This window comes from Chlorocebus sabaeus, chromosome 16 (assembly GCF_047675955.1).
Source record: "Chlorocebus sabaeus isolate Y175 chromosome 16, mChlSab1.0.hap1, whole genome shotgun sequence".
NCBI classification, from domain to species: Eukaryota; Metazoa; Chordata; class Mammalia; order Primates; family Cercopithecidae; genus Chlorocebus; species Chlorocebus sabaeus.
Window position 1 is genome coordinate 71941120 of NC_132919.1, and position 55535 is coordinate 71996654.

General features: G+C 54.0%; 3 protein-coding genes across 10 annotated transcripts; 1 reads left to right on the forward strand and 2 right to left on the reverse strand.

Moving 5' to 3' along the window:
- Nucleotides 1-6958: 6958 nt before the first annotated feature.
- Nucleotides 6959-16247, reverse strand: GRB7 (growth factor receptor bound protein 7). Of its 7 annotated transcripts, none has more exons than XM_008012840.3 (15): nucleotides 16076-16247; nucleotides 11751-11910; nucleotides 11491-11641; nucleotides 11153-11309; nucleotides 10906-11027; nucleotides 10738-10815; nucleotides 10028-10165; nucleotides 9572-9682; nucleotides 9250-9348; nucleotides 8912-8992; nucleotides 8697-8813; nucleotides 8451-8511; nucleotides 8239-8326; nucleotides 8039-8132; nucleotides 6959-7492 (listed from the first exon to the last, which is right to left on the reverse strand). In XM_008012840.3, the coding sequence occupies exons 2-15, from the start codon at nucleotides 11903-11905 to the stop codon at nucleotides 7346-7348; spliced, it is 1599 nt and encodes a 532-aa protein (XP_008011031.1). In that variant the 5' UTR covers nucleotides 11906-11910; nucleotides 16076-16247; the 3' UTR covers nucleotides 6959-7345. The 7 variants fall into 7 exon arrangements, with proteins under 7 accessions (XP_008011031.1, XP_008011029.1, XP_008011028.1 ...); XM_008012838.3 differs by having other exon boundaries at nucleotides 11751-11926; nucleotides 16076-16183; XM_008012837.3 differs by lacking the exon at nucleotides 16076-16247 and adding an exon at nucleotides 15817-16053 and having other exon boundaries at nucleotides 11751-11926.
- A 7302-nt stretch (nucleotides 16248-23549) lies between these two features.
- On the forward strand, nucleotides 23550-31354 carry MIEN1 (migration and invasion enhancer 1). 2 transcript variants are annotated; one of them, XM_073005343.1, is made up of 4 exons: nucleotides 23550-23695; nucleotides 23809-23906; nucleotides 24328-24404; nucleotides 30288-31354. In XM_073005343.1, the coding sequence occupies exons 1-4, from the start codon at nucleotides 23607-23609 to the stop codon at nucleotides 30552-30554; spliced, it is 531 nt and encodes a 176-aa protein (XP_072861444.1). In that variant the 5' UTR covers nucleotides 23550-23606; the 3' UTR covers nucleotides 30555-31354. The 2 variants fall into 2 exon arrangements, with proteins under 2 accessions (XP_072861444.1, XP_008011037.1); XM_008012846.3 differs by lacking the exon at nucleotides 30288-31354 and adding an exon at nucleotides 24491-24942 and having other exon boundaries at nucleotides 23553-23695.
- On the reverse strand, nucleotides 25513-54988 carry ERBB2 (erb-b2 receptor tyrosine kinase 2). Its single transcript, XM_008012845.3, has 27 exons — nucleotides 54800-54988; nucleotides 47984-48135; nucleotides 46590-46803; nucleotides 45696-45830; nucleotides 45274-45342; nucleotides 44950-45065; nucleotides 44671-44812; nucleotides 43122-43241; nucleotides 42717-42843; nucleotides 39807-39880; nucleotides 39630-39720; nucleotides 39207-39406; nucleotides 38713-38845; nucleotides 38532-38622; nucleotides 37656-37816; nucleotides 34420-34467; nucleotides 30759-30897; nucleotides 30556-30678; nucleotides 30202-30300; nucleotides 29163-29348; nucleotides 28861-29016; nucleotides 28670-28745; nucleotides 28247-28393; nucleotides 27436-27533; nucleotides 27072-27260; nucleotides 26532-26784; nucleotides 25513-26389 (listed from the first exon to the last, which is right to left on the reverse strand). The coding sequence occupies exons 1-27, from the start codon at nucleotides 54870-54872 to the stop codon at nucleotides 26034-26036; spliced, it is 3768 nt and encodes a 1255-aa protein (XP_008011036.3). The 5' UTR covers nucleotides 54873-54988; the 3' UTR covers nucleotides 25513-26033.
- Nucleotides 54989-55535: the final 547 nt, after the last annotated feature.

Sequence of the window (55535 nt, forward strand, 5' to 3'; positions counted from 1 at the left end):
GAATCTGTGTCGGGACTGACAGGTGGAAGAGAGCCAGGGTGGGCCAAGGCCGGGCAAAGAGATTCCCTGGATGGATGGGTGCGGTGACTCAAGCCTGTAATCCCAGCGCTTTGGGAGGCCAAGGCGGGAGGATCACTTGAGGTCAGGAGTTTGAGATCCGCCTGGCCAACATGGCAAAACACCGTCTACTAAAAATACAAAAATTAGCTGGGCGTGGTGGCGCACGCCTGTAATCCCAAGCTACTCGGGAGGCTGAGGCAGGAGAATCGCTTGAACCCAGGGGGCAGAGGTTACAGTGAGCTGAGATCAGCCAGTGCACTCCAGCCTGGGCGACAGAGTAAGACTTTAAAAAAAAAAAAAAGAGAGAGAGAGAGATCCCTGGAATCTTTTGGGAGATTGGGGCAGTGCCAGTAGGAATGCCCTGGAGGACAGGACTCAGGGCACGGGAGTTGGGCAGGGGTATGCGGATGACAGTGACTGTTGGTCACAGCTGCGTGAGGGTGCGGGTGGCTTACAGCTTCCCCTCCAACTCCAAGGTCAGAGGTAGTTCCACTACCCAGACCCTAAGGAGATCCACGTGGTTGTCCTGAGGGGGTGGTTTCTGCCTTCCATTCTTCCTCAGTCTGCCCCAAACCACCCTAAGATAAACCTAATCCAAGTAAGAACAGAGTTCTTATGACAAAAATGCAGCTCCAGGCCGGGCGCGGTGGCTGCCACCTGTAATCCAGCACTTTGGGAGGCTGAGGTGGGCAGATCACCTGAAGTCGGGAGTTCGAGAGACGAGCTTGACCAACATGGATAAACCCCGGCTCTACTAAAAATACAAAATTAGCTGGGCATGGTGGTTCATGTCTGTAATCCCAGCTACTCAGGAAGCTGAGGCAAGAGAACTGCTTAAACCCAGGAGGCAGAGGTTGCAGTAAACCAAGATCACACCATTGCACTCCAGCCTGGGCAACGGAGCGAAACTCCGTCTCAAAAAACACAAAAACAAAAAAAGCGAAACAAACAACAACAACAACAAAAAAAAACGCAGTGCCAGCTAAACAGCCCCCCAGGTGCCCATCAAAGAAAAACTTGCCCGTTCCTTGGGGTAGATGCAGTCCTGTGAGAGAGTGTCAGATAACATCATAACTCAACCCACATGGGATTGAATTTCAGGCCTCATCCCCATTTCCCAACACCACCCCTTCCTGTATGGAGAGCCTCGGGAACCCTTGCGGAGCAGCCTCAGCGCCCTCCCCCGAAACCCCAGGATGGCCCACACCCCCAGGCTCTGCAGTCCAGTCTGCAACATCCAACTAACTCCCCCAGGATCCAACTCCTTTTCTGTCTCCCCCAGCTCAACTGAGAGGTCAGAGTCCTAATTGCCGCTGCATACTCCCCGTCAAGCCCCAAAGCTGAAGTTCTGCCAACAGCACAGGACAGGAAAGCAGTCTCTGCAGACCCCCACCACTGAGCGAGCTGGACCAAGCCCTGACCTCTCTGGGCCCTCTTTCTGTCTGTTGCACCAGATCAGTACTTCACTGGTTCAAGCCTTTTTCCTGAATATACCATAAGGCTCAAGTTCCAGATAGAAAGGCAGTGCATCCCCCATCACCACCCCAACCTGCCCCTCACGCCCCTGCCAGAACCCTTGGGTCTGGGAAGCAGTTAGAAAACTGCTTATTGGATAGTTTGGAAAAACAATCCTTCCAAGTGGCTTTGGGCTCCCCTCTCTGTGTCCTATCCTTCCTCTTTTCGTCCCTCATCAGGGTGCCTGGCACTGGGGCCCGAGGAAGGAGCCAGGCAGGGTCCCTGACCTGATGTTGAACCCTCGGGCCTGTCCACCACCCGTGAACTTGGATGTTGCAGAACTGGCCAGGGCTTTGTCTGGATGCCCCGCCCATGGAGGTGGGCTCCCCTAGAATCATGCCCATCCCCTCCCAAAGTCCAGAGCGTTGGCAGCAGTCCTCCCTCCCCTCCACACTTGAGCAGGCAGGGAGGCCAACACTGTAGCCACACCCTCCACAGAACCCCTACCCTAAAGGCCCATAGTGCTGCCAAGGATGGCAGTGTGCCCTGGCACCCGGCTCCCACCAGCCACGCTGGCCCCGGGAAGCCAGAATGTGTGATGCATGGCAGGCAGCACTTCGTGTCAACTCCCCAGATGTGGGCTCTGTCACCCTCTCTCAGTACTGGGTCCTCCTCTGCATGGAAAGATGATGAGGAATTTCCCCTTTGCCCTCAAGATTTTTTCTGAAATGGTTTTAATAAGTACATATAATTTTACAATGAAACCCAATAAATCAATTTTGAAAAAACAGTATCTGAGGTCCCAGCCCCCTTCCTCTCCCCCAGAGAAGCCCCTGCTTCCCCTGCCACCAGCCTGGATTTTCTCAGAACCACAAGCTTCCCCGATCTAGCACTGTAGCTGTCCTTGGCAGTCCTTTCTGCTGTCTGACCAATGTAGGTCATGCTGCAGTCTCTGAGGTAGAACAGCAGCCTTCCCACATCCTCAGAGCTGGGGGATCTTACCCCGGGGGGTCCCACTGTGAGCTGGCCCTGAGAGGGTCCCTGTCCCCCCAAACTCTTAGCAGCTCTATCTCCAAAAAGCCAGAAATCTTAGACACTCACCAAGAATGGGCTGCTGCTGGTCTCAGGTAACCAGATCAGGGCCAAGTGCTGCCCCCTCTAAGGGCTCCCAGCAGCCTAGTCTCTCACAGTGGCCAGCACTGAGAAGGGAGGGGGCAGAGAACAAAGGCTAGAGCAGGGCAGGGCTGCATTTCACCACCTGCCACTGGGCTGAGTCTGGCCTCTGTCCCGAACTCCCTCTGTGACCCCAGGTGAGTCCCTGTCTTGTCTGAACCTCAGTTTCCCATTTGTAAAGTGGGAAGGACATCTGTCTCACAGTCTCCAATTAGTCGATTAACAGAGAGGCTTTAGGCCGGGCGCGGTGGCTCAAGCCTGTAATCCCAGCACTTTGGGAGGCCGAGATGGGCGGATCACGAGGTTAGGAGATCGAGACCATCCTGGCTAACACAGTGAAACCCCGTCTCTACTAAAAAATACAAAAAACTAGCCGGGCGAGGTGGCGGGCGCCTGTAGTCCCAGCTACTCGGGAGGCTGAGGCAGGAGAATGGCGTAAATCCGGGAGGCGGAGCTTGCAGTGAGCTGAGATCTGGCCACTGCACTCCAGCCTGGGCCACAGAGTGAGACTCCGCCTCAAAAAAAAAAAAAAAAAAAAAAAACAGAGAGGCTTTATCCCTGCCCAGTGCCTCAGGCTGTGAAGGGACACTGGGTCCTCTTTTTGTGCAGTCTAAACCCCTGGACATGCTGAAGAGGCGACTCACCTTGACCCCTTTCTCTCACTCCAGCCTGGAACCCTGGCACCCACACCTCAGAGGTGGCCCTGGGCATCCATGGCCAGCCACAGAGCTGACACCACCCTGTTCGGTGCTCGAGCCGCAGCCTGTGGTGGGGATGGCTCTGGGAACCGTGGCAGGTGGCAGGCAGCAAGTTGCACTGGTTCCTGCCTCCAGTCCTGCTAAAAAGAAGCAGAATCTGCCACCCTTCCTGCCCTTGGGCTGCAGTAAGTTCTTCCAGCAGATTCCCAGGAGGTCCCAGGCTGGGGTGTGCATGAGACCTCTCTGCTCACCTCTGTCTGCCAGGCCTGGTCCCAGCTTCCCAGCCTGGGGTTAGCCAAGGATGGGGGTGCCTTGGTCAGGAGTGGCTGCCAGGGCTGCCAAGCCCCGCTCAGGGGTTCATTGTAGAGGCTGCACGGTCTCAAGGTCAGCTCAGGACAACCCTCCAGGCCAGAGACCATGGCTGCAGGAAAGGGAGGGGCTCTCTAAGGGAGGATCCCCGTAGGCCACTATTGCTGTCACTGTGGCTGAGGAATGCCACCTGGACGTCAGCCAGACAGGGGAAGCAGAACATGCCCAGGCCTGGTCCTCAGACCTGGGTTGGAATCTTGGCTCTCCCACTGTGATCTGGGGCCAGGCTGCCCCCCGGGCCATCCGTGTCCTCCCCTACAAAACGGCGTCTCACCACCTCCTGTCCAGGCAGTCCCAAAGATTTGAGGAGGGGCTCTCCATGAAAACATATCAGTATCTAATAGAATATCCAAGCATATACAAAGGTGGAGAGGATAATTTAACAAATCCGCACACACCTAGTACCTGTCATCAAGCTTCAACCAATATTAACAACCAGTGTCAACTCATGGCCATACCATGACTATGCCCACACCCTCTCCTTTAACCTCTGGATTTTATTTTATGCTTTTATTTTTATTTTTTGAGACAAGGTCACGTTCTGTGGCCCAAGCTGGAGTGCAGTGATGTAATCATGGTTCACACCAGCCTCGACCTCCTGGGCTCAAACCATCCTCCCACCCCAGCCTCCCAGGTAGCTGGGACCACAGATGCATGTCACCAGACCTGGTTAATTTTTTTATTTTTTATTTTTGTAGACAGAGGGCCTCACTGTGTTGCCCAGGCTGGTCTCAAACTCCTCCCACCTCAGCGTCCCAAAGTGCTGGGATTACAGGCATGACCCACTGTGTCTGGCCACCTCTGGGTTATTTTAAAAACAAAGCTTCAGCATTACTCAGTATACCCAGGTAATAAACCTGCACATGTACTCCCTGAATCTAAAATAAAAGTTGAAAAAGAAAAAAGAAAAAGAATAAAAACAAAGCCGAGACATCATATGATCTCACCTTTAAATACTTCGTAATGAATTTCTTAAAGATAAAGGCCTAGAAAAACCATAACTGCAATACCATTATTACACTTTAAAAAGCTAGCCATAATCCCTTAGTATCATCAAATGTCTGATCAGAATTCACATTTCCCCCAGTTGCTCATAAATGCTTTTTACAGTCAGTTTGGATTTGAATCAAAGGTCAACACATCATTTGGTTGATAAATGTCTAAATTTCTTGAAATCTAGAGATTGCCCATCTTTTCTTGTAATTTTGTTGCTGTTGAAGAAGAAACTGGGTTGTCTGTTCTGTAGAATTTCCCAATCTGGATATTTGTCATTGTTTCCCTTGTATTTCCTGTAAACTAATTGTTGAATCCAAGGAATCAGATTCAAGTTTGGTGTTTTGACAAAAACAATGACTAGTTGGGGTTCACATGTCTGCAGGAGGGTCTGTCTCCTGAGTTGAGCAGCAAGTTCAGGTGCAGTCAATCTGATACATTTATTAACGAGCTCCCATCAGGTAAAAGCTCAAACTAAAAAACTCTTAGACAAGGCTGGGCACAGTGGCTTGTGTCTGTAATCCCAGCACTTTGGGAGGACAAGGTGGGTGGATCACTTGAGGTCAGGAGTTCAAGGCCAGCCTGGCCAATATGGTGAAACCCCGTCTCTACCACAAATACAAAAAATTAGCCAGGCATGGTGGCAAGCGCCTGTAATCCCAGTTACTTGGGAGGATGAGGCAGGAGAATTGCTTGAACCCAAGAGGTGGAGGTTGTAGTGAGCTGAGACCGTGCCACTGCATTCTAGCTCGTGCAGTAAAGTGAGACTCCATCTCAAAAAACAAAATAAAAAAACCTCTTAGACAAAAACATAGACTGGTGTGAGCAGTGGGCAGAGGCCAGACATCTGTCTCACAGTCTCCAATGAGCTGATTGACAGAGAGGCTAACAATAGAATATTATCTAGGCTTAATTGGAGGCACAGGGGAGTGGTGGATTTATTTATTTATTTATTTATTTATTTATTTATTTATTTATTTATTTTTGAGACTGAGTCTTGCTCTTGTTGTCCAGGCTGGAGTGCAGTGGCACGATCTCGGCTCACTGCAACCTCCGCCTCCTGGGTTCAAGCGGTTCTCCTGCCTCAGCCTCCCCAGTAGCTGGGATTACAGGCGCCCGCCACCATGCCCCAGCTAATTTGTGTATTTTTAGTAGAGATGGGGTTTTGCCATGTTGGCCAGGCTGGTCTTGGATCCGCCTGCCTCAGCCTCCCAAAGTGCTGGGATCACAGCTGTGAGCCACCGCGCCGGGCCCGGAGTGGTGGATTTAGATTTGGGAAAGATGGCTCTGGGTGCTGAAGGATGTGTTGGAGAGCGAAGCCAGATGCAGAGAGCTGAATGCTAGCAGGTTCCATTTATATGGCTTTCTGGAAGGGGCAGAACTAGGACAGAAAGGTTTCAGGTTGGGGAGGAGGGAGCAGGGTTGGAAGCAGGGGACACAGGGACTTGTGGGGGGGCAATGGGGCCGTTCTGTGTCTTGATGGTGGGGCTGGATGCATAACTGTGTACATGCTGGGGCCAACTGTCCCACCAGCTAGTCCAGGACCAGCGGAGGACAAGCATGCTGTTGGACTCATCTGCAACTCCCAGGCCCTGTTAGTTACCCCTCTAGGCTTAGACTGTCAGAAAATCTCTCTGGGATGATGGTCTCTTGTCCATTCACTTACTTAATTAGCAATGACTGGGTGCCCACTATGTGTCAGGCTGCATGGTGGGCACTGGAGACTCAGATAACCATGACCACTCCTGCCCTTGAGGAACATCCAGGCAGGCAGGGACATGGCCTCGATCCATTTGACACTTTCACCAAGGCCTCCACAGGTGCCCACCTCTCTGGGTCTCCCCCCCATGCCTTTTTTTTTTTTTCCCAGACAGGGTCTCACTCTGTCACCCAGGCTGAGTACAGCGGTGCAATCTCAGTTCACTGCAGCCTTGATATCCCAGGCTCAAGGGACAAGGGATCCTCCCACCTCAGCCTCCTGAGTAGCTGGGACTACAGGTGCCCACCACCATGCCCAGCTCATTTTTTAATTTTTTGTTGGGATTAGGGTCTTGCCATGTTGCCCAGGCTGGTCTCAAACTCCTGGACTCAAGTGATCCTCCTACCTTGGCCTCCCAAAGTGCTGGGATTATAGGCGTGAGCCACCACGCCCAGCTCTGGTTCCCTTCTTGACTTCAGCCAGCCAGGCCTTGCTAGACAGAACTCATAGGTATATCAAAAAATAATCTTTATTGTCACTAGTATAAAACAGAGCAGATCAACTGGCCTCTCAGTCTGTACAGAGTGTGGGGCATGAGACTGCCTGGGCTGCCCCCAATTCTCCCATAATGCCCTGCCCTAGAGCAGCAACTCCGGAGCTAGGAGAAGGGGAGGGGCCACCCCAGGCCTTCCCTTGAGGAGCGGGGTCAGGAGTGAACTGGAGCAGGGGCTGGTTTCTACCTGAGGGAGGCAAAGAAGCAGAGGAGAAAACTGGAGTGGGGGAACCCTTCCGCTCCTCATCCCATTCCCCGCTGCCACGTCCCAGAGTCCACTGGATGGGTGGAGAGGCGGCGGGCAGCCTGAAGGCGGGCTGAGGCATGAGCCAGTCCATGGCCTGGTCAGAGGGCCACCCGCGTGCAGCAGTGGCGCAGCAAGCATGGCAGGATGCCGCGGTTCAGCTGGTGGAATTCCACGAGCTGCAGCAGGTCAGTGAAGCGGGTCTGGCCATCATCCATGCTGAAGTACAGGCGGCCCTCCTCCTCGCTCTGGGGTACAGTAGGCGGGGGGAAGGTCAGGGAGGGGCCCGAGGCTTAGGGGCCCCACCCATTTCCTTTTCTTCTTTTTTCTTTTCTTTTCTTTCTTTTCTTTTTTCTTTTCTTTTTTTTTTTTTTTTTGAGACAGGGTTTTCTCACTCTGTCATCCAGGCTGGAGTGTGGTGGTGCCACCATGGCTCACTGCAGCCTTAACCCTCTGGGCTCAAGCAATGCTCCCACCTCAGCCTCCTGAGTAGCTGGGACTACAGGTGTGCACCACCATGCCTGGCTCATTTTTAAATTATCTGTAGAGATGGGGTCTCCCTGTGTTGCCCAGGCTGGTCTCAAACTCCTGGGCTCAAACCATTCTCCCACCTTGGCCTTCCCAAGAGCTGGGATTACAGGTGTGAGCCACCGCACTCAGCCTCCCACTTCTTGGGCAGGGAAAAGGGAGACGCACTAGGGGCCAGGGCGCCTCTGGCGGGGCCTGGTGAGGAGGACAGGCTGCTGGGAGTCCTGTGTCTCATTGCAGGCCTCCGGGGACGCAGGGAAGCTCACCGGCAGGATGAGATAATGCTTCACTTTCTGCAGGTGGCACAAAGAGAGGACAAAGCCCTGGGGGTTCCGCTGACTCTCCCGGACCAGGAACAGGCTGCCAGAAGACAGGAGATATGGCAGCATTACCCGAGGACCCATGGCTGCCACCTGGACCCCGGTCTCTCTTATCCCTGGGTCTGTTGCCCGGCCCTGCCCCTTACCCGTCTACCAAGCCCTGCTGTCCAATAAGCCGCTGGCTCTCCTCACGGGAAATGCGCCCGTGGAACCAGAGTTGGGTGCGGTGGATGGCTGCGGTGGGGAAGGACATGGGCAGTCACTTTGGGGAGGGGACCCCTATACCATCTGCTCCCCACTGAGAATGCAAAGAGAAGTCGAGGCAGCCCCTGCCCCAGGACTCAGGGCCATCACGCACCTGCACTGAGGCTCGTGCCGGAGGCCGGCGTAGGCAGGCTGAGGCGGTGGTTTGTCTTCTTCTGTGGAGCAGTGGGAGATATGGAAGAGTCGGGGTGTGCTTGTGGGCATTACCCAGCACCTCAGGAAGGTAGAGCACTTCTCCCCAGCCAGGGGGCCTCCCCCTGCCCCTCTTCCTCCCTCCTATTTCAGGGATCCCACCCAGAGAGTGGGTCCCCAGCACAAACACACAGGCAGCAGGCCTCACCCTCCAGGCGTGGGCCTCCTCCAGGGCCACACTCAGAGCCTCCCGGGGGTTCTCGATGACGCGCCCAGCATGGCCAGAGAAGTCCATGGCCACCAGAGTATTATCTGAGACACTTCTCTGGAGATGGAAGGAGAGGGGAAAGATCAGAACAGGGCCCAGGTACCCCTAAGACAGGGCCTGCATGCCCACCCTTCCATCCCCTTGTGCACACTCACCAAGGGTGGGGAACCCAAACAAGGCGGACGCAGATGGCGAGACTGTGCCTGCTGGTAATTCCTGTACAGCTGCACCCCATACTGGGGGTGGGGAGAGAAAGAGCGCTTGAGGTCGAGAGGTCCTGGGGGCGTGGCTGTGACCCCCCTTCAAACCAGGACTTGCCCAGACTAGGGCTGTGTTTCTGCCTTCAATGGGCGCTTCCTGTAACTTCAGGCTTGGACTGAGCGTTATCAGAGAGCAAGGCTGTGATGCCCTCCTCATTCCTGAGACTTCCTGGGGGCAGAGCTGGGAATCCCTCTGGCCAGGTCAGCCCCCCATGCCACTCCCAGGGTCTCACCTTAAAGAGGCGGAAGGCAGCCAGCCAGCAGGTGCGGCTCTGCTCATCTTCACTGCAGAAGATCCGAAGCCCCTTGTGGCCATTTCGAAGCTTGTTGGGCTGCGGAGAGAGGAAACTGGCTGGTCCCGTATCTGCCTTTGGGACCACATGTCTGTCCCTGCTCCACAGAGCAGAGCAGGATCCAGGGAGTTTCCAGCAGGCCAGGGTGCAGGGAGAGGAGTCTGGGCATCTGAATTGGGACTCAGAAGCCCTAGGCAGGATCCAGGGTCCTGAGCAGTTCCTGCTTCCCCAGGCCAGGGGCCAAGCCTGGCCAGGTCTTCACCTTGACACAGAAGCCGAAGTCAGTGGGCATCCCGTAGAGCTTGCGGCCTTGCGTCACCACGTACACGTTGGACTCGTTCACATCTGCCACGTACTGCAGGTGCCTCGGATCCTGAGCAGCACGAGTGAGCAGGACTTGGTACAGGTGGACCCCGCCCGCTATTACCTCCCCCGACAAGCCAGGTGGGGAGATTTCAGGACCAGAGAGGGGCAGGGGAGTACCCAGGGTCACATAGCAAATAGAAGTAGAGCCAGGACTTAAACTCAGGTCATCTTTTCTCCTGCTACCTCCCTGGGCAGGTAAGCTGGGCAAGGATGTAGGGAGAGATGGTAAACTGGAGGTGGTTGGCCTGGGGGGCACGGGGGGAGAAGGGCTCAGGGGTTCCAGCAGAGAAGGGGCAACTTCTAAAAGGACCAGGGACTGCAGAGGCTGGAGCTGGCACTCTCAAGACCTCACCTTAGAGGTGCCCTTGGTGGAGTAATAGAGGCCAGATCGGCGCAAGAAGCAGAAAAAGCGTTTCCAAAGCTTCCGTCCTGAACCCCGCAGCTGCAGAAAGCCCTGGATCTCAGGGAAGCTGCCAGCATTCAGGAAGTTCTGAGCCAGAGAAGAGGAGAAGAGAGTGGGAGGTCTGACCTCCTCCCTTCCCCTGTACCACCAGGATGTTTTCTTTTTCTTTTTGAGATGGGGTCTTATGCTAGTGCGGTGGCACCATCACAGCTCACTGCAACCTCGACCTCCTGAGCTCAAGTGATCCTCCCACCTCAGCCTCCCAAGCACCTGAGACCAGGCTCATGCCACCATTCCTGGCCTTTTCCTTTTTTTTTTTTTTTTTTTGGAGAGACAAGGTCTCACTATGTTGCCCAGGGTGGTCTCAAACTTCTGGGCTCAAGTAATCCTCCTGCCTCAACCTCCCAAAGTGCTGGGATTATAGGCATGAGCCACCACACCCAGCCCACCCTCAGGTTTTTACAAGGAAATGCTCCACATGCATTTCTCGCCCCCATTTAACAGAAGAAACTGATGCTCAGGCAGGGAAAGTGACTTGTCCCCAGTCACACAGGACTGTGGTTTGGCTCTTTCTACCACATAGAGGGGAGGCACAGGACCTAAGGGCGGAGAAGCACTGGTCAGTTCTGGGGAGTCGTGAAATGGGGGGGTCTCCCCACCTGGATGAGGTCTTCATGGGATATACCAGTGTGTGCATCGAGACAGCTGGAGACCATTTTTTCTGGGAAGAGGGAGTGCTGAGGGTAGAAAAGTGTCAGGGGTCAGGGCTCCAGTGTCCGGTTCAGGCTCAGGGCATGCCAGCGCCCAGACAGCCCTCACACACTCACTGGGGAGCTCTTGAACAGTTCGTACTTGGCGAAGTTTTTCCGGAAGACGAAGCGGCTATCTCCGCCCACGGGCCAGGCAGCCTGCACTTCCACCACGGACTCGTGGTCCTCCAAACCCCGCTCTGGGGTCAAGGGCAAAAAGCAGGGGTTATTGGAGATCAACTAGATCTCCCAGATGAGTCACATGCCTAGCCCAAGATGCGAGACATCACCTCCCGGCCTGGGTAGTTCCATGCACCCGACTTACCCAGTGCTAGGTGGGGGTGGCACTCCACCAGCCCCCAGGTCTCGTCACTCAAAGCGTGAGCTCGCTGCACCAGCATTTCACACACATGGCGAGCTGTGGCACCTGCCGCCACCTCCACAGACCTGCAGGCCCCGTCCTCACTGTACACCTTTACTACCTGTGCCCCAGGAATTGCAGATGACTTGAGGGGAGGCAAAGGGTGATTCCTTCCCTTTCCGCACCTGCTAGACCCTCAGGGACTCCTAACCAAGATCCCCCGCCTCCATGGAAATGGCTGTATATCTCCCACAGATCCAGAACCCCTGCATCCCTCCCTTCCCTTCTGAGGGACAACTCACATGGGGGCGGCTGGCATCGCGGGGAAGCAGCCCCCTTGCACTGGAGGGGCCCCCAAGAATGGGGCTCTGTGAGGGAGGACTGCAGAGCTCAGGGAAGGGGTTGGGGATGGAGGGGAGGGAGGTGGCACGCCGCTCCTCCTCTCGAAGTTTCCTGTGGCAAGAAGAAAAAGGGAGAGAGGTGTGGGGAAAGGAGCAGTGGCCTGCAAGCCTCTGTGTATTATCCAGCACTGACCTCCCCCAAGCCCCACATCCCATCGTACCTGCCAGTGGTTGGGATGAGGAGAGGCTGGGACCTCTTTACCTCCTCAGGCAGAGGGGTATCAGGGGGCCGGGGAGTCCCAGGAGGGGTCCCGGGGGCTGGGCAAAGGTCTTCCGGAGAGCTGCCAAGATGAGGTGGAGACAGATCCAGCTCCATGGCATCTGAGGGAGAGAGGGGCTGAATGGAACCAGTTGTGTCAGTTGTGTGCCCTTGTCCTGGGGAGAGGGGACTAGAGAAATCAGACCTCCTGACCTCACACGGTGGTTAGGGTGCCCCTCAGAGTTTACCTAGCACCTCACTGCTCTAACTGGAGTTCCCCTGAAGCCCTTGGGGAAGGACAGAATGAGCCTCATTTTATAAAAGGGGACACTGAGTCTCTGAGAAGGAAGCATTCTTACCCTCAGTCACAGGTGAGTCGGGGAGTAGAACCTGGTGCCCTGAGTCACAGGTGAGTCAGGAGTAGAACCTGGTGTTTAGACTCCAAGTCCAGTGCTCTTTCTGGTTTTTTTTTTTTTTTTCACTGCAACCTTTGCCTCCTGGGTTCAAGCGATTCTCTTGCCTTAACCTCCCGAGTAACTGGGATTATAGGCGCACGCCACCATGCCCAGCTAATTTTTGTATTTTTAGTAGAGATAGGGTTTCACCACGTTGGCCAGGCTGGTCTCGAACTCCTGATCCCTCCACCTTGGCCTCCCAAAGTGCTGGGATTACAGGCGTGAGCCACTGCGCCCAGCTCCAGTGCTCTTTCTTTAGCACAAAGTTGCTCACAGGAAGAGCTGAGGGTCCACCCACCACAAGCCTGGTGGTCACAACAGATTTCACAACCCACACACTCTCAGGCTCAGCCCTCAGGGTCAGGGCAAAGGTCCACTCCTTTGCTTCCACGCGTGGGGCACTCACTGCTCCGGGCTCTGCCCGGGTTTTTCCAGCACTGTGTTGCCAGACCCAGTTGCCAGAGCCTGTTCGTACTTGGTGAAATTTGGCCTGCCCAAGTGATGAGTGATGCAGAGGGGAGAAGGAGGTGGGGAAGATGGGAGCCAGAAAGGCAGGAGAGCCAGCTCCGCTTCAGTGCAAGGGGGAGAGCGGGCCTGGGGTAGGCGTCCTGGCCCCAGCAGCCCCTAAACCTTGCGTACCCTCCCCAGGCCATCCTCCTGCCCAACTCTTTCCTGAGGCTCCAATGCTAGAGCCACTTCCTCTGAGAAGCCTTCCTGGCTTTCCACATTCTGAGTGAACGACTCCCTCTCAGCACTGTGCAGGGGCTACATCGTCCATTACTGCGCACCTGTCCTATCCACTCATTTGTCCAAGGGCACCCGGTACCCCCAGGCAAGGCCAATCTCACCCATGTCTTATCACTTACAGGGGCTGCACAGACACTCAGGACAAGTAAAGACAGGAGGGCCGGCAAAGGAGAGCACTAGAGGTGGAGGTGGGGCTGGCCCCTCCTCCTCAGGAACCAGGCAGACCCCTTTGGCTGGACTGAGACCTGGGAGAACCTGCAATCCCAGCCCCCAGCCTGTTCTCCGAACACTGGGCCAGTACTATGAGGCCACCTGGGGCACCTGGGATTGACCCCTCAGGAGGGCGCAGGCACCTGACCCCTCAGTGAGGGCATCAGGGGATTTGGGGGACAGGTGAGTCAGGGCAGGCGGGACAACACTGCCTAGGGCTCTCCATTCAACCTTGACTCATCCACACAACTTCCTGGCTTAGGAGAAACAAAAACAGCCCTGCCTCTACCCTCCCCCCAACTCCCCAACCCAATGGTAGCCACAGCCGAATGGGGGAGGCATGGGGCTGGGAACAGGATGGGGGAGGAAGATGTGGGGCCTGAGGCTCCTCTGACATCACCTCCTCCTCCCCACCCTCGGCCTAGCTCCAGGCCAGGTGGGACCTGTGATCTGCTCTCACCCCCAGTGCCAAACCACCGCCTTGCCAGGTAGTCCCTCACCTGGGAAAGAGAGAGGCAATGCCCGGCCTGGATTCAGAGGCCCATTTGGAGAGAAGCCAGCGTCCCAGCGGTGCCCCTCCCCACCCAAAGCATCGCTCAGAGTCCCCGCCGCTCAGAGTCCCCACCCCGTGTGGATGAGGTTCCTCCCGACACATTCTCCTGGGTGTCCCGGCCAGAGGGGTACCACAGGAGCAGGAGCAGAAAGGGAAAACACTGAAGAAGACAGACAGACAGGATGAAAGGCCAGGGAGGCGGCCCAGGGTCCTGCCAGGAGGGGCAAGATACACCCGCCACCCGCTAGCAAGAGACACCAGCACCTCAATATCAGAACACAATCCCCCACTCCCACCCCAGTCTACCCTCCAAACAGCCCCGGTCTCCAAACAGCCCTGGTGACTTCATTCCAGGTTGCAGGGGGCCAACAGTGGGGTGGGGAGAGGAGCAGAGAATTCAGGAGGGCAGCGCTTGGAAGCGGTTAGAAGTGGATTTGAATCACATTACAGCCTGGCCTCAGAGATCAGAGAGGGCCAGCCCAAGGCTGGGGTTTGCCTTCAGATCCCGCCACCCGGGCCCTTCAGCCCCTTCTAAGGGTGGAGGCGGGTGGAATCCTCAAGACCAAAGGAGTGAGCAGGGAGGAGGAAAGGGGTCCTGGCTGTAGGCCTGGCAGCTTAGAGATCTGGAGTTTTGAAACTGAGGCACCGGGAAAGTTTCAGTTGGAAAAACCGACCCCCAAAATCAGTTTGTCCCCTTAACGAGGTAACTCCGGCGGTGTCTTCCCAGCTGCCTCCTCCCCCAGTGGCTCCAGCCCCACCCGCGTTCCCGTCCTCCCAACCTCCTTGTTTACTTCCTGAATCACGCCCCACCTGGCTGGCCCTAAGGGCGGGTGGCGGGGCCCGGTGTTCAGGGCCAACAGAAAACAACTCTACTTCCCAGAGTAGGGGGAAGGGCTTGCGGGACTGAGGCCTGGGCCACGGGCCTGGATGTGGCGGGAGCGCCCCTGTCCGCCCAGTACTCCCCGCCCCGCCCCCACGGGACAGGCTTATAACCTTTTAGGGTGCAGGGCCCAGGTGAGAAGGTGAGAAACCCCTGGATGACTCCTAGTAGAAGGGAGGACCCAGGACTCTGAGGCCCCGCCCACTGTCACTCAGGAAAAATACCCAATGGGAGAAGGCGGGGCAGCTCTTCTAAAGTTTAATTCGGGAAGAATGCTGGAGTGTCTGTGCGGTTAATCATTACAGGCTGCCTGCTTCCATGAGGTCCCCCCACCCCGCACACAGCAGGATATCAGGAGAGAGCAGAGTCCAAGACCCGCGGACCAAAAGGGAGCATTCCTGGTGGGCAGTGAGGCTGGAGCGGGGCGGCGAGGGGGGGTTCCACCTTGCCGGCAGGTGCATTCTCTGTCCTCAATCTGCCAGGGAGACCCAGACCGGGTACCTGGGTCTCTCCTTAGCCTCATCAAGCAGAGGAAACCGTCTGCCATCCCCCACCCCACTCTCCCCAGGCCCCACCGCACTGCAGAGCCCCTCACCCACCCCTCTAGCCTTCCTGGCCACTTCATGCTGAAGCCAGGAGGGACCCCGGCTCACCCGGCCTCCACTTTCCCACCCGAGGGCCGGAGGCGGTGTTGCTGAGCAGGGCATACAGTCTGGAGAGATGGAGCCTCAACAATTTCGAGGATCCCGCTCCTTCACTGTCCTCCAAAGTGGAGGGGGCCCTCCCCTCATCTCCCCGCAGCCCACGGAGACGTCTGTCTTAGAGACTTGGGGAAACCCAAACTGGGGTAAACTGGGCGAGTCAGGGAGTGAGGGCGGCTCTCCCAGGGTGTGCGGGGAGGGGCCAGTTTCAGCGGGAAAGCCAAGTCGGAGGAGAGAATCAGGTCTTCCTTCCCATTCTCGCGGCTGGCTTCGGGGAGGTGTACCGGGAGGGAACAAGGAGGGCTGGAAACCAGGATGGGGACGAAAGAGGGCGGGCGGGGAGGAGGGGGCGGGGTGGGAGATGGGCGGAAAAGAGAAAAGTGGGAGGCCGAGCAACCCAGGAGGAGACCCAGCCTTTCCCTACCGGCCCCCAGACCGGCCGTGCCTGCCCCCAAAGGATGAATGCCCGCTTGGGTTCTTACCTGAACCCCGAACATCAGGACACCCGGCTGGGACCACGTCTTCAGGGAGGGAGACGCCAGGTCCTTAAGTACCTGTCCCCCTCCAGCCCCCGCCCCGGGCCTGACATCACCGAGCGGGGGAGGGGGAGAGCCAGGTGGCTCCAATCCACCCACCTGGGCCGCCGGCCAGTTCGGCCGGAGACGGGCACAGCCTGGGGCCCTGGTGCGGCTGGGGGTTGCCTGGCAGGCTGTCGTCTGAGACCGATCTCTGTCCCCTTACCTGGAGGAGCCCCAGCAGGAGTAGCAGGACACCCGTTCCGAAGTCTGGCTCCGTCTAGGAAACCCCAGATTCCTGGATTTTATTTCAGATCCACTCCCGCTTCTCTACAGGTGGTAGGAGGGTGTCCCGACTTCGGACAGAGAAGTCAGGGCCGGGGGAGCCCTGTGTGGCCAGATTCCAGGCCCAAGGAAACTAAAATTATCTTGGGCAGATGGGGGCGTGTCCAGGGGAGGCGCCTGGGAGGAGGAAGCCTGGGAGGAGGGTGGGGACTCCCTGACACTCTACACCAACTGGGATTGTTTTTGCCCTTCCTAGCCTGGCAGCAGGTGCCAAGAGAGGGTGCAGGTGCCTAGGGAGAGGCGGGGAAGACAGCCGAACAGACAGCACCAACAGCGAAGATCAAGAGTCCCGACCACCTGGGAGGGCGGGGGGAGGGTCTGAAGGCTGCAAGGTAAAGGGAACCACCCCTCCACTCCTCCCAAACATCCTCCCTGAAACTGGTCTGTTCATTGGCCAAGCCAAGGGGCACTTCTGCAGCTCTGGATCCCACCCCATGGGGCAAAGAGCACCCTGCCAAGGAGGGACGCCAGCCACGGGGGTGTCCAGCAACATGGCCTGCCCGTCGATCTACAGGCACCCATACCATGGTGGCTGTGCCCTGGCCCCTCAGAGGCACCCAGGGTAAGCCCCTCCCCCGCCCCCCACCTTCTGAGCAAAGTCCAGAGTCTTGGCTTCCCCTTTAAAATCGAGGGGCTTAGGCTAGGTGGCACAGTGGGAGAAGCCATGGTGACCCGGAGAAAGCTCTGGCCTGGGCCCCTGGAGATTCCTCTTAGAGGGATCACTTTATTTTTTTGAGACAGAGTCCTGCTCTGTCACCCAAGCTGGAGTGCAGTGGCGCCATCTTGGCTTACTGCAAACTCCGCCTCCTGGGTTCAAAAGATTCTCCTGCCTCGGACTCCCGAGTAGCTGGGATTACAGGCCACACACCCAGCTAATTTTTGTATTTTTAGTAAATCGGGGTTTCTCCACGTTGGCCAGGTTGGTCTCGAACTCCTGACCTCAGGTAATCTGCCCACCTCGGCCTCCCAGAGTGTTAGGATTACAGGTGTGTGCCACCGCACCCAGCCTGAGGGATCAATTTAGTTCTCTCAGGGATCACTTTAGCTCTCTAGTTCAGCACTGGGCAAACAGGGTACTTGGGAGAAGGGTTGGGAGGCAGAAATCAAAGGCTGTGGCCACCACCCAGCTTGATGCGGGTGACAGGAAAACAAACAATCCTTAGAGTGATAAGAGGTCCACCCTGGTGGGACATGGAGGAGTGACTCCTGCCTCAATTTTCTCCAGAATTTTCCTAGGAAAACCGGTATGAGTATGCCCAGCAAAGAAGTGGGGGAGGAGGCAAGGTCTCTTGGGTGATGGAGCAGCTTGTGCAAAGGCAGAGTAGACAATTCACTCATTAATTTATTCAACTCTCTGTTCAGTACCTACCATATGCCAGCCCCATGTTTGGTGCTGGGGATACTGGGGTAAGCAACAAAAACAGACCCCGCCCTATCCTCACACAGCCAATCAGGAAGATTGATGTTAATCAAAGAATCACACAAATAAGAAATGACAGGAGACAACTATGCTGGGAGAATGACTCACATAGGGAGTCAGGAAAGACTTCTCTGTGGAGGTGACAGCTGAGCAGAGGAGAAGCTGGCTGACATGGGAAGGGGGTTGGAATCAGTGGATGGGAACTGGGGAAGGAGGCCACCTTCCCAAGTGAGGAAACCACTGCCAGAGCTCTGGACAGGAGGGGATGCAGCATGCGGAGACAGAGAGTGGGGTTGGAGGAGAAAGGAGGAAGCAGAGGCCACATGGGTGAACCTGGACAGGTGTGGAAGGTGTGGAGAGAGGCGGCTATGCTTCTGCAAATGTGGCCTCCAGACCTCCCTAACCTTGTGTGGAAAACAGATCCTTGGGCTCCTCTCCAGCAATTGAATCTCAGTCTGTGGGGCTAAGACACAGGAAGGTGTGGTATTGACAAGCCCTCAGGTGGCTGTTCTGCAAGCCAGGTTTGAGAGCCATCCATCCTGTTTGTCCAGATGGGCAGGAGTAGCGGTCAAAGACCAGACCCTTCAAGTTGTATTTAGACTTAAGTAGAAGCACAGAGGAGAGGGCACATTTACATTTTAGAAAGATCATCCTGGATGGTGAAGGATGGGATGGAAACGAAGCCACGGTCAGAGGGCTGAGTGCTGTAGGAATCAACTTATATGGCTTTCTGGAGGGGGTGGAACTGTGTGAACAAAAAGCATGTCTGGGGTTGGGGAGGAGGGAGAGGGGTCCACAGTAGGGGGCACAGGGACTTGTGGGAGGTGATGGGACCATTCTGTATCTTGGTTGTGGGGTTGGATGCACAGCTGTGTGTGTTTCCTAGGACTCATAGAAAGGTACACTCAAGGCCGGGCGGGGTGGCTCACGCCTGTAATCCCAAGACTTTGGGAGGATGAAGTGGGCGGATCATGAGGTCAGGAGTTCAAGACCAGCCTGCCTGACATGGCAAAACCCTGTCTCTACTAAAAATACAAAAATTAGCCAGGCGTGGTGGCATGCACCTAAAATCCCAGCTATTCAGGAGGCTGAGGCGGGAGAATCTCTTGAACTCAGGAGACAGAGGTTGCAGTGTGCTGAGTGTGAGCCATTGCACTCCAGGCTGGGCGACAAGAGTGAGACTCTATCTCAAAAAAAGAGAGAAAAAAAGAAAGGTACACTCAAGAGGATGAATTTCACTGTGTACAAGTTGTATCTGAATTTTAAAACAACAACAACAAGGCCGGGCATGGTGGCTCACGCCTGTAATCCCAACACTTTGAGAGGCCAAGGCAGGTGGATCACGAGGTCAGGAGTTTGAGACTAGCCTGGCCAACATGGTGAAACCCTGTCTCTGCTAAAAATATAAAAATTAGCTGGGCGTGGTGGTGCGCACCTGTAATTCCAGCTACTCGGGAGGCTGAAGCAGGAGAATTGCTTGAACCTGGGAGTCAGAGGTTGCAAGGAGCCAAGATCGTGCCACTGCACTCCAGCTGGGGTGACAGAGCAAGACTCCATCTCGGGGGAAAAATAGTAATACTAATAAATAAGAATGAGTTTATAGGTCAATGGAACAGAATCCAGAGTCCAAGTAGAAACCCTTTTACATTTCTGGTCAATTGATTTTACAGGGTGCCAAGACAATTTGATGGAGGAAAGGATAGGCTTTTCAATAAATGGTACTGTCATCAATTGAATAGCCACATGCCAAAAGGTGAATTTAGATCTTTTGCTCACAGGATGCATTTAAAAAAAAAAACGAAAAACAAAAAACCTCAATATAGATCATATACCTGAATGTGAAAGCTAAAACCATAAAACTTGTAGAAGAAACCATGGGAGATAGTCTTCATGGAGGCCGGGCGCAGTGGCTCACATCTGTAATCCCAGCACTTTGGGAGGCCGAGGTGGATGGATCACCTGAGGTCGGGAGTTCAAGACCAGCCTGGCCAACATGAAGAAACCCCATGTCTACTAAAAAAAAAAAAAAAAAAAAAAAAAAAAAAAAAATTAGCCAGGCATGGTGGCGCATGCCTGTAATCCCAGCTACTCAGGAGGCTGAGGCAGGGGAATCGCTTAAACCAAGGAGGCAGAGACTGTGGTGAGCCAAGATGGTGCCATTGCACTCCAGCCTGGGCAAGAAGAGCGAAATTCCATCTTAAAAAAAAAAAAGAAGAAGAGGCCAGGCATGGTGGCTCATACCTGTAATCCCAGCACTCTGGGAGGCCGAGGCAGGTGAATCACTTGAGCCCAGGAGTTTGAGACCAGCCGAGACAACCTGGCAAGACCTCATCTCTACAAAAAATATAAAATTTATCCGGGCATAGTGGTGCGGGCCTATAGTCCTGGCTACTTGGTGGGGCTGAGGTGTGACAATCGCTTGAGCCTAAGAAGTTGAGGCTGCAGTGAGCTGTGATTGTGCTACTGTGCTCCAGTCTGGGTCACAGAGCAAGACACTGTCTCAAAAAAAGAAAGAAAAAATGAAGCCAGGTGAAGTGGCTCATGCCTGTGATCCCAGCACTTTGGGAGGCAGAGGCAGGCATATCACTTGAGGCCAGAGATCCAGACCAGCCTGGCCAATATAGCAAAAACAGCCTGACCATTGCTACTAAAAATACAGAAAATTATCTGGGCCATGGTGGCACATGCCTGTAATCCCAGCTACTTGGGAGGCTGAGGCACAAGAATTGCTTGAACCTGGGAAGCAGAGGTTGCAGTGAGCCGAGATTGTGCCACTGCACTCCAGCCTGGGTGACACAGTGAGACCCTGTCTCAAAAAAAGAAAGAAAGAAAAAAAAAGAAAAAAGAAAAAAAATTAGCCAAAGACTGGGAGAAAATAGTTGCAAACCATATACAACTATATATGGTTGTATATATGGTTGTATATATTTTGGTTGGTATCCAAAATATATAATGAATTTTTACAAATCAATAATAAAGAGACAAACAATCCTAATAAAAATGGGCAAAAGACTTGAATAGATGTTTCTTCAAATATGTATATGAATGACTAATAACTACATGAAAGATACACAACAGTCATTAGATAAATGAAAATTAAAACCACAATTATATATCATGTCATGTCCACTAGGATGGTTATAATCAAAGAGACAGAAAACAAGTATTGGTAAGGATATGGAGCGACGAATCCTCATATATTGCTGGTGGGAAAACTTTGAAAAACAGTCTGGCCGTTTCTTAAAAAGTTAAACGCTAGCCTGGGCAAAATGGCAAAACCTTGTCTCTACAAAAAATACAAAAAAATTAGCTGGGCATGCTGGTGCGTGTCTGTCGTCCCAGCTATTCAGGAGGCTGAGGCAAGAGAATAGCTTGAGTTCAGCAGGTCGAGGCTGCAGTGAGCAGTGTTTGCACTGCTGTATTCCAGCCTGGGCAACAGAGCGAGACCCTGTCTCAAAAAAAAAGTTAATCATAAACTTAACACATGACCCAGCAGTTCTACCCTTAGGAATCTACCCAAGAGAAATGAAAACACACACCTATGCAAAGACACCAAAACATCTGTGGCAGCATTCTTCAAAATAGACAAAAAACACTGGAACCCTAAATATCCATCAACTGGTGAATTAAGAAACAAAATGTGGCAAAACCACACGTGGAATACGACTCAGCAATGAAAAGGAATAAACTACTCTAGACGCTACAGCATGAATGCATCTCAAAAAACATATTGAGTGAAAGAAGCCGTAAGCAAAAGACCACATAGCATATTATTCTGTTTATATGAAACATCCAGAAAAGGCAAAGTTAGAGACAGAAAGCAGATCAGTGGTTGCATAGGACTGGAATTGGGAGCTGAATTGACCAGAAACAGGTGGGAAGGACTTACCAGGTTGACGGAAATATTCTGTAACTGGATTGTGGTGATGGTTAGGCAACTGTACAAATGACTGCATTTTCTTTCTTTTCTTTCTTTTTTTTTTTTTAAACACAGTCTCACTCTGTCGTCCAGTCGTCCAGGCTGGAGTGCAGTGGTATCTCAGCTCACTGAAACCTCCACCTCCCAGGTTCAAGCGATTCTCCTGCCTCAACCTCTGGAGTAGCTGGGATTACAGGTGTGCGCCACCACACCCAGCTAATTTTTGTATTTTTAGTAGAGACAGGGTTTAGCCACGTTGGCCAGGCTGGTCTTGAACTCCTGGCCTCAAGTGAGCCGCCCACCTTGACCTCCCAAAATACTGGGATTATAGGTGTGAGCCACCATGCCCTGTTGATAGATAGATAGATAGATAGATAGATAGATAGATAGATAGATAAAATAAGCCCAGGTGCAGTGGCTCAGACCTGTAATCCCAGCACTTTCGGAGGCCGAGGTGGACAGATTACAAGGTCAGGAGTTCGAGACCAGCCTGGTCAACATGGTGAAACCCCATCTCCACTAAAAATAGAAAAATTAGCCAGCGGGGTGGCTGGCGCCTGTAATCCCAGCTGCTCAGGAGGCTGAGACAGGAGACTCACTTAGGCCGGGAGGTAGAGGTTGCAGTGAGCTGAGATCGTGCCATTGCACTCCAACCTGGGCAACAGAGAAAGACTCCGACTCAAAAAAAAAAATAAATAATACAAAACTTAGCTGGGTGTGGTGGCTAGCACCTGTAATCTCAGCTACTAGGGAGGCTGAGGCAGGAGAATCGCTTGAACCCAGGAGGCGGAGGTTGCAGTGAGCCGAGATGGCACCATTGCACTCAAGTTTGGGTGACAGAGCAGGACTCCGTCTCAAAAAAAAAAAAAGAAAAAGAAAAATAGCCTAAAGGGACACTAGAGTGGGTGGCGTGTTAGGATACCATAGCGGTACTGCAGGCAGGGAAAAGGCAGCGAGGACTGGAGCAGCCTTCATTTCCAGAGTTGCAAAATGGGAATAATGACACCAGTCCCCCAGTGAGAGGCTGGATAAGAAGGGGATGTGCAGGAACTGTTGGGGGCACACAGCCTGAAGAGTGTCTACGGTTCTCCAGTGCAGGCAAGAGGCAGTTACAAAAGACTGGAAAAAGCAGTTTAGAGCTTTGGGATCAGAAACACTTGTGTATGTAACTATAGGGCGGTTCCAAATGGCATCAGCGCCGGGCGTGGTGCCTCACGCCTGTAATCCCAGCACTTTGGGAGGCCAAGGCGGGCGGATCATTTGAGGTCAGGAGTTCGAGACCAGCCTGGCCAACATGGTGAAATCCTGTCTCTCCTAAAACAAACAAACGAGCAAAAAACTGGGCCGGGCGCGGTGACTCATGTCTGTAATTCCAGCACTTTAGCAGGCCGAGGAGGGTGGATCACCTGAGGTCAAGAGTTCGAGACCAGCCTGACTAACATGATGAAACCCTGTCTCTACTAAGAACACATTAGCTGGGTGCGGTGGCACGCGCCTGTAGTCCCAACTACTTGGGAGGTTGAGGCAGAAGAATCGTTTGAACCCCGGAGGCGGAGGTTGCAGTGAGCCGAGATCGCGCCATTGCACTCCAGCCTGGGCAACAAAAGTGAAAAAAAAAACAAATGCCATCAGCATGTGAGCGAGAAAATGTCAACTATTTCATACATCAGCCACACCCACTCCCATCCCCAGGATGGATGGTTGCCCCACAGCTTTCTCTTTCTTTTGTAAACTGAAAAGCGCTCTGCAGTCTAAGATAGTCCATTAGAGTAAATGAAGCTGTGAAGTCCGGCGGACATCGGGAGTGGGGAAGCCCGGCATTACGGGAGACCGGGCCGGGGAAGGAGGGTCTGGACCGGTTTTCCCAGACTCTGCTCGGGGCGCGAGCTCCGGAGCTGCAGTACGAGGTCAAAACGTAGCAATGGCGGAGGCCTACAGGGGGCGCCCGGACGCCACGCTCGGCCCCGCCCCAACGCCACGCTCGGCCCCGGCACGCTCCAGAGGCCCCGCCCCGTCACGTGCCCGCTAAGCGCGTCGCACCCGGAAGCAGGGGCCCAAGGGGAGCAGGCAGCTATGAGCGGGGAGCCGGGGCAGACGTCCGTAGCGCCCCCTCCCGAGGAGGTCGAGCCGGGGAGTGGGGTCCGCATCATGGTGGAGTACTGGTGAGCGGTCCCGGCTGAAGGACCCCTACCCTGGTCCCGTGGGCCGGACGGAGGTGGGTCCACGGGAGGCCCCACCCCCGAGTCCCCAGCCCAGCCCCATCTCTTCTCCCCAGTGAACCCTGCGGCTTCGAGGCGACCTACCTGGAGCTGGCCAGTGCTGTGAAGGAGCAGTATCCGGGCATCGAGATCGAGTCGCGCCTGGGGGGCACAGGTGAGGCTCACGGAACACCTGCTGAGTCAGTCTGTACTCTAAATCCCAGTTCTCCCGCTTTCTAGTTCTGACATTGGCTGCTTTATGTAAAGTGCCTGCAGTGCCTGGCACATGGTAAAATGTCCAGCCAACATGAGTTCCCTTCCATATGTCAGGGGGTTCACAGAGGCCTGCGGGGGAAAAACCTATTAGACTGCAAACGTGTAGGGTTGGAGGGGAGGGAGTCCTTCATTGAGTGTTGCCAGGGGCACACAGGCGAGGCCTCCCTCAGGTTCCCTGGAGTTGACCCAGGGTTGGGGAATGGCTTAAGGAGCTACAAATGGGTCTCCAGTGGGAGTGGTGGGGGACCCCTTTGAAGGAACTCCTGATTTCTGCCTATGTTCTCAGTGTACCATTTATTTATCTGTTGATTTCTTACCAGGCGCCTTTGAGATAGAGATAAATGGACAGCTGGTGTTCTCCAAGCTGGAGAATGGGGGCTTTCCCTATGAGAAAGATGTGAGTATTTGCAGTGTTGGGAGGACCTCTGGGTCATCCTACCCCAACAGTGCATCATCCTGTCATTCCACATCTCTGTCCTCTAGCTCATTGAGGCCATCCGAAGAGCCAGTAAAGGAGAACCCCTAGAAAAGATCACCAACAGCCGTCCTCCCTGCATCATCCTGTGACTGCACAGGATTCTGGGTTCCTGCTCTGTTCTGGGGTCCAAGCCTTGGTCTCTTTTGGTCCTGCTGGGAGCTCCCCCTGCCTCTTTCCCCTACTTAGCTCCTTAGCAAAGAGACCCTGGCCTCCACTTTGCCCTTTTGGGTACAAGGAAGGAATAAAAGATTCCATGGCCTTGGGGGCAGGAGAGAGACACTCTCCATGGACACTTCCCCAGCCACCTTATACCCCCTTCCCAGGATAAGTGCCCACAAAAGCCTGGTCCACTCTTCACCTCGGTAATACCTGTCTGATGCCACAGTAGATTTTATTTATTTTCCCCAACCCAGGGCAATGTCAGCTATTGGCAGTAAAGTGGCACTACAAACACTAATGCTAACTAGTGTGTGTGTTTATATGTCCAGTCTGGGAACGTGGGGGGCACAGAAGTCCGGCCAGCCCAGCCTTTGTACCGCCAGGGTGGCTGTGCTGGCTTGGGTGGGCTTTCTGGACAGCTACTCCTTAGGTCAGTGAGCTCCTCTGGCATAGCCAAGGCAAGGAAAATGAGTCCCACAGTAGACCCTGCCTCGTCTTTCGCCCACCCAACCGCCATCTCCTGACTCACAAGGAGGAAATAACCCCATTCTGGTGAGTGGCCTTAGGAATTCGTTCTAAGAAAGAATGATCTGGTCGTTAAAGGGCTCTCAGATCCAGCTTCCTGATCCCCCCCAACCCTGAAGCTAGAGAACTGGGTGTCAGGCTCCTCATCCAAGCTTTCTGAAGATTCCCGGCCACTCCCTCCAGGAAAAGAGGAGTTGAGTGTAAGGTGAGCAGGAAGGGATGGTGCAGAGCTACCCCCAGACATAGGCTGGTGCCTAACTGTTCTCCAAAATATATTTGCAAATGGAGAAAGTGGGTGTGGAGAAGGACCCCCCACATCTGCCTCCCCATACAACACCCATTCTCCCCCTGGGTCTTTATTTCATCTTTAAAAAACAAAACAAAGTAAAAACTAAACAGAAAAGCACTCTGTACAAGGCCTGGATACTGACACCATTGCTGCTCTGTCCTCATGGGGGGCAGTACTAGGTCTCAGGGACAATCTCTGAATGGGTTGCTCTTGTTCTTAGACACTCCCTTAGGGCCACTTCCCCTCTCAGGCCAGCTTCCCTAAGGCTTTCAGTATGCAGGATCTGGAAGGAAAGGGCCAGGCTGGGCTGTGGCATCCACTGGACCCTAGAGTCTCATTGGGCAGGGCCCCAGAATCCACCAAGACTCCCCAGTGCTGTTCCTCTTCCAACTAGGCTGGACCCCTTCCAGCCATCTGGGAACTCAAGCAGGAAGTTTCCTTAGGACAGGTTCCTGGCATGGCAGATTCCTCTGGAAGTGGTCGGAGGGCCCGCCCGCCTCTTGATGCCAGTGGAAGTCAGGACTTCCCTGCTCCCTGAGGACACATTGGGGCTTCTGCGGACTTGGCCTTCTGGTTCACACTGGCACGTCCAGACCCAGGTACTCTGGGTTCTCTGCCGTAGGTGTCCCTTTGAAGGTGCTGGGTGGAGCCCCCCGCTCTGATGGGTCCTGGTCCCAGTAATAGAGGTTGTCGAAGGCTGGGCTGAAGGCAGGAGGAAGGTGGGGCTGAGGGGCAGCTCCTCCCCGGGGTGCCAAGTACTCGGGGTTCTCCACAGCACCCCCAAAGGCAAAAACGTCTTTGACAACCCCATTCTTCCCTGGGGAGAGAGTCTTGGGCCTTTCCAGAGTGGCACCAGTAGGTCGGGCAGGAGACAGAGGGCCCTCTTGGGGCAAAGGGGGCTGTGGCCGAACATCTGGCTGGTTCACATATTCTGAAAGGCCAAGAGAAGATGACCTGTTAGGGGAAGGAACCCTGGTGTCGCTGCCACTCCCTCTGCCCCCACAGTGGACCCTGGGCTGAGGGTCCCCCCCTCCCCCGCCCATCAGTCTCTCCACTTAGACTGGACTCCATACCGGGCTGGGGGCTGCAGGTCAGGGGGGCAACGTAGCCGTCAGTCTCAGAGGGCAGGGGTACCGTGGGGTCCTCACTGTACCGCTGTAGAGGGCTGGGGTCATGTGCGGGGAGGCTTTGCAGCCCCTTGGCTGCCCCCATTCCCAGGTCACCATCAAATACATCAGAGCCAGTCCCTTCGGAGGGTGCCCGTGGAGACCTGGGGGCCTCCTCTTCAGAGGGCTCCAGCCCTAGCGTCAGGTCCCCACCGCCACTCTGGGGACAAGAAAGTAAGTCATGATGGGAGTCCCTTATGGATCTGGGATGGGGACTCCATGGGAGGTGACAGGGTCACAGGAGAAAAACAGAGGTCACCTTTGGGGTACGACACAGTCACCATGGAGAGAATGGGGTCACAGAGGTTGGAAGGCAGTAAGAATTTTTTGTAGGGATAATGGGGTCTCCTTGAGAGGTGACAGTTGAGGGAACATCAGAGAAAGGGACCCTAGTCCACTGGGGATGGGGGAGGTAAGCAGCCACACAGTGTGACCGAAGGCACTGACCCTGGTAGATGAGCTGCGGTGCCTGTGGTGGACCATGCCCCCAGTGCCCGGGGCAGGGTCTGGACAGAAGAAGCCCTGCTGGGGTACCAGATACTCCTCAGCATCCACCAGGTCCCCCATGTCATCGTCCTCCAGCAGTGAGCGGTAGAAGGTGCTGTCCAAGGGACTGGCTGGGCCCAAGTCCTCATTCTGCGGAGGAAGGAGAGGTGGGATGGTGGCCCCTCCCCAGCCCAGCATGCAGCCTTCCGTGAAGAAGGCTCATGGCAGGTGAGGGGCCTGGCACACCGGACTCATCTCTCCTTCCCACCCTCTGCAGGAGGGTGCTCTTAGCCACAGGCAGGGATGGGGCACAGAGGCCCAGTACCTGGATGACCACAAAGCGCTGGGGGTCCCTGGCCATGCGGGAGAATTCCGACACCAACTCCCGGAATCTCGGCCGACATTCAGAGTCAATCATCCAACCTGGGGCAGGAGGGAGGCCAGCGTCTAGCCCTGGCCCTGTGTGCCTGCTGCCTCCCCTCCCACTCCTGCTGCAGTCTGGTCTAGACAGTCCCAAAGGACAGCCCAAAGCCCTTGGTGGTAGAGAAGTAGTACCAGACTCAGGGGGCTTCAGCCAGAACCTTCGGGCATCTCTACTAGTTTCCCTTTTAATTTTTTTTTCTTTTTGTTTGCTTTTTTATTTTTTTGACATGAGGTTTCACTCTGTTGCCCAGGCTGGATTTCAGTGGCGCAATCATAGCTTACTGCCACCTTCAGCTGGGCTCAAGTGATCTTCCTGTCTCAGCCTCTCCCGAGTAGCTGGGACTACAGGCACACACCACCACACCCAGCGAATTTTTTTATTTTTTGTAGAGATAGGGTCTCACTGTGTTGCCCAGTCTGGTCTTGAACTCCTGGCTTCAAGAGATCTTCCCACCTCAGCCTCCCAAAGTACTGGGATTACAGGCATGAGCCACTGTGCCCAGCTTAATATTGTACATAAGGTTCTCTAGTTGTTCCTCAAGAGTGGCTTTGGACTTTGACTGTAAAAGGGATATGAGAAGGTTTTGAGGCTCCTAATATACCAGGGCTCCTGGGTCTATATACATCCTGGTCCCCTTTCATGCCCTTTGTGGGCTTCTCGACCCAGGACCTCCCACCCTCCTCCAGGCAGCCCGCACAGCTCAGCCACACACATTTGACCATGATCATGTAGACATCAATGGTGCAGATGGGGGGCTGGGGCAGCCGCTCCCCCTTTTCCAGCAGGTCAGGGATCTCCCGGGCTGGGATCCCATCGTAAGGTTTGGCTCCAAAAGTCATCAGCTCCCACACAGTCACACCTAAGGCAGAGACAGGGTCAGGAGTGGGAGGGCCAGAGGTTCTGCCCAGGAGTCTGGCATCATGGCAGCAGGGGGGAGATGTGATGCCAGGAGACAGAATCTACCCAGTCTTTCCCTAATCCTGGGAAGTGCACAGACCCTGCAAGGTGGGGCACAGGCAGCCCCTTCCCTCCCTCCACATGCTGAGGTGGCCCCATAATTCTCCCCATCCCAGCTCTCATCCTCCCTCCAGCCATGACTCCTCAGCCACCCCTCCCAACACTCCCCACCACACACCATAACTCCACACATCACTCTGGTGGGTGAACCGCCGTCGGAGAATGGACTCCAGCGCCATCCACTTGATGGGCACCTGGGAGGGCAGAAGAGGAAGTCCTCCAACTGTGTTTGGTGGGGAGGTGGCCACTCAGAGTTCTCCCAGGGGCCAGACCCCACTCCACCCGACTTCCTCTGCTCCTTCACCTAACCTTGCCCCCATCTGCATGGTACTCTGTCTCGTCAATGTCCAGCAGCCGAGCCAGCCCAAAGTCTGTAATTTTGACATGGTTGGGACTCTTGACCAGCACGTTCCGAGCAGCCAAGTCCCTGTGTACGAGCCGCACATCCTCCAGGTAGCTCATCCCCTGGAATGGGAAGCACCCAGGTAGACCTTCTGGGAGGGCCTGGCCCTGGTCATATGCCCAGGAAGAGTCCCCATCCTAGCCCCTTGTGGACATAGGGGCTTGTTCCAAAGGGACCCGCAAAGAGCCCAGGTGCCCTAAGTGCATACCTTGGCAATCTGCATACACCAGTTCAGCAGGTCCTGGGAGCCCAGGCGTCCGCGGTTTTCCCGGACATGGTCTAAGAGGCAGCCATAGGGCATAAGCTGTGTCACCAGCTGCACCGTGGATGTCAGGCAGATGCCCAGGAGGCGGGAGACATATGGGGAGCCCACACCAGCCATCACGTATGCTTCCTGGGGACAAGGGTACACTGAGACCTTGTGGAGACCTCACACCCCCAAACACCACACAGCCTCCCAACCATCACACAGCCTCCCAACCACCACACACCCCCAAACACCACACACCCCCAAACACCACACACTCCCAAACACCACACACCCTCCCGACCACCACACACCCTCCCGACCACCACACAGCCTCCCGACCATCACAAACCACAGCCTCGGCCCACGGCCTGTGAATGCCCAAAGTACCAGCCTGGCCAACATGGTGAAACCCCGTCTCTACTAAAAATACAAAAATTAGGCCGGGCACGGTGGCTCACGCCTGTAATCCCAGCACTTTGGGAGGCCGAGGCAGGCGGATCATGAGGTCAGGAGTTTGAGACCAGCCTGGCCAACATGGTGAAACCCCATCTCTACTAAAAATACAAAAATTAGCTGGGCGTGATGGCTCACACCTATAATCCCAGTTACTCAGGAGACTGAAGGAGGAGAATCGCTTTAACCTGGGAGGCCGAGCCAAGACCACGCCATTTCACTCCAGCCTGGGTGACAGAGCGAGACTCTGTCTCAAAAAAAAAAAAAAAAAAAAAAAAAAAACAGGCAGGTGCTTGTAATTCCAGCTACTCCGGAGCCTAAGGCATGAAAATCGCTTGAGCCCAGGAGGTGGAGGTTGCAGTTAGCTGAGATCACGCCACTGCACTCCAGCCTGGGTGACAGAGCAAGGCTCCGTCTCCAAAAAAATAGTCTAGGTTTGCGGGAGTCGTATCTCCCCAAACCCCAATGAAGAGAGACCAGAGCCCAGACCTGCAGCCATGGGGTCCTTCCTGTCTTCCCAGCAGAAGAGGGTAGAGGGGCTTACGTCTAAGATTTCTTTGTTGGCTTTGGGGGATGTGTTTTCCCTCAACACTTTGATGGCCACTGGAATTTTCACATTCTCCCCATCAGGGATCCAGATGCCCTGGGCAGAAAGAAGAGGATATGAGTGAGAAGAGCGTGGGCTGGATCCTACCTGCCTTCCAGGAGATCATTACTTGTGCTCCAAACATCCTTCCCCACCCTGGGGCTTGCTCCCGTTCCCTTCTTCTCCGCTGTAACTGCCCTCCCCCAAATACTGCCTCCGGCTCTTGCCCCTCCCATCGGAACTGCCGACCACACCCCTCCAGGCACCGCCCCCACCCCCTGGGGCCGCCCACCCCCAGGACCTGGCCCTGACCTTGTAGACTGTGCCAAAAGCTCCAGATCCAAGCACCTTCACCTTCCTCAGCTCCGTCTCTTTCAGGATCCGCATCTGTGCCTGGTTGGGCATCGCTCCACTCGGTGTCAGTGGCTCCACCAGCTGGGGTGAGGGGGTGGTGGGTCAGTGCCAGGAGCCAGTGCAGACCCCACGCGGGCTGGCAGGCCTTCACCCCGCCTCACCTCCGTTTCCTGCAGCAGCCTCCGCATCGTGTACTTCCGGATCTTCTGCTGCCGTCGCTTGATGAGGATTCCAAAGACCACCCCCAAGACCACGACCAGCAGAATGCCCACCACAGCAGAGATGATGGACGTCAGAGGGCTGGGGGCGGAGCCAGGGTCAGGGATTGAGGGCTAGTTTGGGGTGGGAGGGACAAAGGGGGCCCACGGGGGACATGAAGAAGGTGTTTGGCATTCGGAAAGGGAAGTCGGAAGGGTGACCCACAGGCTTGGACCCTCTCCTACTCTAAACCTGCCTTGGCTCCCCACTGCCTCAATAAAGTCCAAACTCCTTGTAGGCAATCAGAGCCCTCTCCACATCTCCAGATTCTCTATACTCTTGGCCTTGGCTCTGCCTTAGAGCTCCAACACTTTATGGTGTAAAAATCACTAAGGATGCTGGGCGCAGTGGCTCACGCCTGTAATCCCAGCTCTTAGGGAGGCAGAGGCGGGAGGATAGCTTGAGCCCAGGAGTTTGAGACCTGCCTGGGTTATATAGCGAGACCTCGTTCTCCACAAAAAGGAAAAAAAAAAAAAAAAAAGACAAAAGACACCTAGCCTGGCTCACACGTGCTCAGAACATTTACACTGCCAGCAGCTTACAGTTGGGCAGAATCATCTGACACAAAGCCTATTTTATAATAAACTGTTAAATAGTTTGTGTTATTTATTTATTTATTTAGTTTTGAGACAGGGCCTTCCTGTGTTGCCCAGGCTGAGTGCAGTGGTGAGATCATGGCCCACTGCAGCCTTGACCTCCAGGCTCAAGCAATTCTTCCACCTCAGCTGCCCAAGTAGCTGGGACTACAGACACACCCCACCACATTTGGCTAGTTTTTTTATTTTTCTGTAGAAATGGGGTCTCACTGTGTTGCCCAGGCCCGTCTCAAGCTTCTGACCTCAAAGGATCCTCCCACCTTGGCCTCCTAAAGTGCTGGGATTACAGGTGTGAGCTACTGTGCCTGGCCATGTAATTTATTGAATATTGAAAGTAGGGTTGGGCACAGTGGCTTGAGGTTGAGGTGGGCAGATCACCTGAGGTCGAGAGTTCGAGACCAGTCTGACTAACATGGAGAAACCCCATCTCTACTAAAAATACAAAATTAGCCAGGCATGGTGGTGCATGCCTGTAATCCCAGCTACTCTGGAGGCTGAGGAGAAGAATCACTTGAACCTGGGAGGTGGAGGTTGCGGTGAGCCAAGATTGTGCCATTGCACTCCAGCCTGGGCAACAACAGGGAAACGTCTCAAAAAAAAAAAAAAAAAAGTGAAAAACAGAATGGCTGTATGGGTATTCAAGGTACAGTTTTTACTGAATGTATATTATTGCTTTCCCACCATTGTAAAGTCAAAAAAATCCTAAGTAATATCATCGCAAATCAGGGACCATCTGTATGCATACAATTTGGGGCCCCACCCCCAGAGATCCTGACTGTTGCATGGGTACAGGAATGTACACCTGATGATTTTGATGTTCTGGCCAAAATTTCCACCCAGAGGCCATGATTTTCCACACCTCCCAGTGTTTGCATAGGCTGTCCCTTCAGCCTGGACCACCATTTCTCCACAGGGTCATCTTTTAAGACTTGGCTTGGCCAGGCGTGGCTCACGCCTGTAATCCCAGCACTTTGGGAGGCCAAGGCAGGTGGATCACCTGAGGTCAGCAGTTCAAGACCAGCCTGGCCAACATGGCGAACCCTGTCTCTACTAAAAATACAAAAATTAGCCGGGCATGATGGCACATGCCTGTAATCCCAGCTACTACAGGGGCTTAGACAGGAGGATTGCTTGAACCTGGGAGGTAGAGGTTGCAGTGAGCCAAGATTGTGCCATTGCACTCGGGCCTGGGCAACAGAGCAAGACTCCATCTAAAAAAAAAAAAAGAGAGACTTGGCTCATTGCCAGGAGTGGTGGCTCATGCCTGTAATCCCAACACTTTGGGAGGCCAAAACAGGAGGATCACTTAAGCCCACAAGTTTGAGACCAGCCTGGGCAACACAGTGAGATCCTGTCCATACAAAAAAAAATTTTTAATTAGCCAGGTGTGGTGGCACGCTCCCATAGTCCCAGCTGCCGCAGCAGGGTCACTTGAGCCCAGGAGGCCAAGGCTGCAGTGCGCCTGTGATTGCACCACCACATTCAAGACTGGACAACAGAGCAAGACCCTCTCTCAATCACTCAATAAAAAGATAGCGTATCTGGCTGGGCACGGTGGCTAACATCTGTAATCCCAGCACTTTGGCAGGCTGAGGTGGGCGGATCTCTAGGTCAAGAGATTGAGACAATCCTGGCCAACAAGGTGAAACCCCGTCTCTACTAAAAATACAAAAATTAGCTGGGTGTGGTGGCGCATGCCTGTAATCCCAGCTACTCGGGAGCCTCAGGCCAGGAGGCAGAGGTTGCAGTGAAATGAGATGGCGCCACTGTACTCCAGCCTGCCGACAGAGTGAGACTCCATCTCAAAAAAAAAAAAAAAAAAGATAGTGCATCCTGGGATAGATGGAGCTCCTGGATGTTGATCCAATATTCTTGTCATCCTGTCCTCTCCGAAACCCCTTGCTTAGCACAGGGTCTGGCCCATACCAAGCCTGTAACACATACTCATTTCACGGACAGATGATTGCCTAAGACAAAGACTCCAGTCTGTTTTTCTACCCAAAGTCCTTCCCAAAGGTCCCTGCTGCCCAGACAGTCAAGTCCCACCCTGTGGCTTGGGTTCAGGGCCTCTGGCCTCCAGGTCAGACCCCACCCTGACTCTAATGACCCCCTTACTCCTGTGCTTACTCAACAGCCCCCGACAGCAGAACTGTGAAGACATCCTGGATTTCCTCATGCCTCCCCCTCCAGTGTCACCTTGCACCCCAGTGCTTTCTACCTAAATGCAAGTGCAATTCCTGCTCCTCTCTCAAAGCCTGGCTCAAATACCACCTCCTCCTTGAAGCCTCCCGCCATCTCCAGTTAAGAATTCATCGCTCAAGGCCGGGCGCGGTGGCTCAAGCCTGTAATCCCAGCACTTTGGGAGGCCGAGACGGGCGGATCACGAGGTCAGGAGATCGAGACCAGCCTGGCTAACACGGTGAAACCCCGTCTCTACTAAAAAAATACAAAAAACTAGCCGGGTGAGGTGGCGGGCGCCTGTAGTCCCAGCTACTCGGGAGGCTGAGGCAGGAGAATGGCGTGAACCCGGGAGGTGGAGCTTGCAGTGAGCTGAGATCCGGCCACTGCACTCCAGCCTGGGCGACAGAGCAAGACTCCGTCTCAAAAAAAAAAAAAAAAAAAAAAAAAAAAGAATTCATCACTCCTTCAGCGGTGCGGCTGCACTCTTCTCTGCCTCTCTTGACTTCCACGGAATTGCACTTTGCCCGTGTCCCTCACAGGACATCAAGTTACTCCAGGGTGGGGAGGGACTGGGTTTTCTAGCCATCGTTCCCTGCGGTCCCCTCCCCTTAGTTTCGGAGCAGGTCCTCTGTCACTTGTTGAAGTGGAAAATGACAGGAGGTTCCACAGTGGAAGAGTGAGTGGGAAGGGACATATGTCGGGGGTCCCCTCCCTACAGCAGTGACCGCCCAGCATCCAGTGGGGGAGTGAAGGGCAACAAGGGGTACATCCTGGGGTCCAAGCCAACCTGGCTCTCTGCTCGGCGGGGCAGCCCTTGTCATCCAGGTCCACACAGCTGCAGGAGAAACAGTCTCATCAACAATTCTGGGAACCACCCTCTTGGGAACCACCGTTCCAGTCTCACAACAAACCCGGGAGGGGTGTGGCTGGGTCATTATCCCCATTTGACAAAGGTAGAAACTGGGCTCAAGGCCATCAGTGCTCCTTCTGCCACCCCACAAGGAGACTCCTTCTCCAGCCAAGGAACCCGCATGCCCCTCTCCCCTGCAGCACCTTGTGGTGGGTAGGAAGCAGGGAGGGGCACCCAGAAAAGCAAGTAAGGGAGCGCAACTATTCCCTCCATAGAAGAATCTCAGGGTAAACTGATACGACTTCTCCAGAGAATGGTTTGACAACACCTATGAAATATTATCTATGATGCAGCAGATTCTCCTCTGAATACGGACCGTACATATTGCTTGCAAATGCTTTTGTCACTTAACGGAATCTTGCAATGTTTTTCCATGTTCTAATACCGTGATCTGGATCTAGGATCCATATGGATCTGGACCCATATTCTCTTTTTTTTTTTTTTTTTTTTCTCGAGATGGAGTTTCGCTCTGTTGCCCAGGTTGGAGTGTACTGGTGCAATCTCGGCTCACCGCAACCTCCGCCGCCCAGGTTCAAGCAATTCTCCTGTCTCAACCTCTCAAATAGCTGGGATTACAGGTGCCCACCACCACGCCCGGCTAATTTTTGAATTTTTAGTAGAGACGGGGTTTTGCCATGTTGGCCAGGCTGGTCTTGAACTCCTGACCTCTGGTGATCTGCCTGCCTCGGCCTCCCAAAGTGCTGGGATTACAGGCGTGAGCCACTGCACCCAGCCTGGACCCATATTCTTTTAATTTTTCTCATTTAGTTGTCTTTAAATTGAAACGCATGAATACATCCTTGTGATAAACATTGCCAGCACTATATACCCTAAAAATGCCAACGCGTGGACACTAGGGGGCATACAGAAGGTGGCTCACTTGTGTATGGAGCTCAATTGCAATAAACTGCGAAAACAGGGAAACAAGCTCAATATCCCTCAAAAACAAAGTGAAATTACATCCATGTTATAGGTTGAGTAATTAAAAAAAAATAAAGATGGTAGATCTGTCTGTACTCACAAGAAAGGACACCTCAAGTCGGAGGGAAAGTAAACTGCAGAACAGTATGAAGAGAATGATCCCATTTACATTACAAAATGTACACGCACACAAATCTGATGACAAGTGGAACTATATGAAATTGCTGGCCGGGCGCGGTGGCTCAAGCCTGTAATCCCAGCACTTTGGGAGGCCGAGACGGGCGGATCACGAGGTCAGGAGATCAAGACCATCCTGGCTAACCCGGTGAAACCCCGTCTCTACTAAAAAATACAAAAATCTAGCCGGGCGAGGTGGCGGGCGCCTATAGTCCCAGCTACTCGGGAGTCTCGAGGCAGGAGAATGGCGTGAACCCGGGAGGCGGAGCTTGCAGTGAGCTGAGATCCGGCCACTGCACTCCAGCCTGGGCGACAGAGTGAAACTCCGCCTCAAAAAAAAAAAACAAAAGAAATTGCTGTTTCTTGACCTTTTTTTTTTTTTTTTTTGAGACAAGAGTCTTGTTCTGTCATCCAGGCTGGAGTGCAGTGGCACAATCTAGGCTCATTGAAACCTCCACCTCACGGGTTTTCTCCTACTTCAGCCTCCCAAGTAGCTGGGATTTCAGGTGTGCATCACCACACCCGGCTAATTTTTGTATTTTTAGTAGAGACAGGGTGTCGCTATGTTGGCCAGATTGATCTCGAACTCCTGATCTCAAGTGATCCGCCTGCCTCAGACTCCCAAAGTGCTGGGATTACAGGTGTGAGTCACCACGCACCCAGGTTCTTGACCATTTTTGGTTTACACAAACAGCAATCTTATTTGACTCAACCTAATATAAATGTAGTGTGTCTATATAAGTGTGCAGAAAAGAGCCCAGAAGGATGAACACACAAGTCAATGCGGTGGTTCTCCCAGCCGACAGGAGAGACGGTGGACAGGGAGTTGAGTGAAAGGGCACATTGGTTTTGTAACATTTATACTTTTATGTTACTGAAAATGTTTATCACAAGGATGTATTCATGTGTTTCATGTGTAAAGACAACTAAATAAGAAAAATTAAAAGAATAAGGTAGATCGCCATGTTAGAACATGGAAAAACATTTCAAGGTCCTGGAAAGTGAGAAAAAGCAATTTGCAAACAATATGTATGATCTATGATTCTATTTGGTAAAAAGAAATATATGACTGGGCATGGTGGCTCACCCCTGTAATCCCAACACTTTGGGAGGCCGAGGCTGGCAGATCACCTGAGGTCAGGGGTTCAAGACCAGCCTGGCCAACATGGTGAAACCCCATCTACTGAAAATACAAAAATTAACTAGGCAAGGTAGCATGTTCCTGTAATCCCAGCTACTCAGGAGGCCAAGGCAGGAGAATTGCTTGAACCCAGGAGGTAGAGGCTGCAGTGAGCCAAGATTGCACGACTGCACTCCAGCCTGGGTGACAGAGTGAGAGTCCATCTAAAAAAAATATATATATATATATGTGTGTTGGGGGGGGTGTTAGAACATGCACAGATAAAAAAAACTGGAGAATAATATTAATATATGTTAACTTATATATACATATTAGAATGTGCATAGACAAAAATAACTAGAGGAAAAATATTTCAAATTATTAACAGTGGGGATAGAACTGCTAGGGCATTAATTTATATTTCATGTTTTAATTTTACCATTTTAACAATGTGTTATTTTTATTTTTATTTTTTTTGAGATGGAGTCTCGTTCTGTCGCCTAGGCTGGAGTGCAGTGGCGCAGTCTCAGCTCCCTACAAGCTCTGCCTCCTGAGTTCATGCCATTCTCCTGCCTCAGCCTGCCGAGTAGCTGGGATTACAGGTGCCCACCACCACACCCGGCTAATTTTTTATATTATTTAGTAGAGACGGGGTTTCACCGTGTTAGCCAGGCTGGTCTCAAACTCCTGACCTCAGGTCATCTGTCCGCCTCAGCCTCCCACAGTGCTGGGATTATGGGCGTGAGCCACCGCGCCCGGCCCCAACAATGTGTTATTTTTGCCATCAGAAACAAGATATGATAAAGGGAGAGTTGGTCCCCTTTTATAGTAAGAGCCCCAGAGAGACCCCTGAAAGGAAAGTCCTCCTTTCTGCAGAAAAGACCCTCGGACTCACGAGTGGGTGCAGTTGATGGGGCAAGGCTGGCACGTGCCCTCCTCATCTGGAAACTTCCAGATGGGCATGTAGGAGAGGTCAGGTTTCACACCACTGGGGCAGCGGGCCACGCAGAAGGGAGGGTCCTTATAGTGGGCACAGGCCACACACTGGTCAGCCTCCTGGGAGGGGCAGAAAAGGTTTGTGGGGGGCTGGCACTGACACCCCCAGGGCAGTAGGATCAGGCCCTTAGTTGGGTCTCCTTTGTGCTTCCCAAGGCCACCCAGCAGCAATTTTCACCATGCTCCTGGGACAAACACCCCTGCTCTTCACACAGTCTCTGTGGACCCTCCCTTGGGGCCCTCCTCCAAGCTTGATCCTGGGTGGGGACTTGAGCCAGAGAATGGGAGGCACCCAGAGAAGAAAATGCATTACCTAAGATGTAACAGCGAGTAACAACAGTCACTGCTGCATAGAAAGCCTGTCCCGGGCTTCACTGTGCCAAGCCCTGTTTAATTTCATTCTTGCCACACCCCAGCAAGGTAGGTACTATTACAATACCCATTTTAGGAATAAAACACCAAGGCTGGAAGCAGGACCTGGGTCTGAATCCAGGTAGTCTGACGCCTGAGCCCGCAGGGCTAACCACCCTAGCACAGCCACAGCCACAGCCGCAAACACAGACCTCCTTAGAACCTTTTCATAGTCTGAAGGGCCCCGGGGTCCCCGGGGCCCCCTTTCCTGCCACTCTGCTGCTGTTCGGGTCTGAGTGCTGAGCCCTCTCCAGGGATATTTTACCAGACAGCACACCCTGCCGCGTCTCGCCATCCTGCCAAGTCCCTGGCAATCCCCCTCGCTGCACCCCTCCACCCAGCTCTGAGCCCGCCAGCAGCTCACCGGTCCAAAACAGGTCACTGAGCCATTCTGGGGCTGACACTCAGGGTGGCACGGCAAACAGTGTCTGGCATTCACATACTCCCTGGGGAGCCTGAGAGAAAGGTGAGGGGGTGAGGGGTGAGGGGGTCTGAGAGGAGCCCCATGCACCCCTCCAGCCACCCCTCTCCTCCGCCCCTCATACCCCTGCAGTACTCGGCATTCCTCCACGCACTCCTGGCCCCGAAGGAACTGGCTGCAGTTGACACACTGGGTGGGCCCTGGACCCCAGCAGTGCCCTCGGGCGCACAGCTGGTGGCAGGCCAGGCCCTCGCCCACTGCAGTGAGGAGGAAGGGACCGCAGGGGACTTTTAGGGGAGGCCCCAGGTCCAAGTGAACCAGGGAACTGGCTGTGGGCATGGCTCTGGGCTGGAGGGGTGGGGACAGGTGGGGCTGATGTAGGGAGAGGAAGAGTTCTGAGATTTCAGAAACAGAGGGGGAGGGAAGGATGCCAAGGCAGGTAGGACCCAGCTAGAGAAGCCATGCCAAGAGGCCAAGCCAGCCAGAGCTGCGCTGAGTCAAGAAGGGTGCATAGGGACAGGCAGTCTGCACAAGTCCAAGAACGCTGGTGCCAGGACCCCGTGGGCACTCTTGTGTGCTGGCAGATGGGGAGCACACACACTGGGCTCCCTGTCTTACCACACTCGTCCTCTGGCCGGTTGGCAGTGTGGAGCAGGGCTTGGTGCGGGTTCCGGAAGAGCTGGTCCCAGGGCACCGTGTGCACGAAGCAGAGGCGGGTGTTATGGTGGATGAGGGCCAGTCCACTGCCCAGTTCCCTCAGCGAGCGCAGCCCCAGCCAGCTGATGCCCAGCCCTTGCAGGGTCAGTGAGTAGGCGCCACTATGGGAGAAAGGTGGGCACCTTACCATGGTCCCCTTCCCGGACAGCAAAGGCTACTCTCATCTTCCTCCATCCCCAGCACACTCTGCAGACTTTCATGGAAAGTCCCAGGGGAACAGGAATGTCCCAGGGGAACAGGAATACTCCCTCAGGCCCAAAGCTTCCCACTGGGACTCCTCCCTGGGACTCCTCTCCATCAGGCCCCTTCTTTCCCAGTACTCACTTGTGCAGAATTCGTCCCCGGATTACTTGCAGGTTCTGGAGGACGCTAAGGTCAGGCAGGCTGTCTGGCCATGCTGAGATGTATAGGTAACCTGCAGGCAGAGGGTGAGATTAGGGGAGTGGGGACAGGACACGGACTCCCAGCCCCGGCAGAGCAGGATGCAGAGACAGAGCCCACCTGTGATCTCTTCCAGAGTCTCAAACACTCGGAGCTGCTCCGGCTGAAGCGGGGCGGTGTTGGAGGCTGGGTCGCTGGAGGGATCAGGAGAGGAGTCAGCAGGGCCAGGAACAGGGTGGACATCACTCCCAACACTGGCCGTGCCAGCCACTCCCCACCGTGAATGCCTTCACTCAAACCCTTTGCCCATCAAGCCCAGCTGTTCCCATCCTGGGCTTCAAAGCCCAGGCCTTAGTTTGGCAACATCTATCAAAACAGTATTTATATCCTTTGATCTAGAAACCTTATTTCTGCCCGGGCACAGTGGCTCACACCTATAATCCCAGCACTTTGGGAGGCTGAGGCAGGCAGATCACAGGTCAAGAGATGGAGACTATCCTGGCCAACATGGTGAAACCCCATCTCTACTACAAATACAAAAATTAGCTGGGTGTGTTGCCGCACGCCTATAGTCCCAGTTACTCGAGAGGCTGAGGCAGGAGAATCGCTTGAACCTGGGAGGCAGAGGTTGCAGTGAGCCGAGATCACACCACTGCACACCAGCCTGGAGATGGAGCAAGACTCCGTCTCAAAAAATAAAATAAAATAAAAAAGAAATCTTATTTCTAGGAATGTGGCCTAGGGAGACACTGGCCCAGAGCCACATATAAGGTGGAACTGTTTGTAAGAATGAAAATGGAACATGATCTAAATGTCTATTAGTAAATAGGGGAGCTGTTAAATAAAATCCTGAGCCACCCAGCCACATAATAAAAACCAACATTTAGGAGCACTTAGTATCTGCCAGGCACTGTTCTAAGAGCTTTACAAATACTAACTCATTCAAACTTTATAATCATCTGGCCAGGCGTGGTGGTATAACCACCTTACGAGGTTGGGACTGTTTTTGCCCCACTTTACAGATGAAGAAACTGAGGCACAGCACAAGAGTCACATGCCTAGTAAGTGGTAGAGCCGAGTTTCAAACCCAGGCAGTCTGGCTCCCAAGTCTGGGTTCTTAGCTGCCTCTCCTTGCTGCCGTCTGCTCTGCAGCTGTTGAAAGAACGAGGCGGTTCGGCAGGAACTGTCATGACCGGCTCTCAAAGCAAGGTTCAAACAGTGCTCCCCATATGCTCCCGTTTACAGAAACAAACCTCCCCACCAAAACGATGAAAACCACACTTCACTGTGTGTGTGTCTACAGATGCATAAACAGTCTAGGTGAACACATGCACTGCTAACCATGGTCACCTCTGGAAAGGAGAGTGGAGGTAAAGGAAGTGTGAAAGATAATTTTTATTTTATTTTTTTGAGACAGGATCTTTCTGTCACCCAGGCTGGAGTATGGTGGCATGATCTCAACCCACTGCAGCCTCCACCTCCCAGGCTCAGGTGATTCTCCCACCTCAGTCTCCCTGGTAGCTGAGACTACAGGTGCATACCACCATGCCTGGCAAATTTTTTGTGTTTTCTATAGAGATGGGATCTCACTATGTTGCCCATGCTGGTCTTGAACTCCTGGACTCAGGCAATCTTCCTGCTTCAACCTCCCAAAGTGCTGGGATTACAGGTGTGCACCACCACGCCTGACCCCTTTCTTTTGTTTTGTTTTGTTTTTTGAGACAGGGTCTCACTCTGTCGCCCAGACTGGAGTGCAGTGGCAAAATTTTCTCAGCTCACTGCAACCTCCACCTCCCGAGTTCATGCGATTCTTCTGCCTCAGCCTCCCAAGTAGCTGGGACTACAGGCGCATGCCACCAAGCCTGGCTAATTTTTTGTATTTTTAGTAGAGATGGGGTTTCACCATGTTGGCCAGGATGGTCTTGAACTTCTGACCTCAAGTGATCTGCCTGCCTCAGCCTCCCAAAATGCTGGGATTACAGGCGTGAGCCACCGTGCCCGGCCCCAATTCATTTTTTATTGAAGTATAACTTATACAATAAAATGCACCGGGCATGGTGGCTCACACCTGTAATCCCAGCAGTTTGGGAGGCTGAGGTGGGCAGATCACGAGGCCAAGAGATTGAGACCATCCTGACCAACATGGTGAAACCCCGTCTCTACTAAAAATACAAAAATTATCTGGGCGTGGTGGCACACACCAGTAGCACCAGCTACTCGGGAGGCTGAGGCAGGAGAATCGCTTGAACCCAGGAGACGGAGGTTGCAGTGAGTCGAGATTGCACTCCAGCCTGCTGACAGAGCGAGACTCCATCTCAAAAAATTAAATTAAATTAAATTTAAATTAAAATAAATAAAATGCAGACTCAGCATACAGTTTGATGAGTTTTGACAAATGGATTCACTCATGTATCCAATACCCCAATCAATGTACAGAACATTTCTATTACCCCAGAAATGTCCTCGTGTCCCTCCCTTTTGAGGCCCCCCACCCTAGGGCAACCACCGTTCTGATCTCTCCCACCACAGAGTGGTCTTGTCTGTTCAGAGCCTCACATAGAGGGGATCAGACAGTATGGAATCTTGTCTCTGGCTTCCTTTGCTCAATGTAATGTTTCTGAGATTCATTCATGTTGTATCAGTAGTTCGTTTCCTCTAGTTGCTAAGTAGAACTTCACCAAATGGACATACTGCCGCTTGTTTATTCCTTCACCGAGTGATGCACATTTGAGTTATTTCCAATTTGGGGATATTTTGAATAAAGGTGCTATGAACTCAAAGGGAATTTTACTTTATCTAGATGGTCTGACCTCCATACAAGTCCTTGTTCACGGATAGCATGTCATTTACAAAAATAACCACTCCCACCCCAAAGACCCTGCTCCCTCTGGTCTCCCATCTGCTTTCTTTGCATTCTTGCCCCCCCCATCAACTTCTGTCTCCTGCCATCCCCGAGAGATGCTGCCACATCTGGATCCTCAGGACTCTGTCTGCCCTGACACTGTCTCAGGCCATTGTGCCCACTCTTACCCATCAAAGCTCTCTGGCAGAAATGCCAAGCTCCCAAAGATCTTCTTGCAGCCAGCAAACTCCTGGATATTGGCACTGGTGACCGCCCTCACCTCTCGCAAGTGCTCCATGCCCAGACCATAGCACACTGAGGGGGTGGAGGTGGGTGGGTGGGGAAGGGGCTGTCTCAGCCTTCACACCGGGACAGGTTAACAGCTACATGGGCATCAGGGTCCAGGCCCCTCCCCACACTGACAGAGGACATAGGGACGCTTGTAGGGCTGAGGAGGGCCAGGGGTAGACAGTAGAAGGCAAGGACTGGGTCCCAAGAAGGTCTGAGGAAGGATAGGACAGGGAGGGCTGGGCCAGGGTTCATGCACAGAGGGACAGGAACTGCAGCTGGCCTTGGGGGCAGTGAGTGGGTACCTCGGGCACAGGGCTTGCTGCACTTCTCACATCGCTGTGTTCCGTCCTCCGCTGTCACCTCTTGGTTGTGCAGTGGGCAGACAAGGGTGCAGGATCCCACGTCCGTAGAAAGGTAGTTGTCTAAGGAGAGCAGGAACATGTAGCCACATTCCCTGGCCCTTCGTGCACCACCATGAACAGTGTCACCGTGCCCAGGCACAAGAAGAACAGTATCAACCAATACTTAAATGCCCTACCATGTGTCAGCACCTGACATCCATTTACTCCTCACAAGAACTGGATGGGATCAGCACTGTGAGATTCCCATTTTGCAAAAAGGGAGACCAAAGCAGAGAGTTCTGTAAATTATTCAAGGTCATTGTGCTACTGAGTGGAGGAGCGAGGATTTGAACCCAAATGGTCTGGCTCTACATTTTGTCCTCTCCCTAACACAGTCAGCCAGGATCTGAAGGTCCACTCCTGTTCCTGTGAAAGGAGGAGAGAGGTTCCCCAGGTCTGAGCCCAGTCCATAAATGCCCATCTGTAAATAGGTGATCTGTTAAATAAAACTGATCTAGGCCAGGCACTCTGGGACACCAAGGTGGGCGGATCACTTGAGGTCAGGAGTTTGAGACCAACTTGGCCAACATGGTGAAACTCCGTTTCTACTAAAAATACAAAAAGTACCCAGCCATGGTAGTGCATGCCTGTAGTCCCAGCTACTCAAGAGTCTGAGGCACAAGAATCGTTTGAATGCGGGAGGCAGAGGTTGCAGTGAGCCGAGATTGCACCACTGCATTCCAACTTGGGCAACAGAGTGAGATTCTGCCAAAAAAAAAAAAAAAAAAAAAGTCCAGGGGCGGTGGCTCATGCCTGTAATCCCAGCACTTCCGGAGGCCGAGGCAGGTGGATCGCCTGAAGTCAGGAGTTTGAGACCACCCTGGTCAATGTGGTGAAACCCTGTCTTTACTAAAAATAAAAAAATTAGCCAGGCGTGGTGGTGGGCACCTGTAATCCCAGCTACTCAAGAGGCTGAGACACAAGAATAGCATGAACCTGGGAGGCGGAGGTTGTAGTGAGCCAAGATTGTGCCACTGTGATAGAGCTAAACTCAGTCTCAAAAACAAGACAAAACAAAAGGTAAAACTGATCTAGCCAGACTATAGAATAAAATCCAACATTTAGGAGCGCTTAGTACATGCCAGGCACTGTTCTAAGAGCTTTAAAAATATAACTCTTTCAAATGTTATAACCACCTTATGAAGTTGGGACTATTCTTTCCCCCATTTTACTGATGAGGAAACTGAGGCACAGCAAGAGGGTCACGTGCCTACTAACTTATAGAGCCGGGTTTCAAATCCAGGCAGGCTGGCTCCCACGTCTGGGCTCTTAGCTGCCTCTCCTTACTGCCACCTGCTCCACAGCTGTTGAAAGAACGAGGCAGTTCGGCAGGAACTGTCATGACCGGCTCTCAAAGCAAGATGCAGACAGTGCTCCCCATATGCTCCCGTTTACAGAAACAAACCTCCCCACCAAAACGATGAAAACGGTGTTTCTGCCTGGCACTCACAGGGACAGGCAGTCACACAGCTGGCGCCGAATGTATACCGGCCCTCGGGGTTGGGCATGGACTCAAAGGTGTCTGTGTTGTAGGTGACCAGGGCTGGGCAGTGCAGTTCACAGATGCCGCTGTGGTTGAAGTGGAGGCAGGCCTGGGAGGACAGGTGGCTGGTTGTCACTGTTCTATTTTGCCCTGCTGTGCTAGGGCAATAGGGCAGTGCCAGGCAGGGTGCCCACCCCTTGCATCCTGGGGGATAGGGCACATTGGGCACACAGCAGAGGCACATACCAGGCAGTCAGAGTGCTTGGGGCCCGTGCAGCCGGCAGCACACTGCTCATGGCAGCAGTCAGTGGGCAGTGGCCCCTTGCAGCGGGCACAGCCACCGGCACAGACAGTGCGCGTCACTGTTGGGCAAAGGGCAGGATGAAGGCTGAGTGGCACCCTGAGCACCAGACCCTCATCAGCATCACCTTCTAGGGAGACTACCTGCCCCAGGGAAGACATCCCAAGCCTGTTATCCCCGCTCCCATGTCACCTGTATGACACCTGCCTTCCACCCAGCCCCGGTCCTGGCCCTCCCCTTCCCTGACTCCAGGCCTCCCTGAGACTCACGGCTCTGACAATCCTCAGAACTCTCTCCCCAGCAGCGGGAGCCCTTACACGCCGGAGAACAGGGGTGGCCTGAGGACAGAACCAGAGAGAGGCAGTGAGAGATGTCTAACAGTGAGAGGACGGGTTAATAACGGAGAGAGACAAACAGCAGCAGAGGCCACGAGGCCAACTGCACAGTGAAGGAGGGACCCAGACAGGCTGAGAGGCCCCCAAACCACAGGCACAACCTAGAAGCAGAGGAAGACAGGACAGAGAACCCCAGAGATGAAGAGGCACAGAGAGATGGCAGGAGGGACAGAGAGGGAGGAAATGGGTGTAGGCGGCTGGGGCAGTGGCGGGCAGGCACTGGGTTGTACGTCGGGAGTCTGGGGCTGGGGTCAGGCTGTCTGAGAGAAGAGGCAGCAGGGAGGGGCATGGCTTACAGGCCCGAGAGCGGTTGGTGTCGATCAGTGTGAGAGCCAGCTGGTTGTTCTTATGGAAGATGTCCTTCCACAAAATCGTGTCCTGGTAGCAGAGCTGGGGGTTCCGCTGGATCAAGACCCCTCCTTTCAAGATCTCTGTGGGGTGAGCAATGATCAGGGGACCCTTTCCCCTTCTGTCACCTTCTGCTTCCCTTGGGGCCCTCCTGCCTTCTAAAAGAGGAGCAGGCCTTTTATACAACCCCAGATTCCCCAGGGAGGAGAGAAAGATATTGTCACCGTCTTTGAGCCCCACCACCACCACCCCCGAAACATGAACAAAGCAAGAGCCAGGGAGGAGTGAGTTGTCCATGCTACGTCCAGATGCTCACGTGGACCGCAGCTTTCTCCTTCCCTCTCACCTCTACTCTGGACATGTTGCTTGGTGGTTAAGAGACCGTGGAGTCTGAAACCCAGCCCCATCACTCACATCTCTGCAAGCCTCAGTTTTCTCATATGTAGAATGAGAATAACACTGATTCTTTCCTGACAGGACTGCAGTGTGACTGAAATGGGCCATGCGGGCAAAGCACCTGGCACCCAGACTCTGGGGCAGAGTCAGCTCCAGGGCCAGCAAACAGTTACATAGGCTGTTCACTGTACACTTCACTCAGCCAAGTGGGGGCAAAAACCCAGCCTGCATTCTCATGACTGAATTCTGTGCGCTGACGCAAGCTGCAGCTTCCTAGGAAGAAGGGGAATCTTTTTCCAGTCTTCTCAGGGTGTCTTCCCAGGCTCTGCCTGCGTCTGCCCAGAAGGGACACCATTTCTAATGCACACAAAGCCTCCCCATGGTTAGCAGTGGCCCTGGTCAGCTCTGAATAACCAAGAGAAGGTTTCAATGACGGTGAAGGCCACCTGTGAGGCTTCGAAGCTGCAGCTCCCGCAGGCCTCCTGGGGAGGCCCCTGTGACAGGGGTGGTATTGTTCAGCGGGTCTCCATTGTCTAGCACGGCCAGGGCATAGTTGTCCTCAAAGAGCTGGGTGCCTCGCACAATCCGAAGCCTCTGCAGTGGGACCTGCCTCACTTGGTTGTGAGCGATGAGCACGTAGCCCTGCACCTCCTGGATATCCTGGAAGGGGGAAGCAGGGTGGGGCTGAAACAGGGACACTGCCACCCCCCAGGGCCTCCCTGAGATTCCCCAGTACTTGGAGATCTTGGGCAAGGCCCCCAGCCACTGAGCAGTCCTGTTCCCTCTTATATAAAACGATAAAATGAAGATAAAGATCACGCCCCACCTTGCCTCACCAGATTCTTATACGATCAAGAAAGATAATGGTGGGGGGGCACTTCGTAAACTCTGAACAGGTACCCCGCCCTCTCTGCATCTCAGTTTCTTCATCAGTGAAAGCAAAGGCCTGGATGGGATGGCGTCTGCAATTTTTTTTTTTTTTTTTGAGACGGAGTTTCGCTCTTGTTGCCCAGGCTGGAGTACAATGGCATGATCTCGGCTCACTGCAACCTCCGCCTCCCAGGTTCAAGCGATTCTCCTGCCTCAGCCTTCCCAAGTAGCTGGAATTATAGGCATGTGCTACCACTCCCAGCTAATTTTGTATTTTTATTAGAGATGGGGTTTCTCCATGTTGGTCAGGCTGGTCTCGAACTCCCGACCTCAGGTGATCTGTCCACCTCAGCCTCCCAAAGTGCTGGGATTACAGGCGTGAGCCACCGTGCTCAGCCAGCGTCTGCAATTTGACAAACCAAGCACATGGCCCCACTCCAGGGTCCATGGACACGACCCAGCAGGTTGGTTTCCACTCTCTCCTGCTCATAATCTTTTCAGAGACATTTCTCTTTTGAGCTTCACAATTGCTCCCAATATACAGATAGGGAAACTGAGACCCAGTGAAGCTAAGGGGGTGTAGGCCACATTCATAGGGCTCATCAGTGGCAGAAATGGGCCTGTAATCCACCTTTCTCACCAGCCCTTTCTGCTGCTGTAGATGGGAGAAGGATAGTGGCTGGGGCAGGTGGACGGGGGACATGATCATGCTGGCAAGAGAGCACAAGATTTAGCGGAAACACAGACGCATCCCATCCAGAGATGACCTCGGCCAGCCACATTAGAGAGAGAGTCAACTGATTCTGCAGTAAAATGAATGGGGGTTAGACGTTAGAAAGGACTTCCTGGTTGAGAAACCACAACAAAAGAGGAAACAAAGGGCAGGGCACCTTCTTCTGCCACCCACCTGTAAACAGAGGGCTCAGCCCAGCTGGAGGCAGGGCCTGGCTGGGTTGCCCACGGGCCTCACCTGCAGGAAGGAGAGGCTGGCATTGGTGGGCAGGTAGGTGAGTTCCAGGTTACCCTGCACCACCTGGCAGCCCTGGTAGAGGTGGCGGAGCATGTCCAGGTGGGTCTCGGGACTGGCAGGGAGCCGCAGCTTCATGTCTGTGCCGGTGCACACTGGCAGGAGGGAGCAGATGGGTCAGAGGACACTGGCGGGGGACCTTCTTGGACCTGGCCTCCCCACCCAAACTCACTCCCAGAGTCATTTCATCTCAGACAGGGAGAAGGCTGACTGAAGGACCCCTCCACTGACATCCCTTGCACACTGCAGGTTTAACAGCAGGAGAAAGCTTGTGTGCTTGGGAAGTAGAGGGATTTCAGGGGAAAGGCTCCTTCTGACTAGGCCCACCCTGTGCATCCAGAGGCTGCCCCAGCGTGCCAGCCCTGTGGAGCTCACCCGCCAGTACAGGGTGTTGGCTGGCAAAGAAAGGCTTCCTTTGTCCCAAAGGCACAACTCAGGGCCAAGGGGTAAAAATCCCCCAAGAGAGGCGATGACGAATCCTGAATCTTCTGGATGCCCCCTGCCCCTCTCCCAAGCAAGCAAACTCGGTGCATTCTCCCTATGCCATTCCAGCACACCCACGTGCCAACCTCTTGGCAAGGGATCCACACCCCCGTAATGCCACCCAGAGAGTGGGGAAGGAGGGTCAGCTGGAGTTGTAGCTGGGGCATGGGGCAACCGGGGCCTGGTCATTGCAGAGACCTCTGGGAGTCTCCCATGAAGAGAAAAGGAGCATCAGACTCCAGTTGTGGGCATCTGGACCCAGGCTGCAGATCCCAGGCCAGGGTGAAGCATGCGCCAAAGGCTCCTGTGCTAGCACCCTCATCCTGGCCACCTCCTCAGGGCAAGACTCCAGAACGAGCTGGCAGAATCTGTGCCACGAAACTGCTGCCACAAAGGCACTACGTCAGCCCTGCATACCTGCCCAGCGCCAGCCATCAGCCATGGGGCATGGAGCTGAACTACCATACCTGGCCCACCTGGACCCCAGCCTGGTACCCCTGAGACCAGAAATGCCCACTAAGGCCAGGAATACTAGAGGGGGCAAAGCAACCCTAGTGAGGGGGCGCCGGGATAGCAGCTCACCCCGGGCCTGCCAGCGGGGGGAGATGAAAGTGCCCAGATGAACTTGTTTTTCTGCTCTGGTGAGATGAATCACCTGGCGTGTCTTGCCCAGGAGATCGGGAGGGTGGGGGCAGAGGGCACCCTCAGGCCCACAGGTGCCTGAGCTGCCCAGAATTCCTACCGGTCACTGCTCCACCTCCTGCAGGCTACATGCAGATTCAGGGATAACACAAGGGCCGGGCTGGGGTCTGACACCAGGGGCACTGCTCTCCCAGCAAGTTGGAGTCTAAGGTCAAATCCTAGGGGGTAATATGAGGTACCCCCTGCCTTCAGAGAGCTGGGAGAGGCTGGCAGGGTGAGTCCCCAGGTTCCCTGCCCGGGCCAGTGGCCACAAACTGGTGGTCTCCTAGTGATACCCAGAGTGGCCTCTATTCCCACCTCTCTAGGCATGTATGCACAAAGAGGGAGGAACAGGAGGGCCCAGAAATAGAACTCAAGGGTCCATGTCCCTGAGGGAGGCCTCCCCACTCCATGCCTCACCCACTTGCACCCCCTCCTCTTCCTCACGCTTCCTCCTCTCCCCACCAACTCCCAAGAGAAACAGGAGCTGGGGGTGGCAGGCCAGGCCCAAAATAACGCCCTGCTGCCAGGACCTCCCCGGGCCTCAGCCCTTCAGCTGCTTTATAGACACAGCTGTCTGCAGGCCCAGACCCCAGGCCCTGGCTCAAGCCCAGGGTCCCCACAGGGCTGGGGCAGGGGCCGACTCCACCCCCTGCAGCCCTTTTCAAGGGACACCAGCTGTGGCTGCCAGGCAATAGGAAAACAACAACAAGTGGGAGTGGGGGCTGCCACAGTAACTGATCTGAGCACCTACTGTGTGCCTGGCAGGCACTATGGGTGGATCCACGTAACATGCTCCAGAAACTGGGGCTGCAACCTCCATCTTGCAAAGAAGACAACTGCAGCTGGCAGGGGTTAGCTCTCGCATCATAAAGCTTGTGAGCAACAGGCAGGACTGGAACTCAGGCCGGCCTGCCTTCAGATCCCGCATTCCTTCCACTAGGCCTAACTGCACACACAAATCCACCCCACACCCCACACCCCACGCCAACGTAAACACATGCTAATTCTCCCAATGCCACCTACAAACACCACAGGCTCTAGGGAGGGCAGGGCAGCCGGGCTGGGTTGGGCTGGAGGGTCAGAACGGGTGGTAGCCCCACCCCACTAGCAAGTTTGTTTACCTGATTTGTGGCCAATTTGAGCCTGATTAAGAATCTTAAAGTGTTTTCAGACAGGTGGTAAAATTGGTACCCTGAGAACGAACGGCTCCCAAGGAACTGCAGGCTTGCTGGCTAACACCCTCACCAGCCTACATGAAGTCAAGAAGGCCTTCCTGACACCTCCCTCCCCCTCTCCCATCTCCTTACCACTGTCCCCATATCTGCCCTGTCCCATTGATTTTCTTTTTTTGAGACAGAGTCTCGCCCTGTTGCTCAGGCTGGAGTGCAGTGGTGCAATCTCTCAGCTCACTGCAACCTCTGCCTCCCAGGTTCAAGCAATTATCCTACCTCAGCCTCCTGAGTAGCTGGGATTACAGGCACCTGCCACCACACCTGGCTAATTTTTGTATTTTTAGTCGAGACGGGATTTCACCATGTTAGCCAGGCTGGTCTCGAACTGCTGACCCTGTGATCCACCTGTCTCAGCCTCCCAAAGTGCTGGGATTACAGGCGTGAGCCACGGCGCCCGGCCCCCACTGATTTCCTGGGAGGTAGGTCCTAATTCTACCCAGGAGCATCCTTGTCTCCAGGACCCTGCCCCTCAGGAACCCCAACTTCCAATTCCCCAGAGCAAAGACAGTATGAGGCAGGATCAGCCACAGGCACCGCTGGATGAGTGTCTGCTGAGTGAATGAATGAGTGAATGAATGAGTGAATGAATGAAGTCCAATCAAGAGTCTCCAAACAAAAGGGACCGGTTGAGGTCACGGTATCCATCTCTCTGCTCAGAGCTGGTCACAGTCCTTCATGTCTCTCTGGACTCTGGTGGTCAGGACTCGACCCCAGCCCTGGGGTTTCTCTCAGGTGGGTTCTCTCCTCCCCACCAGCTTGCAGCCCCTGCTGCTCCTCTTGCTCACAGCAGAAAAGCCAACACTTCCCTTGGTTTCCATGAACACTACAGTAAAATGACCTGTGTCCCCAAAGCTCAGCTCTCCCAGACCCACAATGTCACAGACCATTCAAGTGACACTGGGATTCCCCAACCACAAACACCTGGTGTATAAGGCCTGACATTAGACCAGGGCCTGGGCCCAGAGTCTTTAGATGAGAACCCTAGCTCGGCTACTCACTGAGTGATCTTGAGCAAGTACCCAGACCTCCAGGGCAGAAGCTAAATTGGATTCATCTCTATGCCCTGCAGTACCTGCAACTCAGTGCATATTTACTGACCTAAACTTGGCTGTAACAGCTCTTACTCCCTCAGAGGAGGTATATGAGAGTTAAATGAGGTAATGAATTGCGCAGCCATCTGTAAACATGACGAGGCTTTGTAAACAGAACTGGGACAACACAAACATTCGCTAGAAAATTCTCCCACTCCTTGAAAGAGTACACATCCCTTATCCCACCTCGGCTCTCTTCCCAGTGGGAGGATGGGTGGCCAAACAAAAGATGGAAGTGCCACTCTAGAGGGGCTTCTCACAGGTGGAGGGTAGGGAAGGGAATCTCTTTCCAGATCATTCCATCACCCAAGGACAGGCATAACTACCCCGAGCCCCACCCCAGCCCTCCCAACCACAGCCCCACACTGGCCCCTCACACTGACACTTCAGCTGTCTCTCTCACCCACAGCCCTGTGTGTCAACGTGGCCTCTGTCCCCTCCTGCCCGCAGCCCCCTGTCATGCTGGCAGGGCCCATAAGGAAGACAGGCATTGGCTGGACAGGAAGGCAGAGGACTCTGAAGTCAGGAGGGGACCTCAGGGCCCCCCAGCTCAGCCCCACTTTCTACAGCCTAGAGAAGTGGATGGAAAGGTCATTCGCCTGAACAAGAGGAGCGCTTCTCCTCCCAACTGGCCACCTGCCTGCCCCTAAGGTTTTGTTCAACCCATTACTGTTGGCTGGAATAAGACTCTAACCACCTCTTAATGCCTCCTCATCAGAGTCCAAAAATGCCCTGGACATTACTGGGTAGCTGGGAGCCTTGGATAAGGTATTTCATTTCTCTGAACTTCCATTTTCTCATCTGTGCACCTACTTTACAGGACTGTTGCAGAGATTAAATGAAACCATGAATAAAAACCTAGCATATAGGAAGTACACCGTACATTTCTTAAAAGTTAGGACAAGACAGGTTCATACAGCAGGAATATGGGTAATCCCAAACCACGAGAAAATTAAACATGCTTTGTGTTTGACTTTGGAAAGCCCTTTTTTTCTTTTTACATTTGATCCCTATCTTTTCAATTGTTTTTTCTTGACAAACAAAATGAGTACTTTCCCCAAGTATAGTAAAGACAGGAGGCCGTTGGAAGAATCATCCTGGAATTAAAATATGAAGGAGTTCTGCAAGATTAAAAGAATGTATTTGCTGCAATTTGTAAAACCCATACCTCTAAGAAAGGATCTCAGCAAAATCCTGACCCCTCTGGGGCTCCCCCTAGGCTTCCCCTTCCCCCACATTCCTGCCCCAGCCCTCAGCCCTTGGGTAAAATCTGGGTGCTGGAGGCAGCTGGGTGGTGCACTATTTTTCTGAAACGGGGTCTCATTCTGTCACCCAGGCTGGAGAGCATTTGCGATCACGGCTCACTGCAGCCTCAACTTCCTGGGCTCAGGTGATTCTCCTGCCTCAGCCTCCGGAGTAGCTGGGACTACAGGCACGTGTCACCACATCCAACTAATTTTTGTATTTTTTGTACAGAGTTTTGCCTTGTTGCCCAGGCTGTGCAATGACTTTTTAACCAACTCCTGCACAACACAACCAATAGTGCAGGTTGAGGGGGTGAGGACATAAGGAGGCCCCATCCAGAGAACCCAGCCCTCAAATCCAGCTCTGCCATTCCCTGATCAACTCCCAGCCAAGGTGAGGAAGGGCAGCAGCTCAGCCTGACAGCTCAGTATGGCCTCACCCTTCTCATCAGAAGGTGAGAGGTGAAGATGCCTGCCTGGGAAACAGGGAGGGCAACGATGTACTCCCTGGAAGACAGGAACCTTCTTCCTCAGCAAGAAGGCGTGGCCACAGAAGGCTACCTCCCTCTGTTTATGGCAGATCTGGCCCAGCACCTTGAGGGAGTTCCTGGAGGGGACAGAGTTCAGCCTGTGTCCCCGAGTCAGCAGAGAGACTGCTGTTTGGCAACACAAAGCCCAGACACACAAACACAAAGACCACACAACTGAGGAACACCCTGACATACACATGTAGAAATAACATGGCCATGCACTCACTCACAGAGGGCCCCTCGGGCAACACACCAACAGGATGACACCCACCCCCTCCCCAGACCCCCTGACCTATGGAGACCACCCACAACTCCCAGAACACTTTCATTTTGTCTCCCCTACAGCCCAGTGAGTCAGGGAGCAGCGTCCCTCATTGCTCCCCCTCATTACTCATTCATACAGCAATTTCAAACGAATGGTTGGGGGTCGCACTGCCTGGGGTCCCATATTGACCCTACCACTTACTAGCTGCTACTCAATCTCTTTAAGTCCAGAATGCTGGCAGAACTTCCACTATAGGGGTGTTCTAGGATTAAAGGAGAATGCATGCAAAACACCACAAACAGTTCCTGGCAGAGTATACCTGGCCCAGGCTATATGTTAGCTTTTATGATTAATGCACACAGGTGGACAGATGGGTCAGGATACACACTGCCCCCACTCACCCTTCCCCACGCACAGCACCAAGGAAAAGGCAGCAGAACAACACAGCCTTCCCTAGGCCCCCATCTGGCCTTATTTCTTAACTTCCTTCCCTGGGAACTCTCCCACTTTACACCCCAAGAAACCCACCACCACCCCTCCATGGTCCACGCGCTCTAAAAGTCACAGAGTACAGTCCCTAAGCTGGCCCCAAGAATCTGTTCAAAGCAAACGTCTCCCCCGCCCCCAACCCAGACCCCAGCAAGAGGCCACCCTCTGGGCCACCCTTTCCTCCCCGGCTCTGGTTGGGACAGGTTGCCATGCCACCCTCCACCCCACCACACACACACACCCGACCCCGACAGAAGCAGGAGCAACCAAACCAAAATCGTCTGAAGGGGAGCAGGGAGGGGCTGGAGGAGGGGCAGGGCAGAGGACCCCCCCCAAGGAATCCAGCCCAGGCCAGTCCGGAGGCGGAGGCTGCCAACTGGAAAGGCTTTGAGAAAGCTTGAGGGGGCTCAAGAAGGGGGGAAATGCGCGCGCGCGCTCTACGCAATATACCCTTTGCGGGAAAACTTTCTGAACAGTTTCAAAGAACTTCTTTGACAAGTTCCCGGAGCCCCTCGGAGCCTGGAAAGCGCCAGTCTCTTGGACGGGCCATCTCGAGCCGCTGCTGTGTAACTGCCCCTCCGGCCCGAGGGCCCGGCTGCCCTGAGCGTCTGGACTGTCCGCAACTTCGGGATGGGAGAGCTCGTCCAGGCCCTTCTGGCCCCGCCGGCCGGGGGACCTCGGCGGGGGATCCAGGGGGCAGGGTCCCGCCGCTGCTCCGTCCCCTCCCAACACCAGACCCACCTTGGGTGCCCGCGGCTCCGGGGGGCAAGAGGGCGAGGAGGAGCCCCCAGCTGCACCAGGCCGCCAGCTCCATGGTGCTCACTGCGGCTCCGGCCCCATGGCTCCGGCTGGACCCGGCCAGGAGGGCGCGGGGCGCGGGGTGCGGCGAGGGGTGGGGGCCGGGCGCGCGGCGCCGGAAAGGGCCCCGTGGGAAGGGGCGCACAACTGCCCGGGGGGCTCCCCTGGTTTCTCCGGTCCCAATGGAGGGGAATCTCAGTTCCACAACTTCATTCTTATACTTCCTCAAGCAGCCCTCCTCCTCCACCTCCTCCTCCTCCTGTGATTGGGAGCAAGCGCGCTCCTAGCTCGCCCCCTCCAACTGCATTCCAACAAGTCTGGGAGTGGCAACTCCCAGCTTCACTTTCTCCCTCTCTTCGCGCAGGCCTGGGTGCGTCCCTCCCAGCTCCGGGACGCCTGGGTTGCCGGCAGCCGTTCTCACACTTTTCCTCAGAGAATCCCTAAATGCAGAGGCTGGTGATTCTGCCACCTCCCCCCGGAGTCCGGGACAAATTCCCTAGGCTGCCACTCTTAACACTTTTTTAAGTCTCAGGTTTTATCTTGAACTTTTCTGGGGAGCTTGCATCCTACTCCATCCCAAGCCTATTTGTTTTAATATCAAATAATGGTTTTCCCACCACATCCTCTAGTAAAATTGATAGTCAAGGAGGGGGATGTGTTGTGTTTGCCTTGTGGCTTC

Coding starts and splice junctions, on each gene's coding strand:
- GRB7 (XM_008012837.3), bottom strand. Junction 10,166..10,737: donor CCCATGAAGACCTCATCCAG/GTGGGGAGACCC, acceptor TCTCTGGCTCAG/AACTTCCTGAATGCTGGCAG. Junction 9,349..9,571: donor ACTTCGGCTTCTGTGTCAAG/GTGAAGACCTGG, acceptor CTCTCTCCGCAG/CCCAACAAGCTTCGAAATGG.
- MIEN1 (XM_073005343.1), top strand. CDS start 23,607: ATGAGCGGGGAGCCGGGGCAGACGTCCGTAGCGCCCCCTCCCGAGGAG. Junction 23,696..23,808: donor CGCATCATGGTGGAGTACTG/GTGAGCGGTCCC, acceptor TCTTCTCCCCAG/TGAACCCTGCGGCTTCGAGG. Junction 23,907..24,327: donor GTCGCGCCTGGGGGGCACAG/GTGAGGCTCACG, acceptor ATTTCTTACCAG/GCGCCTTTGAGATAGAGATA.
- ERBB2 (XM_008012845.3), bottom strand. CDS start 54,872: ATGGAGCTGGCGGCCTGGTGCAGCTGGGGGCTCCTCCTCGCCCTCTTG. Junction 44,813..44,949: donor CCAAGCACTCTGACTGCCTG/GTATGTGCCTCT, acceptor CTGTCCTCCCAG/GCCTGCCTCCACTTCAACCA. Junction 27,534..28,246: donor CTACATGATCATGGTCAAAT/GTGTGTGGCTGA, acceptor CTCCTGCCCCAG/GTTGGATGATTGACTCTGAA.